We start from the raw sequence: 51,717 nt of genomic DNA on the forward strand, positions 1-51,717 counted from the left end.
GAGTTCCAGGACAGCCAGGGCTATATAAAGAAACCCTTTCTCGAAAAACAAACAAACAAACAAACAAACAAACAAACAAAACCCTGAATGGACACTCTTGCATGCACTTGGGAGTGGATACAGGGAGATCATGAATTCAAGCTCATCAAAAGTTATTAGAGCCTGAGATTAGCGCCACAAAATACACAAACATTGATCTCAGCTAGACAGGGATGGCTTATTGAACAAACACCCTAATACTGATCAGGGTCCGGTCAGGGACATAGCTCAGAGTTATCTGAACTACGACATCAAACATTTCTCAAGGCAGGTTTATAAAGGGCGGGAGGGGGGAAACCCCTATAAAACACACAATGAGTTCATATGCAGGTGCAGGAAGTGCTGCCCAGTGGTCAGCTCTGACTCAAGCCATTTTTAGAGATAACAGTTCATATTGACCTTTAATCTGATGGGCCCTACATAAAGCTTTGTGGGATTTCTCAAGATTAACAAACCTCAGAACATACAGAACAGAACGGGGAATGTGGTCATCATGACCCCACTCTGAGTCATTTTTTCCTGTGTCAATGACTGGCAGGCATATTACAGCAACAGTATGAAATAGCTGACAGGCATGGAACAAAATGGCTACAGCTATGATGGGGGCGGGGGGAGGGTGGAGCAGACCTCAACAGAGTGTTTTCCCATCAACAAATAAATGCAATGTTTAAAGGGCGAAGCACTCATGGGCTCCCTCCAATAAATGTAGGAGTAATAATAAGAGGCTGAGGTGGGAGGATCAGGAAGAGTAAGAGGTTAGCCTGGATTACAGAGTAAGACCCGTCCCAAAACTGAAGCTGGGTGTGGTGGCGTAGGAGAGGCATATATGAGGCATATGCTACCACACCCAGCTTTAATCCCAGCATTTGTGAGGCAAAGGTAGGAAGAGCTAAGTTTGAGTCCAGTGTGGTCTACAGAGCAAATTTCTTGCAGCAGGGCTGCAGGGGTACATAATGAGAACCTGTCTCAAAAAAACAAAACAAAACAAAACAAAAAAACAAAAACAAAAGAATAAAAAAACAAAAAACCCCAACAACTTAAAACTGAAAAGACAAAACCCAAAAATAGGCTCCTTCTACCCTTGCCAAATTTAAACAATGAAATCTCTGGGAACTGGTGAGATGGCTCAGCGGGTAAGAGCACTGACTGCTCTTCCGAAGGTCCTGAGTTCAAATTCCAACAATCACATGGTGGCTCACAACCACCTTTAATGAGATCTGACGCCCTCTTCTGGTCTGTCTGAAGACAGCAACAGTGTACTTATAGTAATAAATAAATCTTTGGGCTGGAGTGAGTGAACCACATGAAGGCTCACAACCATCTGTTCAGCTACAGTGTACTCATATACATAAAATATTTTTTTTTAAAAAAGGAATCTCTGGACTTATCCAAGGTCACACAGATAATGTATTTGCTTTTAGAAAAATTCTTTTTCACATTTACTTTTTGTTTGTGTGCCTCTGTGTGTGCCCATGCTGCACAAGATGGTGTTGAGGTCAGAGGACAACTTGAGGTAGTCAGTTATCTCCTTCCCCCATGTGGGTTCGGGAAAGGAACTTGGGTTGTCAGACTTGATGCCAGGTGCCATAATCCATTTAGTCACTTCATGGGACCCTGAATCAGTGTTTTTTGGTTTTTTGTTTTCCCAGCAACACTACAGCTTCGTATTATTCATGATGGGATTTCAGATTTATAGCTGACAGAAACATGACGATAAGCTCATCATATTTACAAGTGTTGTAGGTGATTATATTTAAAGTTAGGAGGATGTTAAAAGTGTTGGAAGGGAAAACAGGTCTTGCTAGTGACATTACAGAGTGGGATTGGCAGGATATTTTTGTAGAAATAGTATTTTGTAGAAAACACACTCCTGGCACAGAGACATAAAACCAATGGGCAACCCTTTCCCTTTCCTTTTCAAAACACACAGGCTTGGAGATGCAGCGGTAGAACACTTGACCAACAAGCTTGAGGTCATGGGGTCAAACTGCCAGTATGGTAAAACAACCATGACAAAAAGAAGCAACAGCAGCAACAATAAAAACCAAACAAGGACTTAGATTGATGGCCCAGAAGGTAAGAGCGCATACTTGCAGAGGACCAGAGTGTGGTTTCCAGCACCTGCCTGGGGACAGTCACAATTGCATGTAACTCCAGCTTCAAGGGACCTCACTCACTCTCTTAAGTTCTGAAAGTGCCTGTTTCATGTGCACTTAAGCACACGTACATACCACACATAGACAACTTCAAAATCAATCTAAAAGAAAAAAAAATCAAAGCAACTTAACCCAAGCCAACAAAATCCTACATATGGTAGAGTGTAAGTCATAAAAATCTACTGAACTCTATTCAAATGGTGGTTACTATTATAGGTGCCCCCCAAAAAATAGTATTAGCTAAGTGAACTCAGAGATCCACCTGTGTCTACCCCCTGAGTACTGGATTAAAGGCATGTGACACCACTACCAGGAAAGGGACCCTGTCTTTAAAAAAGAAAGGAAGATTACTAGAGACCAAGTCCATTATGTGATATACAGTGCCAACTTGTTTCAAAACACACAGATAAATCACTTTTTAAAACTCCTAAGAGGTCCACTGAGATAGCACAGTGGGTAAAGGCACTTGTCAAGCAAGTGGGATGATCTCAAGTTAGATCCCTGGAACACACAGAAAGGTGGAAAGAGAATCCTGACTACACAAAACTGCCCTCTGACCTCCACACACACATACAATGAGAAGAAAAAGAAATCATGACATAGTGTAAAGTCAAAATCCACTTTATTTTCTGAACGTTACTTTCCAATCCTGTCCAGTAGTTTACTTTTCAAATCTCCAAACAATTCATCATGCTTTCAGAGAGGCAAGGGCTGGCGTGACTCAATGTCGCCCACTGACAAGTGTTCAACTTCCTGCTCTAGCACTAGATTCAAGCCAACCAAAAATCAGGCCTTTTGAGGCAAAGGGTCCCCCACTGAAGATGCTAGTCCTGGAAGGCTTCTCCTTCGGCGAGCTGCCAGTTCAATTTTCTGAACCAGGCTCACATCCCAGGGGTGGGTCACAAAACTGATAACGGACCCTGGCACTTCGCTGCCCACACGACCCACCCTTCCTGCTCTGTGGATGTAATCCTGCAGGGTAGGGGGGAAATCGTAATTGATAACCACTTCCACGTGGACACTGTCTAGGCCTCGGGAGGCGATGTCTGTGCAGACAAGTATGTTCTGGGAGCCCTTCTGGAAACTCTGGAAGATACCTGCCCTCATTGAGGCCGGCATTTGCCCTTGCAGCCTTAGATGTTGAATCTTGTGGTCATCCAGAATGTACCCAAGCCAGTTCACGGTGCTGGCGCTGTTGCAGAATACCAGGACAGTTCCCGAGGGTTCCGTCTTACTTGCTTTGTCCTGCTGTTTGAGGATCTGAACCAGTTCTGTCACCTTGTCTGCTCCCTTCAGTCTCATAAATGTCTGTCTGACATGAGGCATGAGACAGTGCAGCTTGGAGCTGGTAATGGTGGTCAGACTGTCTGGACTGGTGACTTTACTCAGTAACTGGTTTAGGCCTTCTGGAAACGTGGCTCCCACCAGCACTAACTGGGCTTTGGGATTAAAGGGGTCTTCTAACTCGGCTGGACTTTCTGCTATAGGGCTCTTTTCCAAGATGTAGTCCACCAGTTCCAGGAAGCTTTCATCTAGCAGTGTGTCTACTTCATCTAGCACTATGAAGTTAAGATGCTGTAAGCTGATCAGTTGACTTTTCAGAGCCTTCCACAGCGCCCCTGGAGTAGCCACTAACACATCGGCTGCCGGTCGTCTATACAGCTGAAGTTTGAGCCTACTCATCCCGAGGCCTCCGCCAAGTTCTATCACCTGCAGGCCCAAGTACCCACCCAGTGACTGGGCCACTGCCTGCACCTGTTCGGCTAGTTCTCGGGAAGGTACCAGAACCAAGCCTCGAGGAGCCGTGAAACTGCGGGAGTCCAGGTCTGACCCTCTCAGGAGCCGCTGAAATAGGGGCAGTAGGTAGCTAAGCGTCTTGCCACTGCCAGTTTCCGCAGCGCAAAGGAGGTGGCGGCCTCGAAGCAGTGGGGGGATGGTTTTCGACTGCACTGAGGTTGGCTGCACAACTTCGGGGACAGCCTCCTGAAGCGCCAGCAGCACTCGGGGTTCCAGACCCAGGTCCACGAAGCTGCCCCGGGACGAGAGGTTCCTCAGGGCGGGCGCCTCTTGCTGCACTCGCTCTATGGAGAAATGGTCTTGCCGCGATCGCCGATGCTTCCAGCCACGGGAAGCCAGTGGCGCTCGCTCCCAACGGCCCAGCGTGAGGCGTGCGGGCTGGTTCAACTCCGGCCGCCGCGCCGAGACCAGCAGGGGACCGGGGCGCACTAGCACTGGCCGCTGCAAACTCCCACGGCCGCTCTGTCGCTGTTCCTGCCGTCGCTGCAGAGCCCGCGGAACGCGCACCACTGGCAAGGACTGGTCGGAACCGCGCACCACTAGGTTCCGTCGAGGCTCCAGAAGCAACCGTACTGCTAACGCCAGCAGCCGCGATGGCCCGGCTAAAGCCATATTTCCCTTGATGCAGAAGAGGCGCGCGCTAATGACGTCAAGCACGCCACCGTAGTCTGGAGTACGGTGGCTGGCGCGGATCAGGGTGGCGTGTGGCGCTGCAGCACCGGCTGGAAGGAGGGAGGAGGATCCTTAAGAGTTCAGTGGCTGCGAGGTCTGTAGGTTTCCACCCGGCATGGCGATGTCCAGATTGGAGTCATCTTTGGGGAAGGGTACTCGGTGGAGGCAGGAATGGGAGTCCGCAGTAGGAGGGGGCCATGGGTCCCTGGCTCAAGGAATCGAGTGAGGATGGCCTCTGTCATTTGAGTGCTTAATTTCTGATAGTCTTAACTTGTGGTCTTCATTGCCTCGCTCAGTCATCCCATAGAACTCCAAAGGTACAAAGTTCGACGATGTTTTCGTAGATATGCAATCCACTCAAAGCCTGGGTGATGCAAGTTTGCTGAGACTGAATGAATGGTAGGCCAGGGGACTGAGACAGAAGTTGGGAGTCTGGGTTTAAGCTCAACCCAGTTCTTTAGTTTAGAACCCAGAGTGCATGCTGGTGGCCTTCAGCTTATTTCGTCTTTGAAGTTAGAGAGATGGTCTCCGTTCTTTCAGGTGTAGTTTCTCAGGTTTTTTTTTTTTACACTTTGACCCTACCTCTCCAGGCAAGTTTCACCCTCCTTTCCTTGTCGTCGCCCCCCCCCCCCCCCCATGCATCTCAGCCTGGACCCATCACTCTAGCGGTCTGCTCATAGCCACTGGCTTCTCAGGCAGATTCCGAATTGCCTGACTAGAAGTAGAAAGAAGGGTCCCGTTACCCTCCTGGAGTGATGAAACTTATCTCACATAGCACCGGTCAAGCAGACTACTTGACATGAATTTAGTGGTTCAGGTTATTAAACGTTTAATTTTTTTTTTTTACTTCATACTTTTTGAACATATCTGAAAAAATGGGCATCAAGTGTCTGGAGTGGGAGATAAGGTCAATGTTTGTGGATTGATTACCTGGGAGGTTCCTAACGTCTGGAGAAAGTGTTTTAATTTCATTCATGGGCTGGTGAGTTGGCTCAGTGGGTAAGAGCACCCGACCGCTCTTCCGAAGGTCCGGAGTTCAAATCCCAGCAACCACATGGTGGCTCACAACCATCTGTAACAAGATCTGACTCCCTCTTCTGGAGTGTCTGAAGACAGCTACAGTGTACTTACATATAATAAATAAATAAATCTAAAAAAAAAAAAAGTTTAATTTCATTCATTAGAGCTGGCCCTCCATATTTATAGGTGGACCTCTGTGGAATTTTCCACTGTAGAGTGAGAATATTCATGAAAAAAAATGTGTCTGTACTAAATATGTATAGACATTTTTCTTTAATGTTACTCCCTAACAATACAGTATAACAAGTATATACATCATGTTTATATTGCATTAGTCATAAGCAGTTTGCAGATGATTTAAATCATGTGGGAGAGCGTTGGGGCATAGCTTTGTGATAAAGTGCTTGCCTATTAGCGTTTGTGAAGTCCTGAATTCAATTCCCCCCTAAAATCAAAAGTACCTAGGAATTTTATGTAGGAGCTTGAGTATCCTCAGATTTTGGTATCTTTGAGGTTCCTAGAACTCCTAATAACTACCTATTGATGACTTTACCATTACATAGATTAAAATTTAGTTGAGTGTGGTGGCAAATGCTGTGAATTCCAGCACTTAAAATTCAGAGGCGCCGGGCGTGGTGGCGCACGCCTTTAATCCCAGCACTTGGGAGGCAGAGGCAGGTGGATTTCTGAGTTTGTGGCCAGCCTGGTCTACAAAGTGAGCTCCAGGACAGCCAGGGCTACACAGAGAAACCCTGTCTCAACCGCCCCCCCCCTCCAAAAAAAAAAAAAAAAAGTCAGAGGCAGGTAGATCTCTGAGTTGGAGGCCGGCCTGGTCTGTATAGCATGTTCCAGTCAACCTGTACTGTAATAGCAAGACCCACCTTAAAAAAAAAACAAACATAGGACATAGGTTATTTAATTTTATTTTTCTTCTTTATTGTAGTGAGGATGCAGGCCAGGGCCTGTGCATTGGTAATAGTCAAGTGCCTTACTAGTAAGCTACAGTCCTGATGCTTGATTGTTGCCCCCGACCCTGTGCTTTCTTTCTTCATGGACCCCTGGCTAGCTTAGAGCTCACCATGCCCAGCCCCAGGCCCAGCCCCAGCCCCAACCCCTGACTTTTTATTTATTTATTTATTTATTTATTTATATGTAAATACACTGTAGCTGACTTCAGACACTCCAGAAAAGGGCGTCAGATCTCATTACAGATGGTTGTGAGCCACCATATGGTTGCTGGGATTTGAACCCATGACCTTTGGAAGAGCAGTCAGTGCTCTTACCTGCTGAGTCATCTCACCAGCCCAACCCCTGACTTTCTTTTTGTTTCCACAGTCTCTCCCTTCGAAATATTTCTAGAACTGCTTACCAACCTCGTTGAATCGCTGTCATCTCTCAAGTTGATTTACTGAGTTGCCTTTGAGTTGATCTCCCTGCTGTCTGTCCATCCGTTCCTCCATCCGTCTGGGTGCAAGTCCCCTCATGACCCCTTCCCCTGTTTGCTGTTAATACAGTAGTCAGTGTGATCCTCTGACAACATGAGTGAGCTCCTGCTACTTCCCCACTTATAACCCTTTACAGGGTCACTTTTTGAAGAGCCAACAGAGTCTTAAGACTCAAAGACCTGCATGATCTGAGTACTGCCCCATATCATCTAACTGCTGCTCCTAAAACATTGGTCTTCCACAATTTTCCCTGTTGTGTAGTTTATATTATCCTCTTTACGACTCCTCCAACATACCAGATTAACTTCTGCCTTGGGTCTTTCTCCCTGGCTATCGCCTCTGTTGAGCGTTCTTCTAGATCCCTACTTGGTTAATTCACATCTCTGTTTAAGTCGTATCTTTTTAATTGAAGCATACCTCAGCTTCTCTATTAAAAACTGATCCTGGGGGCTGGTGAGATGGCTCAGTGGTTAAGAGTTCAAATCCCAGCAACCACGTGGTGGCTCACAGCCATCCGTAATGAGATCTGATACCCTCTTCTGGGGTGCCTGAAGACAGCTACAGTGTACTTACATAGAATAAGTAAATAAATCCTTTAAAAACAAAAAAGAAAAAGAAAAAAGAAAACCAATCCTAATGCTTTCAGTCTTGTTTCATCTGCTTTTTTTTTTTTTTTTTTTTTTCTAGGCAGAGTTTCTCTGTATAGCCGTAGCTGTCCTGGAACTCATTTTGTAGACCAGGCTGGCCTCAAACTCAGAAATCCTCCTGCCTCTGCCTCCTGAGTGCTGGGATTAAAGGCGTGTGCCACTACGCCCGGCACTTTTTTTTTTTTAAATTCCTGTGTGCTACTAATTTCCCTGCATACTATATAATTGATTATTTATTTATATGCTTACTGTTTGATACTTGTACCCCCCCACTGGGCTGGACACTGTGAGGCAGGAAACATAGTCTTGCTGGTCCATTTTGTTCTCTGAGATGATGACAGCTTTCTTCCCAAGAGACTGTGACAGTGACTGGCACTTAATGAATAGTTGTTATGACTGAACATGAATCAGAGATCAGTATTCAAAGGATGGAGAAAGCCTGCCCTGCATGACAGAAGGGATTTTTTTCCACGTATGTTTCTTTTTTTCTTCTTGTTTTCATGTATATAAGGATTTTTGCCTGCACGTGTGTCACATGTGTGCCTGGTGCCTGTGAAGGCTAGAAGAGGGCACCAGGACCCCTGAAACCGGAGTTACAGAAGGTTGCAAGCTGCCATGGAGGTCTTGGGAATCAAACTTGGGTTCTCTGCAAGAACAGCAAGTGCTCCTGACCACTGAGATTTCTCTCCAACTCTACATTTTTTTAAAAAGATTTATTCACTTATTTTATGTATATGAGTACACTGTAGCTGTACAGATGGTTGTGAGCCTTCATGTGGTTGCTGGGAATTGAACTCAGGACCTCTGCTTGCTCCAGCCCAAAGATGTATTTTTTTATTTTATGTAAATACACTGTAGCTGTCTTCAGACACACCAGAAGAGGGTGTCAGATCTCATTATGGATGGTGGTGAGCTACCATGTGGTTGTGAAATTTGAACTCAGGACCTTCAGAAGAACAGTCAGTGCTTTTAACCGCTGAGCCATCTCGCCAGCCCTCTACATTTTTTTTTTTTTAAATTTAAAAGTATTTTTTAATTGTGCGCATGGTAGGGCATGGTATGCATGGAGATCTGAGGACAGTGTTCAGGAGTCAGTTCTCTCCTTCTACTGCCGGTTCCAGGGATCGAACTCCAGATGGTCAGGCTTATGCAGCAAGCGCTTTTCCCCACTGAGGCAGCTCACCTGCCCACCACTGTATTTCTAACCAATATTTTTGCTTTCTTCAGGCATCACAGAGCAGGAATGATTGTGAACAGCCTCTCCCTGTGCTACCACAATAAGCTCATCTTAGCCCCGATGGTTCGGGTGGGGACTCTGCCAATGCGCCTCCTAGCCCTGGATTATGGAGCGGACATTGTTTACTGTGAGGTAAGGTATTCCTTTCTTTCTGGGAGTCACAGGGGAGCAGGGACAGGTTTCATCTTTAGGTATGGCAGTGTGTGGGAGACTGAGGAGGCAGAATGGGACCTCCACTCATGATCTCTCACTAAAGTCAAAAGAGATCCACACGCATGATACTGATGAGTTCTGTTGGTCCTGATGCCCTCAGGACTTGGGCAGTAGAAGGCTGTGGGTCAGATGGGCAGATAGATAATTTGTCATGTCACTGCCCAGGCCCCATTCAGTACACCCGTGAACTAGTTGAAGTTCGGAAGAAGAGAAAGAGAATCAGAATCGGAGTAAGAAGCACGTTGACGAGGTTGGTGTTGGTAGTCACAGGATTTTTTTGGGCACTAAGTCAGTAAGTGTATCCATTGGCTGCCCCAGAGATATTAGGGCTTTAGAGTCAGGTTCAGAAAGATCTGATAGGAAAATGGAATTGCCGGAGTAAGCTGACACGGGACAGTGAGGGAGTGTTCTCAGTTGAGCACTTATCAGAAATAGCTGGAGATAGTTCTGTTATCCATGACGTGTGTGTGTGTGTTAGAGGAGGCTTCACTCCTTGTATCAGGAACAGGCAGAGGAAATGAAGCAGGATACTTCCTCCAACTGGGCCACATCTCTGCAAGTCTCTGACACCTCTCAGTCATATCTGTACATCGACTTATTGATGAAACCCAAAGCCCCTTTTGGAAATGTTGCAATAGAGATTAATCCTTTAACAAATGTGGCTTTTGGTTGTTTTTTCTTTAATTAATTTTTATTTATTTATTTATTTTTGGTTTTTTCGAGACAGGGTTTCTCTGTGTAGCCCTGGCTGTCCTGGAACTCACTCTGTAGACCAGGCTGGCCTCGAACTCAGAAATCCGCCTGCCTCTGCCTCCCAAGTGCTGGGATTAAAGGTGTGCGCCACCACGCCCGGCTCTTTAATTTATTATTATTATTATTATTATTATTGGAGATAGCATCTTAATAGCCCAGCCTAGCCCAGAGTCTATACTGTTGCCTCAGTTTCCCAAGCGCTAATCTTAGATGTGAGAGCTACCTCGCTTAGATCCAGCTACATGAGACCCATCTTGACAAATATAAAAACAAAAATACTCTATAGCTAATCAGCCAAATAGATGATCAACCAAATAAGCAAATGAACTATGAGAAGAAAGCCAGGAGGTATTTGATAAAAGAGTGAGGCAACTGGGAACAGCCGAGGTATATTAGAGGGCTCGGGGCTGAGGCGTGAATAGCAAGCCAGGAAGTAGAAATTGGGCTGTCAGGTGTTTAAGGGTAAGTGGGGCAGGGAGAGTGCGGGCGAGTATAGGAAGTTTGAGGTTTGAAAGGAGAGTATAAAGGAAGTTGTTTATAGATGACTTGCATGTTTGTAGACTAAGAGGAAGGAAGACAAACACACGGGGTGGGGTAAGGTGATAGGCAAGGTCAGGTCTTGGGAGACCAGTCAGGCTTTTGTTCTCAGTACCAGAGATGAAATCTAGCTAGGGCTTTGCGTAGACCTTCAACCATGAGTTATGTTCCAATTTAAGGTTCTTTTAACAAAATGTTCATGTGTGGGGGAGCTGGAGGTGCATGGGAAAGTCACGTGACGACCTGGGAGGTGGTTCTTTAGTGCCCTCCTGGGTTCTTCAGGTCAAACTTAGGCCATCAAGCTTCTTCAGGAAGGTCTTTTACTTTGTACACCAGGCTGGCCTCGAACTCAGAAATCCGCCTGCCTCTGCCTCCCAAGTGCTGGGGTTAAAGGCATGCACCACCACTGCCCGGCAATTCTTTTTTTTTTTTTTTTTTTAAAGACAGAATCTTACTTTTGTTACCCAGACTGACCTCAGTCTCCAGAGTGTTTAATCCAGTTGCCTGTTTTGTGTGACCTTTTTTTCTGGAGAGATGTGAACCAACGTAATACTCATCTCAGATGGGGGACCAGTGACAGAGCCAAGTACAGAGTCCAACTTTGTGAACCAGTGAGGGATTTTTGTTTGTTTGTTTGTCTGTTTAGATTATAATATAATGATCCAATGAATTTTATTGGCCTTACTTCAGGAGTGTGGGTGAGGAGTTACATACAGGAACAGAATGAATGACAACTCTTAAAAGACAGACATGTAGAGTATATTGTACAACTTTCAGGCAGCCAGATAGATTGGAGATTGTCTCTATTCCACAACTCGGTCTGAGCTGCTTCTAGCCGCTCAGCCAGGCTGTCTTTCCCAGGTGGCTTAACTAATCAGAGAGAGTACTTTTTAGGAGTCCTTATCACTTATGTATGCTTGGGGTGGGAGGAGCTTGGTATATCTGTTTCAGGAACTTCTGGAAGCCTTCCTGAGCTGTTTACTTCAGGAGTCTATGGCCTTCCTTTTAAAAAGGAAGGAATGTTTCATCTCCCCTAGAAACATCCTGTGTCCAGGGCTGTGGTGGCGCATACCTTTAATCCCAGCACTTGGGAGGCAGAGGCAGGTAGATTTCTGAATTCGAGGACAGCCTGGTCTACAGAGTGAGTTCCAGGACAGCCAGGGCTACACAGAGAAACCCTGTCTCAAAAAACCAAAAAAACCCATCCTGTGTCTTTGAGAGGCCCCCCCTCCAGCATGGAAGGTTAAAGGATAGGTTTCACCTCTCTTTAGAACATCCAGTGTGGCTAACTAGCTCTCCTTGAGGATAAAAGGTTTTATTTTGGAGGAAATTGCTTCACAATACCTAAGCTTCTTGGCACAGTGTAGGACCTGCCCTTCTCTGAGATGACAAAGAAGAAAGAAGTTATGGAAGAAAAAGAAAACAAGGGTTCCTATGGCTACAGGCTACAGGAGGATTAGGAAGCCACTCTTCTGTTGAAAAGGAGAAATGGGATACTGAAATGATTTATTGATAACCGCGCTGGTTAAGCCAGTTAATGTTCTGAGTCCTTTTATTTTATTTTGTTTTGTTTTGGGTTTATTTATTTATTTATTTATTTATTTATTTATTTATTTATTGAGACAGGGTTTCTCTGTATAGCCATGGCTGTCTTGGAACTCAGACCAGTTTGTAGACCAGGCAGGCCTCGAATTTAGAAATCTGCCTGCCTCTGCCTCCTGAGTGCTGGGATTAAAGGTGCTCGCCACCACGCCTGGCTACTGAGTCCTTTTATTAATGGCTAGACCAAGACCAGACTAGTGCCTCTGAAAAGTCTCTTGGTGCCCAAGATCAGATGTAAGGGTTTTCTTGGCAAAGGTTATCTCGGCAGTCAGGAGCCAAGAAGTGCCACAAAGACACACCATGCAACAAACCTCACAGGAGAGATTCATTGGGGAGACACAAGGTGGCTGTCACCTCTGAACAGGAGGAGAGACAGCAGAGGGCTGGACAAAGGGGACGGCTTTTATGGGGCCTTGGCGCGTGTGCAGTGAACAGGGCGTTCTTCCCTTGTCCCTGGTTCCTAAATCGGAGTAACTATAACATTTTCAAAGAGAAAACCATAACTAATAATTACGTCAGTGCTGGAGTGGGAGGCGATACCTTAGTGAGGGATTTTAGAGTGGCCTGGTAACATCTGCTTGCCTGCTTTCTTGATTGCTTCCTTGCTTGCTTGCTTTTCCTTTTTTGTTTTTATTTTCCAAGATCGGGTTTTACTGTGTAGCCATGGCTGTCCTGTAACTTGCTCTGTAGATGACCAAGCTGACTTCAAACTCACAGAGATCCACCTGCCTCTGCCTCCCCAGTGCTGGGATTAAAGGTGTTCTGTCGCCGGGCGTGGTGGCGCAAGCCTTTAATCCCAGCACTTGGGAGGTAGAGGCAGGTGGATTTCTGAGTTTGAGGTCAGCCTGGTCTACAGAGTGAGTTCCAGGACAGCCAGGGCTACACAGAGAAACCTTGTCTTGAAAAACCAAAAAAAAAAAAAAAAAAAAAGGGTGTTCTATCAGCTACCACTCCTAGTTAACATCTGCTTTCTTTGCAAGGCTCAGCAGTATTGTCTAGACAGTGCGTAAGTTTGGGCCGTGATCAAAGTCAAAGACACTCCCAGAAGCACTGCCAAGGTTGAGGTGGCTCTTGGGGTGGTGGCCATGTGGAAGGGTGAGACATAAGCAGGTAGACACACAGTAAAGTTGGATAGGATGGCATTAGTCATTTTAGCAGAAACTTGTAGAAGGTAAAGCCCTTGTCCTGTCCCGTGGATATGATAGTGTAGAATTTGACTGGCACCTGGTCTGCTAGCTCACAGCCCTATGGAACGGAAAGCTCGGAGGCCTGAGGGGGTGGCTGTGCGGTTTGTCCCAGGTTGGGGATATGCACGCTGTTACTTAACAGTAGAGCAGGGCCAGGGGTTTCCAAGATGGTGGCAAGGTGAAGTGGGGGGGGGGGGGGTAAGAGGAAGAAGGGAGGAAGTATTCCCCAGAAAGATTTTTCTTTCTCTCCTCCCCTTCCCCTTCTTTCTATATTAAAGGCAGGTCTATTGGAAAGCTGTTCTCCCTTGTTCACTGGGCCCAAGGACCAAGGCTTGGGAAGTCACCATGTGGAAAGAGGAGGTGGGAGAGGGAGGGAGAAAGAGAGAAGGGGACATGCGTGCAGAGAGAAAAGAGGAGAAGCCCTGTTTTATCAAGACAATGTGTTATTGTAACTCAGACTGTCCCCAAACTGTATACATGTCTAAGGCTAGCCTTGAAATCTAGATCTTCCTGACTCCAGCCCTCAAGTGCTGCGAGGTCTGCAATTACAGGTATCTGCCATCAGGTATGTGGCTGTTCCAAAAATCTAAGGCCGAGGGCAGAAGAGATGTTTCTGAATGGAGGCTACAGAAGCTCACATCCTTGTTGTAGAGAATTGTGACAGGAATTGGTTGTAAGCAGGTCCATAAGCCTTCCCCATGTTAGAATATGCCTGGGTAGGGAGGAACATGTCTCCTGGGCTCAGGTGTTGTGGCGCCTGACATTAATAATCTGCCTCTTCAGGTTCCTGGGGTGCTCATGTTAGCTGTAGATTTTCTTGGTGGGCACCCACCCACCTTTACCTTCTAGAAAAGTCCTTGGGTTTGGAAGGGAAATGGGTAAAGGAACAGTAAAGAACCTCGGATGTCTCAGAGCCTGAGGCATGGGGACAGAAAGACCAAATCCTAGGAAATATGTAGACCAGGGTGGCCCAGACCCCAGATGTACCTGTCTCCACCTTCCCGAGTGTAGGGATTAAAGGCTGCACTACCATGGCCAGCAGACAATGGTTTCCCTTTCTTTGCTTATGGACAACCCTACATGATCCAGCAGAACAGTAGAGAGACGTCGCACGTCTTCACCAGGGCAGCCCCTTTTTGCCAACCAGGTTCAGAGGATGATGGATTCCAGGGCAGCCCCCAGCTTACCTGCTGTTCTACTGCAAGCCTGTCCAGTTGTGTCCTTCCAGGGTCACTTCTAAGCTCACAGTGAGTGGTGTCCTCTCCCTTGGACTTGTGCTTTCTGTTCTGTCTTCATCGATGGATGGTCGTCAGCTCCATGTCCCATCTCCCTAGTTTTGTTCCTTTAGTGGAAATGAGACTTGACCCATGGAGTGCTGGCACCTTGTCCCTGCCGTGCCCACCTGCAGGTTTCATGTACCAGAGCAGGCGGTGGGCAGGGCTTCTGCTCCTTAGAGTCATCAGCTCACCTGGGCTTGAGCCTGTTCTGGGCCCAGCTTCTCAGTGTTGCAGTGATGCCACCATTTGTATATGTGCTGATCTTCTTTAGACCCTCGTTCTTCCCGAGAACCCAGAGAGCCAGAACACGGGCAGTTTTCACTGAGAGAGATGCGGGAGGGATGGCCTCCACGGTACAGCGCTTGACCTAAGTCATCTGCACTAATGAGGCTTATGGAAGCTGTGCAGCGGGAGGAGTCTGCCTGCCGGGTTCCAGTGTCAGCTTATTCTGTGGGGATCCTTGGGGTGGTCCAAGCCGTTTAGAAACTAGGGGCCCAGGGTTTATGTGGTCATTTTAGTATGGCCTCCCTTTCCCACTTTCCCACTCTTTCTTCCTCTCTTCCCATTCTTTCTTCCCTCCTCTTTCTTGTCTTGAGATAGGGTGGCTGAGGCTAAGCTAGCTCCAGACTTACTATATGGCTGAGAATGTCTTCGACCCTCTGACTCCATCTCCCAAGTGCTGGTATTGTGGTATTGTATTAGTCAGGCTTCTTCAGAGGAGCAGAACTGTGAGTGTGTGTGTGTGTGTGTGTGTGTGTGTGTGTGTGTGTGTGTGTGTTATGGAGTGACTTCCAGGTTGAGCGTCTGAACTGAGATTCTTGTACTTAGCGGTCAGACACTTTACAAGTTGGGCCATTTACCCAGCCTCCACACCCAGTTTTTGTTTTTTTGTTTTTTGGGGTTTTGCTTTTTGTTGTTGTTTGTTTTGTTTTAATATGGGTGTCGGCGACTGAATTGGGTCATCGAGCTTGCACATCAAGCATTTTACTGGATGAGCTATTGCTCCAACTTGAAAAGCATGTTTTACCAGTAAATGTGACTAATTCTTTCTGGGTTCCTATAAATAATAATAAGGGTTCTGCTCAAATTTGGAGTGGAAATTCCACATACTTTAGCCCTGTTTGATGTGCTCTATGCTGAGAGAGTTGGTAAAGGAACAAAGATGTTTTTGCTAGAGGTGTCAGTCCTAAGTCTCACACCCAGCCCCAGCTCTGAGGACCACAGGGAGAAAAGCAGGTGCCTCTCTTGCTTGGCTTGGGACCAGAGTCTGAATATTGGGCATGGTACAGTGTGGTTACAGTGCCCCCTGGTGGAGTCAGAGTTGCTCTACAGGCCAGCATCAATCCAAACTGCCTGGATGTTCTTTCTAGGTGAATCACATGGTTGATCTGTGAGATTACAGAATCAAGTCAGTTTACCCACCTTGTACAGAGGTATTCCAATAGTCCAAACTGTAAGGAGACACATGACTTATTTTCTTTGTGTATGTATTGGCTTTTTGAGGCAGGGTCTTATAATATTGTAGCTGTGTTAGGCTTGCAACTTACTGTGTTGGCCAAGTTGGCCCAGATTCCCAGGGATCTGCCTGCCTGTTTCCTGATGCTGGGATTAACGGCAAATGTCACCACATCTGATAAGATTAGTTTTTCATTTTTATTTTATATATAATGGGTGTTTCCCCTGTCCGTCTATCAGTTGTGTGACACTATTCCTGAGGAGATGTGAGCAGATGTCTCTCAGTCTAGATATGGAACCAACAACAGATCAAGAAGTCCAGCTTGGGGAGCCAGAGCTTTATTGAGGTTATTTATAGGAATAGGGGTCAGGGGTTACTTATAAAAGTAGAAATGACCCAAAAAAGCAAGGCCCGCTCAAGCATGGCTGAAAACTCACAAAAGCTGGAGACTTGGAGCGCACTGCACAGCCTGCAGGGAAGCTCATCATGCTGGAGGGAGCACATTCCAGTCAGCTCAGCTGCTCTTCGTTTCTTCTAAGCAGTTCTGTAGGTTTCTACTTTCAGGGTGCTTCTTCCTGGCTGCTGGATCTGAGCCTCTTCCAAGTGGTTGAGCTGGTCTGAGAGTGTTTCTCAGTGGTCCATACTGCATATGTATGTGTATATATACACATACACACACACATACACATACATATATATGTATATATGTGTGTGTGTGTGTGTATATATATATATATTATATGATATATATGTTCCATTGTGTATCTGTAGCCCATTGCCTATTCGTCTATTCATCAGTGCACATTGGGTTGCTTCTGTCTCTCTCTCTCCCCTCCCCCCTCTCTCTTGTTTTTTTTTTTTTTTTTCCAGCCATGGTTTCTAGTATAGTCCTGGCTGTCCTGGAACTCACTCTGTAGACCAGGCTGGCCTCGAACTCAGAAATCTGCCTGCCTCTGCCTTCCAAGTGCTGGGATTAAAGGTGTGCGCCACCAGTGTCCTGCTGCTTCTGTCTCTTAAGATTATGAAAATGCTGCAACTATCTCTTTGAGATCTTACTTTCAATTAGGATATATGCTCAGAAGTGAGGTTTCTGCCTTTCCCCTGCCCCTGATACTGAGTGTTGAATCTAAGGCCTCACACACGTAGGCAGGATACCTCTCCAGCTTTTTTTTTTTTTTTTTTTTAGAATTATTTATTTATTTTATGTGAGTACAATGTCACAGTCTTCAGACACACCAGAAGAAGAGGGCATCAGATTCCATTACAGGTGGTTGTGAGCCACCATGTGGTTGCTGGGAATTGAACTCAGGATCTCTGGAAGAGCAGTCAGTGCTCTTAACCACTGAGCCATCTCTCCAGCCCCCTATCCAGCTTTTTTAAAGAAAAATTGGCCTGGTGTGATGACTCAGTGGGTAGAGGTACTTTCTGCTAAGCCAGACTGAGTTCCATCTCTGAGTCTCACGTGGTAGAAGAATTGAATGGGCTCTCAAGTTTTTGATATCCACATGTGCACCACACACACACACACACACACACACACACACACACATACACATTGGTATATATATAATAAATTACATGTGCACCAACTTTATGTATAACAAATAGATGTAGTAAAACAGTTTTTAAAATAATGTAGAGAGCAAATGAGGAAGGCATTTCACATCAATCTCTGGCCTTCACACACAACTTCATGGACATGTGCTTCTGCACACACATGTGCATTCACTCATACAGCATATATACACACTGAATGCTTTCCCACATGTCCACTGTCCTTTTGCCTATTGGACATTTCCCACCCCTTGGGGCACCACAGGATTACCCGAACTTGACTGTGGTTGTTTGTCCAGGACCGAATATTAGACTTGGATGATTTGAATGTTATAAAGAAAGAATAGACACAGAAGTACATAGAACAGAGCACGCCTTTAATCCCAGCACTTGGGGGCAGAGGCAGGCAGATCTCTGAGTGTACGACCAGCCTGGTCTACAGAGTGAGTTCCAGGACAGCCAGGATAACACAGGGAAACTCTGTGTTGAAAAACCAAACCAACAAGGAGGGAAGGGAAGAAAGAAAGACATGACAGACAGACAGCTATGGAACATGTGCACGTACATGTTGATTATATTGAGAGAAGCCACACGGAGGCCATCAGGTCCTTTCTTTGGTCATCCCCACTGCACTCCTATACATGCAATGGTACCTACCAGGCTAAGGTTGTGGTTTGTTTAAGCTCATAAGAAGAGAGTGTGGGGATGACTGTCTTGTATGATAGTCCTTTACTTTCTTCTTTTGGATGCCAGAGTCCATGGCCATGAGCTTCAGATTTGTTTTTGACATCTGCTTAAATAACTCACTGGACATAGCAGAGCAGTGTTAGATCCAACCAAGAATTACTGATCAGTAGATGTTACATTTCCCTCCACTTATAATGCTGAGTTTGAAGAAATCTCTTCTCTCTCTCTGTCCCGAGTCTGCTGGAATATCTTACCCAGGTGTGGGGCTCACCGCTTTGTTTACAGACAGTGAGCTGAGTAGAGTTTTCTTTCCTGTGTCTGTCTCAGATCTTCCTCTCTGGGCTTTTACTCTGTAGCTCTAATTTTGCCCCGTCTGTTCCCTGGAGCCCCTCATGGCCTGCCCTCTGTCTGTAACCCCAGCGGGAGGCTCTCTGAAGTCCTGGGGCTTGAACTGAGTCTAGTCCTAGGGACTCTGTCTGGATCCTGGATCTTTCTCTTTTCAGCACTCTGAATGGCTTATCCTCTGACAGCTCCAAATTCCTCCAGGGTCCTGGAGAAAACAGCAGATACACCGTAGCTCACCCAGGGCTTAAGGCGTCCCCAAAGCCATGACTTGTCAGTAGTGTATTACCGGCTAAACAGTGGTCGTCGGGAATGTAATGAAGACCTTCCATGTGCAAGGCGTCCCCAAAGCCATGACTTGTCAGTAGTGTATTACCGGCTAAACAGTGGTCGTCGGGAACGTAATGAAGACCTTCCATGTGCGCGCAAGACTGACAAGTGTCTTCCGATTGATTCCTCTGCAGGAGCTGATTGACCTCAAGATGCTCCAGTGCAAGCGAGTTGTAAACGGTGAGTGCAGCACAGGCCTTGGGGTTCTGTGGGTGCCCAGCTGGCTCAAGCAGATCTGTCACCTCCGCACCCAGGATCCTTCCCTGTAATTGCATAGATCACGTGCTCCTTTAGTCGCTTCTCTTCAGGTGCAGTGACAAGAGCCACGTCCTTCAGAGAGTCAGAGGTGCAGTTCATTGGTAGAGTGCTTGCCTAACATATTTGAAAGTTTTGGTCCTCAGCATCAAATAAATAAGTAAATAGACTAATAATGAATCAATAGTGAATCAGTTGTAAAGCAGGCTATAGATGCCTTTCTCTGATAGACTTGAAAGCAAAGAAATGTCTGTATGTCATAGTGTAGGTAGGACTTCAGGGGCCCAGGAGTAAGGATAGCTTTAGGACTGGACACACCCCAGACACGTAGTAGTTTCTTAATAGTGAAATGAGAGTCATAAGCCTAGTTTTACCTAATTCAGAGTTAGATTGTGGCTCAGCAGAGGTAAAGCAGCAGTCAACACTTCACTTCACACACCTCAGGCTCTGTGGGGTGGGGGTGGCTGTGGCGCATTGAGATGTGGCTGCTTTACTGATGAGACGGATTATGCTTTGATAAGCGTTGTAATCACTAAGGGTCTAGAGGTTTTGCTTGTTTTCTTAGGCCGTCGATGACCCTGCTGTGTAGTGGAGGATGCCTTTGTACTCCTGATACTCCTGGCTCCACCTTTTAAGTGCTAGGATTACAGTTGTTTAGTACGCTTATTTTAAATTTATATTTTATTTTGTGTTATGAAAATTCAGAGTTAGGCATGATGGTGCACACCTTTAATCCCAGCACTTGGGAACAAACTAGGGCTGCAGAGATGGCTCAGTGGTTAAGAGCATTGACTGCTTTTCTACAGGGCCTGAGTTCAATTCCCAGCACCCACATGCTATTGTCTGTAACTCCAAGATCTGACACCTTCACACAGACATACATTCAGCAAAATACTAATGCACATAAAATAAAAATAAATTATAAAAATAAAACAAAAGCCGGGCGTGGTGGCACACGCCTTTAATACCAGCACTCAGGAGGCAGAGGCAGGCGGATTTCTGAGTTTGAGGACAGCCTGGTCTACAAAGTGAGTTCCAGGACAGCCAGGGCTACACAGAGAAACCCTGTCTCGAAAAACCAAAATAAATAAATAAATAAAAATAAAAAATAAATAAAAGACAAGTAATACATTTCAGTATTACTGGGCCAGAGGTAGTAATGTATGCCTGTAACTTCATCATTTTGACAGGGGATTAGGAATCCATGGTCTGATTTTGAGACTTTGTTCAAAATAAATTTTAGTATTACAGATCTGTATAGACCAGAAAACAAAATGCTCTGGAGTCATACACCTGAAGTGGAAATCCCAAGGGAGAGAGTGTTTATATTCCTGCACACGATAAGCACACACATATGTAAATGTCTCATCCCAGGGCATTCCACCTCAGGGCTGCTTTGCTACTTGCTTTTCTGCCAGGACATTCTCCTGTCAGGAACTATAGCTGACTATATCAGAATGGTGGCACAGCTTTTTAATGGGATTCTCCAGTGTCTTGCTGTTACAACAGTACATTCTAAGCGTGCCAGTTTTGTATGATTCTTCTCACTGTGTTCAGCCACCAGGTCATCCCTTTTAGACTGTTGTGGGGTATTCACCAGAGAAGACCTCCAGATGGGAACGTAAGCAATAGAAAGTCTTTATTAGCCAGCCAGCAACTGCACTTGATGTTTGGGATCCCAGTGTAGCCCTTAGCCTTTCTCAGGTTGAGCTTTTCAGCATAAAAACCACGTTCTGGGTTGACTTGCTTCTGTTAACAAAAACAGGTAGCAGAAGTAGAACTACAGAGGCAAAAAGCAAGGCTTGCACATTTAGCTACTTTTCCGGAACTATGGACTTGGACTGATTAGACCTTCATTTTGGCAGGTGTACTGTCTAAGTGCTGACTTTGGCTGCCTGAATGGTACTTTGATGATGGAGTCAGGGGGGCTAATGTTAACCATTGTCTGCTCAGTCTGGGGTGCTAATACCAGCTTTAATTTGTGGGAGTGCTTTAAAGATCTCTTGTAGTCTTAAGATGGTATTTGCCATGGGTATATTTAGTCATCTGTTACACTGGATCTTTCTCATGTAGTAATCTATAGTACTTATAAAGAGTAAATGAGAAATTTATAAAAGAACATTAAGAGGGACACAAGAACCTGTGTTTTTATCAAAACAACAACAACAACAACAAATTAGGAATAAGAGCCAGGAATGGTGGTGCACACCATAATCCTGGGTAGAAGCAGGACTATCTTTGTGAATTTGAGTCCACTTGATCTACATAGCCAGCTCTAGGACATCCAAGACTGCATAGAGAACACACGCACGCACGTGTGCACACACACACACATACAAACAAGACATGATCAACTTATTTGTAGTTATGTTCTATAAAGTTGCTACTGAGAACACTAATTATACAGTTGTGGAACCATCAGCTCCAAGGAGATACGAAATGAGACTTAGTACCAGGCCTAGGGTTGCACTCCTGTAGTCTCAGCATTGGGAGGTGAAAGTAGGAAGACCAAGAGTTCAAGGCAAGTTTAAAGCCAACATGGGCTATTAACATGGGCACTGCATGCACATGGTACACGGCATGTATACAGACAAAACACCACCTGTACATATAAAAAATTGTTTAAAAAAATCAAATCACACAGAATTAGATTTCTTTAGGCCTCTGGTCACATTTTCATTAGCATATAACTTTTTTTTGTGACAATGCTGGTCACATTGATCAGCATATAACTTCTTTTATGTGTGTTACTATTCAAAGTCATGATATTTAATATATACCACAGCATATATATTACACATATACATCATGGCCAATAGAAGTATATATAATTTCATGCCTGAAGAAAGATGAACTAGGGCTAGGGATGCAGTTCTGTGGTAGAATATTCGCCTAGCATGTGGGAGGTCATTGGGGAGAAAAGAAACCTGCTAGGTATGATCTAGACCTTTAATTCCACCATTGGAAGGCAGAGGCAGGAAGGTCCAGACTTCGAGGCTTGGGCTACATAATTTCTAGTACATGTGTTTTGGCCATTAAGCTCATCTCAGCTTTTTTGTTGTTGTTGTTAATTAGAAATAGTATTTGAGGGATAGACAAATGGATCACTGGTTATGAGCACTGGCTGCTCTTGCAGGGGACCAGGTTCAGTTTTCAGTATCCTCATGGCAGCTCACAAACCATCTCTAGCTCCAGTCCCCGGGGGATACAGTGTTCCCTCTGGCCTTTGCGAGCAGCAGGCACACAAGTGGTGCACAGATAAACATGCAGGCAAGACATCCAGAACCATAAAATACAATGATTTTTTTAAATGACAAAGAAAGAAACACTGTCAGAAATACTACACAGCACTTTATCACTACGCCTGAAACCATTCGTTCATTCGTTCATTCATTCATTCATTCATTCATCTTTAATCAGGGTTTCTATGTGTATTCCTGGCTGTCCTGCAACTCACTGTATAGACCAGCTGTCCTCAAACTCAGAGATCCATCTGCCTCTGCCTCCTAAGTGCTGGGATTAAAGGCATGCGCCACCATCCAATGCTTAGGGTCTGGTTAAACAATGAGAGTACCAACATAAAACAAACCAAAGCTGTCAAGAAATGCACTAAATATAACTTTTTTTTTTTTTTGAAAAAACCTAGTCTGGCATTGACCTCATTGTGTAGGTGAAGAGTAAACTCCTTCCTCAGCCTTCCAAGGGTGGGCTTACCAGTGTGCACCATCATGCCTAGCTCTGACAGATATGACACTAGGGAAACAAATGAGAGTATCCCCTTGTTTGATCTGAGCTAGGAAAGTGACTCAACTTGTGTGTGTCCCATGTCTCATCCATTTATAAATAACTAGAAATATTGAAAGTATTGATTTGCGGGTCGTAAATGAATTTCAGTAGATAAGTGAATTTGCAGCTATTCAGGTAATCAGGAAGGTTGGGTGACGCCGTGCAGTCAGACTCCACTTATGCTGCCTGGGCACTACATAGCTAAGACGCGATAGCTTTCCTGAAACCTTAGAGCACCGCTTTCTGGAGCAGTTGGGCTCAAGTTTCATATATGCCCCTTTCTCCCAACTATAATGCCAATAGCATTCTAAATGCAGAGCACTAACTATAAACATGTCATCTACCATGATTATAAAGTGAACCACATCACTCTGAAAACAGACCATCACTAGCAACTCAGACACTTCCCGGGTAGAATATATATCTAGAATGCACTCTCTTCCCTCGCCAGGTTGTAGTCTTGTTGTGGCCTCCAGGGCTCAGGCTGGCTGGAACTTGCATCTTAATGGTGTGGTCCATGTGCTTGTGTTTTTGTGCAGAGGTGCTCAGCACAGTGGACTTTGTTGCTCCTGATGACCGGGTAGTCTTCCGTACGTGTGAAAGAGAACAGAGCAGGGTGGTCTTCCAGATGGTAAGAGACACCTCCCACTCCAGTGTTCAGCATCCTCTCTGTTCCCTGGAAGTTCCTAATTCACACTATGTCTGCCAGTATTGAATGCCTGTACATACCATGCTGTACAATGGTGGCATCCTATGATTGACTTGAATGTTTTCTAGAGATCGGTTCTTGATTGGGTACCATGTTGGGGACTGTGGAAATTAAGTTGTTGCAGTCAGTTTGATGCCTGCAATCTCAAACTTATTTAATTACGAATTACCTGTTTGGCATGATTTCTGTATTTTTTTAATCATTAGAACTGATTATTCTGAGCCGGGCGTGGTGGTGCACGCCTTTAATCCCAGCACTTGGGAGGCAGAGGCAGGCGGATTTCTGAGTTTGAGGCCAGCCTGGTCTCAAAGTGAGTTCCAGGACAGCCAGGGCAATACAGAGAAACCCTGTCTCAAAAAACCAAAAAAAAAAAATTTATTTATTATATGTAAGTACACTGTAGCTGTCTTCAGACACTCCAGAAGACGGCATCAGATTTTGTTATGGATGGTTGTGAGCCACCATGTGGTTGCTGGGATTTGAACTCTGGACCTTTGGAAGAGCAGTCGACGCTCATAACCACTGAGCCATCTCACCAGCCCCTTTAAATAAAATTTTATTGCATTACCTGTGTGTGTGTGTGTGTGTGTGTGTGTGTGTGTGTGTGTGTGTGTGTGTGTGTATGTGTGTATGCTTGGGCTATAGTGTGTATGTAGAGGTAAGGGGATAACTTGCAAGAATCAGTTCTGCCCTCTGTGTCCCAGTAATTGATCTCTCCTAAGTTGACATTCTTGGCGGAAAGAGCCTTTTCCCACTGAGCAGTCTTGCTGGCCGCCACCTGGTTTTTATGTGGGCGTCAGTGCTCTGAACTCTGACCTCGTGCTTGCATAGCAAGTTCTTTATTTACTGAGCCACCTCTCCAGCCCCTTGCATTGTTTTTTAATGTTTGAAAGTTACTGTGATGTTAATGAGATTGTCTAGGCCTTCCAAGCCCATCTTTTTCTTTGGTTGCTGAGTAAGTCTAGAGTACTGGTCTCTTAAACAAACAAACAAACAAACAAACACTGCTGAGTTACTGTTCCAGCCCTAAGTGGGCCTGAGTCTTATACTTGCTGGCATGTATATATGCATGCATGCATGCATGTGTGTGTGTGTGTGTAAGATACCAATAGGTGTGTTTGTCTACATGTGTGCACTTGTGTCAAGACAGGTTGATGTAGCTTCTTGTGTTCCCAGGGGACTTCAGACGCAGAGCGAGCCCTTGCTGTGGCCAGGCTTGTGTAAGTTCTTCCCTCCGTGGGAATGCCTCGTCTCTCCTGTAAGCTGTGAGACCTTCATGTCAGTAGCAACCCATCTTTTGCTTCTTAGCCCCTTACTTTCTTTTTCAGGAGAAGGGTATTGGGTTTCTTTCTCTGTGGTATCTGAAGGCTGGCCTGGGACTCCTGTATACCTGCTCTGGTTGTACCCCAGAGTTCTTCTATGTGGTTGTATCCCAGAGGGCCTCTATGTGGAGCCCTCCTTTTAATGTTTATTCATGGGTTTCCCTTTCCAGGGATTCTTCTGGGAGTCCCGCAGCTTTAATCTCATGGAATGAGATAAGATACATTCCTTCCAGAGTCAGTGGTCGGGAGGATCCATGGTTAAGGTGGTAGCCTTTGGAGTTAAAGCAGAGCTCAGTTGGAATTTAGGCTTTGCTACTTGGTAACTGTGTGAACTTAGGTAGCTATCTTAGTTAGGGTTTCCATTGCTGTGAAGAGACACTATGACCAACAAAACTCTTACAGAGGCAAACATTTAATTGGGGCGGACTTACAGTTTCAGAGGTTCAGTCTGCTATCATCATGGAGGGCATGGTAGCATCCAGGCAGACACGGTGATCTGGAAGGAACTGAGTATTCTCCATGGTGATCCAAAGGCAGCTAGCAGGAGACTGACTCTTCTGCACTGTGTGGAGCTCAAGCATAGGACTTCAGAGCCTAACCCCACAGTGACTCACTTCCCCCAACAAGTCTACACCTACTCCAACGAGGCCGTACCTCCTAATAGTGTCGCTTCCCATGGACCAAGCACATTCAAAACACCACAGTAACTTACCTAGGGTCATTGAGGACTTGGTGCTCTTCCTTATAAAATGATGTCTGTCAATCTCTGGCGTTATAGGGAGCAGCAAGTGAAATAAAGCATGTCCTGTCTTTGCAACATGCGGCATGTCATGAGTGCTTTGTATTAGTTTTTGTGATTGATGACAGTGAGAGTAAGAAAGAACTCAGACCTTAACTGCTGCAAGCCACACACCGCTCTAAACCAGTGGATGAGGTGAAGATCTTTTCTGGATCACAGGATGCTTTGGAGGAAACCAGTTGTGCAGCTCAGCAAATGAAGCCAGTCTAATACAACTACCAGCTCCCCCTCCCCCTCCTCCTCCTCTTCCTCTCCCTCCTCTTCCTCCCCCTCCTCTCCCTCCTCTCCCTCCTCCTCCTCTCCCTCCTCCTCCTCTCCCTCCTCTTCTCCTTCCTCTCCCTCCTTCTCCTCTCCCTCCTCCTCCTTCCCCTCCTCCTCTCCCTCCTCCTCCTCCCCCTCCTCTCCCTCCTCCTCCTCTTTTTCCTCTACCTCCTCCTATTCTACCTCCTCCTCCTCCCCCTCCTTCTCTTCTTCTCCCTCCTCCTCCTCTCCCTCCTCCTCCTCTCCCTCCTCCTCCTCTCCCTCCTCCTCCTCTCCTTCCCCCACTTCTTTTTCTATTTTTTGTAGCCCAGGCTGGCCTCCAACCTGTGATCTTCCTGAGTTTCCACTTTCTGAGTTTCCACTTTCTGAGTTCTGGAATTACATATGTCCCACCACACCTGGCTCAGTTTAGTAACTTTTGCAGAAGATATGCTCTGCAATGGGCCCTGTGCTCACACCACCTTTCTACATTGATAAATGGTTCCCAATACCCCAGTCAAAATGATGGCCCTAGGATGGAGTTCAGGGTCACTCAGTATTTGAACTACCTGACCTGACACTCAGCATGGTAAAGTCCTGGGCATCCAGCTCCTCATAGATGTGTATTCGTTATGTCTCTCTTCTTGAGCGCTGCTCACGGGAGGCAGTTGCAGTTGGGGGAAGGGCTCTGTTTCTGATTGTCACCTTTTGTCATTGAGAGTTAGTGTGCTTCCCAGGCCCAGGAGCTGAGGAGATTCAGGAGCCCAGACCCCTTACCTTCATGGACTTTCTTCCCTCAGGTAGAGTGTTTACCTTCTTCTCTCTTTCATGCTTTTCCAGAGAAAATGATGTAGCTGGTATTGATGTCAACATGGGCTGTCCAAAAGAGTATTCCACTAAGGTAAAATCGTTTATGTATATTCCTTAGAATTATTCTGTTCAGATTAAATGAGGCTAGCTATTATAGTACCTGGCTCCGGGCTAGACCCTGTGCTGGATTAGGACGATGCTCAAAGGGATGTTTTTAGGCTAGATATGATGCCCAAACTTGGAATCTGAACTTGCAAAGGCTGAGGCAGGAGGATGAGGAATTGGAGGCTAGCCTGAGCTACAGGATGACCTTGAACTTCTGATCCACTGGGCTTTATTTCCCAAGTGCTGGGGTTACAGATGTTGACCCCACATTTAGTTCTGTGAGATGCTAGGGACTGAGCCGAGGACTCCGTGTGCATTGGGCAGGCTGAGCTATATGCAGCCCACTTACTTTATTCCTAATGAGTTCAGACGTTCCCAGTCCTATGGGTCAGCAAACTGGCTCATGGGTAAGAGTGGTTGCTGAGCTGGGTGTGGTGGCGCACGCCTTTAATCCCAGCACTTGGGAGGCAGAGGCAGGCAGATTTCTGAGTTCAAGGCCAGCCTGGTCTACAGAGTGAGTTCCAGGACAGCCAGAGCTATACAGAGAAACCCTGAGTGGTTGCCACACATTCCTAATGATGTGAATTCAATCTCTGAATCCCACTGTGGAAGGACACAGTCAACTCCTGATAGTTGTCCTCTGACCTCCGCACATGCTCTGTGGGATGTGCGTACCCTTTCCCCACACAGAATGCATAGCCATAGTAGCAGCAAATAAAATTGAATTTTTAATGATCCTTCCTCTTGGGCTAAAGAAATGACTCAACAGTTAAGAGTGTTTGCTGTTCTTTTAGAGGACCTGGCTTCAGTTCCCAGAACCCAAGTCAGGCTCTAAGAGACCTGAACCCTCTGGGCTCTGAGAGCATGCCCACACATGTGGCATACATACACAAACACATACATGTTTGAGAAAAAAAATTCCCCTTTCTATTACAACTGTAATGTCAGCACTCGTCCAGGGTTATATAACATCCTGTATCAACAAAATCAACACAAAGTCATTCATAATATTGTCTAATACTTCAGAAATATAGATAGGAATATAAATAGAAATAGATAGAAATATAAATATGAAAATTATTGGTAAATAAGCCTATCGTCAGGAGACAGCCGTTGGCAGGAGTGATGGCTCGGCAGGTAAAGGTACTTGTCACCAAGCTCGATTACTTGAGTTTAAGCCCCAGAACCCACATGCAGAAGGAGAGAACTGACTCCCCCAGGTTGTCCTCTGATCTGCAGACATGTACACACACACACACACACACACACATACACAAAATGTTAAAAAGTTTTAAACTGCTGGGTGTGGTGGTGCATGCCTTTAATCCCAGCACTCTGGAGGCAGAGGCAGGTAGATTTCTGAGTTCGAGGCCAGCCTAGTCTATAAAGTGAGTTCCAGGACAGCCAGGGCTACACAGAGAAACCCTGTCTCGAAAAAAAAGGAAAAAAAAAGTTGTAAAACAGAATCATTGCTGTCATTGAGCTTTAAGTTGATCTGTGACTTGGTGGACTGTCCTTTGTTGGATTTTTAAAAATTTTTTGACATAGGGTATATCTGTGAAGTGCAAGCTAGCTGTGAACTACCACTGTGCAGTGGAGGCTAGACTCGAACTCCTGACCCTCCTGACTTAGCCTCTTGAGTATGTGTGCCACTCCACTCAGGTGGATGCTTGTTTTAAGGACACAGTGATGGTGGGGTCAGTTTGCTTTGACTCTGAGATTTTTATTTATTTATTTTTTTTGGGGGGGGGGTTCGAGACAGCGTTTCTTTGTGTAGCCCTGGCTGTCCTGGAACTCACTCTGTAGACCAGGCTGGCCTCAAACTCAGAAATACACCTGCCTCTGCCTCCCAAGTGCTGGGATTAAAGGCGTGCACCACCACGGCGACTCCGAGATTTTTATGAGGATATGAAGTTCTAAAAAAATAACGCCTGTAGTGCCCGTTTCTAGGTGAATACGTGGTTTTCCTAAAATGGTCAGAGTGATAGTTGTTAGGACCCCTCACATTCTGATTCCTGATGGGTGTGTGGTGTGAACAGACAATTGCTTCATAATCCTTTCTACATGGTTAAGGAAATGCCAGCTCCTGGGAGCCTTAGCTCTCTTGTTGCTATACTGTTGCCATACTGTGGTCAGGCCATCCTCTTCAATGGTAAGACCTTCTGTGTGCTTTTCCTTAGGGAGGAATGGGAGCCGCTCTGCTGTCAGACCCTGACAAGATCGAGAAGGTGAGTGACTGTAGGGTCCTCCAATGTGCTGTGACTTAGAGTTCTCTAAAATGTCTCTCCCCCTTAGTCCAGTTTTACTGAAGTCTGCCTAGATTCTCTATTTGGGGTCCAGAGAAAATGTCTTTAAATTTATTTATTCTTTTGTGTTATGGGTGGTTTGCCTGCCTACGTGTTTGCACCAAGTATACACAATGGCTGAAGAGATCATTGGATACCTGGGAGATGGAATTACAGGCGGATGTGAGCTACCCGCTGTGGGTGCTGGGAACCGAATCCCAACCCTCTGCGTAGATCATTTTCTTGCATATCAGAATCTCTCCAGCCCTGACCTGGAAATTAAAAAAAAATTTTTTTTTTGATATGCAGCGAGATTTAGGAACTCTTCAGTTAGCCTTCAGGGCTCTAGAGTTCTGTAACAGTCTATAGATAGGGTCATGTCACCTAAGAGCCACAGGGCCTGAAAACTCCTGAATATTGCTACTTTCCCTTCTGGAATCATCTGAGAGCAGAGGGCAGATGACTCTGGGTCAGAGCAAGTTCCGGAGTCTGTGTGTAGATGGGTAGCCCTTTCCTAGGGGGCTGGACGAGAGTGGCAGGGTATCCCTGCATATGGATCGTGTGGGTAGTGTATACCACAGGTCACTTCCCATCCCTTGCTCCCCAACCTTTCTTTTTGATATGGGGTCTTGCTATATAATTCTGTCTAGCCTGGCACTTGCTATGTAGTCTAGATTGGCCTTGGACAATGAACAATCCTCCTGCCTCAGCCTCTTGAGTGCTGAGATTCTAGTTTTGTGCCATAATGCCCTTTGAGAGCAGCCCAGGCCAGGATTACTTGAGGCCAGCTGAAGCTAGTCTCCCCTTGTTTCCTCCTTTGGAGAGTATACAAATGGGCTTAAATGAGGACCAGGAGATAGGCTGGCATTTGATACCTAGTACTGAGGGCTGCCTGGGCACGTGTAGATAACAAGTGGCCGTAGCACGGGTTCTCTCTTCTTTTCACCAGCTCTCCCCTTCTTGCTCTGCTGACTCTTATGTCCTCCTTCACATCCTCCATCCCACTTCCCTGCCTGAGCTTTGAACCTCCGTGCTTCTTACAGACTCAAGAGACTTTGCAGTCAGACCCAACCAGTGAGAGCTGCCATGGTGTATGCTGGCCGTCACAGCTCAATCCTATATACTCATCATGCCAAGGGATCTCTGGGATATAGGGGGATCTCTATATGCTAGGTGTCTTCTTTTCTCTTGCATAACCTCAGATAATGTCCCTCTAATCTATTATCATATAATGTGTCCTTGATGTTTCTTTTTCAATGCACATTACAGTGTGTGTTTCATTCATTTGTTCTCAGAATCCCTTGAAATAGACATAGCAGGCATTTGCGCTCGCTCGCTCTCTTGCTCTCTCTCTCTCTCTCTCCCTCCCTCTCTCTGAGAGTGTCTACTTGTGTTGCTCATGCTACTCTCAGACTCTTGAGCCCAAATACTCCTCCCACATTAGCACTATAGCACTATGTTTTACTTCTGTTGCTGTTGCTGTGATAAACTACTGTGACCAAGGCAACTTACAAATGGAGGAGTTTAATGGGCTTATAGTTCCAGAGGGATAAGAGTCCACAACAGCAGGAGGCATGGCGGCAACCAGGCAAGAGCAGGAAGCAGAGAGATCACATCTTTGACTACAAACCTGCATCAGAGAGAGTAAACTGGAAGTGTTGTAAGGCTTTTAACTTTCAAAGCCTGTCTCCCCGGGATATACTTTGTACAGCAGGACTGTTTCTCCCCATAACTTCTTCAAACAGCACCACCAACTGGGGAACAAGTATCCAAACACCCAAACATGTTTAGGGGACATTTCTTATTTTAAAATACCTCATACCACCAGACCACTGTTACCTTTTTAATTGGGAAAAAAAAATACTAAGCTAAAAAAACCAAACTAGGGGCTGGGGAGATGGCTCGGTGGTTAAGAGCACTGGTTGCTCTTTCAGAGGCTCTGAGTTCAATTCCCAGCAATTACATGGTGGTTCACAACCATCTGTAATGTGATCTGATGCCCTTTTCCGACATGCAGGTGTATATGAAGACAGAGCCCTCATATAAACAAACAAACAAACAAACAAACAAATAAATAAATGAAAAAAAAAGCCTAAATAGACAGGTTAAAAACAAGAACCTAAAAATGATTTTAACAGACGAAAGTAGAATAGTTTATTGAAACTGAATTGGATGATGTGGTACATGTACATTTGAAATCCCAGCAGTTGGGAGGAGGAGGCAGGCGTGTTAGGGATTCAATGTCAGGTTGGACTAAGACCTTGTCTCAAAAGATCAAAGCCAAACAAAGCACAGAGAGGAAAGAGGAAATTGCTTAAGACCCTTTTTCAAATGTGTGGCAGACAAAGCCAACTTCAGAAGCTATGGCTTTGTGACTCCTAGCCGCAGCATTAGTGTTCCTTCTCTGTGATACCTGATGCTACAGGAGGCTATGGTAGTTCTTGAGATCCTAGCCACAGTTCAGTAACAGCCTAGGCTTTAGAGCCTGCAGTCAGAGGCCCTGTGTAGAACGGAGGGGACAACTGTGGATCTCAGAATGGTTTCCACACTCCATGCCTAGCTGGAGTGAGAGTTTTTCTGATGGATCCTCATGGGCCTGGCAGTGTCCCCCTTCCTTAAAGTACTAAGTGATGTCTCACAAGAGGCTCCAGTTCACGTGTACACACAGGCGGTTTCCCTCTCTTCCATCACCTGACTAAGTAGGCCAGTGATGTTGCCCCTGCCCCACGTAAAGAACACATTTGGTAAGAGGCAGCAGGAATGCACGCCGTCTCAGAAGCTTGCTTCATTCTGCTACGGTCACGTGTGCCAGCTTGGCCTAGTGAGTGCTCTTTACTTCATGAAAGAGAGGCTTCAGGCTTCCACCAAGTTAGATGTGACTTAGGCATGTCGGGCAGGGTTCATTTCACGTCCACACTGTACTGGCAAGCTGGGAACTGGCTGAGAGCTTTGTGGGTACTCTGAAAGTTTTCTCAAGATAAGGTTGCTCACGTGGGGTCAGGAAAAAACTATGGAAATACATAGTGATAGTGGCTTAACTATACTGTGAAGGTAACTGGATTACTTACACTTAAAAGTGTTTCACAGGACTTTAATCCCAAATGTAGGGAGTAGGGCAGAAGCAGGTGGATCCCTGAGTTCGAGGCCGGCCTGGTCTACAGAGCGAGTTCCAGGACAGCCAGCGCTACACAGAGAAACCCTGTCTTGAAATAAACTGAAGAAAAAAAAAAGGTAGCAGATACTTATAATGTTAATCAGTACTGAAGAGGCTGAAGCAGGAGGGTTTTGAGTTTGAGGCATCCTGCACTGTGTAACAGAGTCCAAGACAGTCTGGGGTACACAGTGAAACCCATCTCTAGAACCAAGAAGTTAAGGGTGGGACAGAGCTAATAATGGCAAATTTCCTTCCTTCCTTCCTTCCTTCCTTCCTTCCTTCCTTCCTTCTTTCCTTTTTTTTTTTTTTGAGAGAGAGAGAGAGAGAGAAAGAGAGAGAGAGAGAGAGAGAGAATCTTATGTATTTTAGGCTAGCCAGTAGATCTGGTGAGACAAGCCTGCTCATGGTTGGATATTCTGTTCCTCACTAGATGTGAATTTCATCCCTAGTCCTAGTCCTTCCCCTCCTCTGGCAGGGACATGTGACATGATTTAGCTCTGGGTGGTGGCGTGTCCACACTGCTAAGACAGCCTCAGGTTGCCTGTTCTTCCCTCATGTGGTCCTAGCAAGTGACCGGGTCTTTCACTTCCCTAATCTCCTTCCTGGTTGTGAATGTGAATGTGAACAGGAATGCCTAGAAAGTACCTAGAGCTACTTAGAATGAATCAAAAGGGAGCCCTCTAAGGCTGAGAACTGTATCAAACCACTTGGTATTTTCGTCATTGCATTTCAAAGGTTCAAAGTTAGCACTCGCCAGGGAACCTTCTAGATATGTTGCTGTGAACCAGAGTTATTAAACTAATGTGGAATTGATTGATTGATTGATTGATTGATTGATTGATGTGTTTTGCGATAAGGTCTCACGTACTCTGGGCTCCTTATGATTCAAGAATGACCTTGGACTCCTGCTCCTCCTGCCTTTACCTCCCAAGTGCTGAGGCATGTGCCAGCATGCCTAGCTGGAGTGAGAGTTTTTCTGATGGATCCTCATGGGCCTGGCAGTGTCCCCCTTCCTTAAAGTACAAATTTAAGGCTTGCCAGGATGACTCTGGGCAATCAGGTCTAGTCTGCTGTGTGAGGCAGCACCTGGAGAGTGTTCCTGCCCGCCTGGCCAGCAGGGAGGGTCTTGGTGGTGAACTGTTGGCCTTTCAACAGTTTCATATCCTTAGCTCTCAGATAAGGCCTGTTTTACTGTAACCGGCTCTCCGCTGCCCTCATCTGTCTAGAATTCAGGTAAATGCAAGTCCTCCTGCCTGCCTGGTAGCTGTTGCCTAGGAGGCACCTTTTGCAGGGTAGGAGTCCAGTGTTTGAGATCACCTTCCTCACACTCGTGCCTGACCTGAGATTTTTGATGTAGGAAGAAGATAGCAATGCCATAGACATTCAGGCCGGGTTGTCTCTCTCTTGGTCTCTGATTCTCACGTTGCCATGTCATGCTGCCTCCTTGACTATTTTCCCGTGTTAACGTCTTGATCTTTCTTTGCAACCTTTCCTAATTGTTATATAAGAAGCATTTAAAAACATGTTAAAAGTGTCATATTTTCCTTTTCCAGTTTATATATTTGTTTGTTTGTTTGTTTGTTTTTTGGTTTTTCGAGACAGGGTTTCTCTGTACAGCCCTGGCTGTCTTGGAACTCACTTTGTAGACCAGGTTGGCCTCGAACTCAGAAATCCTCCTGCCTCTGCCTCCTGAGTGCTGGGATTAAAGGCATGCGCCACCACGCCCGGCTTCCAGTTTATATATTTGTATATATGACTTTTCAAAATAGGAGGATTCATGAGGACAGAGCCTAGGCTCCTAAAGACCTTCCTTTCCCATTCTGGTTCTTGGGCTGCCACCCAGGGACTATTCCTTTTACTCAGAAAGGAAGCTGCCAGTTGCTGGGCAGTGGTGGCACATGCCTTTGACCCCAGAGAGAGATGAATCTTAGAATTCAAGGCTAGACTGGTCTACAGAGTGAGTTCTAGGACAGTCAGGGCTACACGGAGAAACCCTATCTTTAAAAAAAAAGAAAGAAAGAAAGAAAGAAAGAAAGAAAGAAAGAAAGAAAGAAAGAAAAGAAAAGAAGAGAAAAGGAAAAAAAAGAGAGCTGTTAGTCATGTGTTCATAAACAGGACTAGGCCCCAGGATTATGTTGAGTGTATTAGGCAATGATTTTGAAAATACAGGTTTCTAAGCTCTGTCCCTAGAGAACCATTCAGGAACTAATGTGATGGCTCTAAGAGTCTGTTATTTAAGCTTTCCAGGTAATTCTGATGTTTTTCCTGGCAAAGAATCACTGTGTTCCACACAGAACTGCATGCAGGCTCATTCACTCACTCACTCACACTCACACACACACACACACACACACACACACACCAGGCAAGGACTTGCTAGTGTTGAAATTTTAGCCCCCCAGAACAGAGGTTGACTCCTTGTCTCGTGGAAATTACATGTAAATCATAAGACAGGTAATAGCAAGTGCTGTTCCTCTCCGGTGTGCATGGGTCTTGTAGGTGTACACAGGTCTTGTGTAGGTGTGTTAACTATTGCGGGCAGTGTGGTTTGCTCCAGACAGATGTTCCTGTCTGCTCTTCTTTGCAGATCCTCAGCACTCTTGTTAAAGGGACACACAGACCTGTGACCTGTAAAATCCGAATCCTGCCCTCGGTAAGACTGTGACATTTGAAGGTCTGTACGTTAGGCTGTATGGGGTCCGGTGGTGGAACTGAGCCGACTTTAGGAGTCAGCAGCTCTTTCCTTGGGTCCTTAATGACCACCTTGTGCTGGCATCTTTCTCACCCAGCTGGAAGATACCCTGAACTTGGTGAAGCGGATAGAGAGGACTGGCATTTCAGCCATTGCAGTTCATGGGAGGTGAGTGACTGACTGGCAGGGAGATTCCTCACCATCACTCAACAGACCCTTCGAGACCAACAGCTTCTCTGTGTATTTAGCCTAGGTCTCTGATAGCCTGTGAATCCAGAGAACATTTAAATTCTGCATGGGTTTGCATTTGTTCATTCATTGAGAACTTTCTGATGCTAGCTAGACACAAACTTCAGGCATTGCAAACACAAGAGAGGGGGCTAGAGCAATGGCTCAGTGGTTAAGAGCACTGACTGCTCTTCCAGAGGTCCTGAGTTCAGTTTCCAGCAACCGAAACCACGTGGTGGCTCACAACCATCTGTAATGGGATCTGGCACCCTCTTTTGGTGTGTCTGAAGACAGCTACAGTGTTCTTACATATAATAAATAAATCTTTAAAAAAAAAAAAAGAAACACAAGAGAAAGAGAAGGAGCCTGGCTCAGGATGCTTAAGTGTACAAGACATGCAGTGTGCTTAAAACCCATCCGTGAGAGCCAAGCGTGGTGGACTGAAAACATTTACATCTTAGGGGTTTTTCTCCCTTCCTCCTTCCCTTCCCTTCCCTTCCCTTTCCCTCCCTCCCTCCCTCCCTCCCTCCCTCCCTCCCTCCCTCCCTCCCTCCCTCCCTCCCTCCTTCCCTTCCTTCCTTCCTTCCTTCCTTCCTTCCTTCCTTCCTTCCTTCCTTCCTTCCTTCTTTCCTTTCTTCCTATTTTTAAAGTGCTGAGATTATATCCAGTGCCTTCCACATGCCAGGCAATGCTTTACCACTGAGTATTTTTGGTTTGGTTTTATTGTTACTATAAAGTCTCATAGAGTCCAGACTGGCTTCAAACTTGACATGTGGCTGAGGCTGGCCTTGAACCTCTGATGCTCTTGCCTTCACCTCCCAAATGTTGGGCTTATAGGCATTCACCCCATAGCTAAGTCTTTCTCGGTTTTTTTTTGGAGTCGGGTTCACTATACAACCTAAGCTGTCCTGAGCTTTCAGTCTTCAGCCCTGCCTTAGCCACCCAAGTGCTGGGCTTACAGGGATGAGCCACTACACCCGGTGAATCTCTCTCTCTCTCTCTCTCTCTCTCTCTCTCTCTCTCTCTCTCTCTCTCTCTCTCTTCATTGAGCACTGGCTTCTCCCTTGAATGACCCCAAGCAGATGGCTTTTCTTTTAAAGGCACTGCCTTTCTTTCCTGCCCTTATTGGACTGCAGCTGTCCCAGTGTCTACTTTAAACAGTTCTTATAGCTATCTGCGGCTCATCTGTTCTCTATTGGGAGCTGAATCTTTTTTTTTTTTTTTAGATTTATTTTTATTTTTAAGTGTGTGAGTGTGTCTGTGTGTCTGTGTCTCACTTTTGGCTCTCACTATGTAGCCCAAGCTGACCTTGAATTTATGGCAATCCCTTGTCTGTTTTCCAAGTGCTGGGATTAAAGGCATGGGCACTAGAGCCTCCTGAATCAAGGGGTTTCTGAAGGCTGCCGTCTCCCTGTCCGATTGACTTCCTCTGCCAAGCATGTCCTTTGTTTTCATATCCTGACTAATGCACTTGGACTGGTGTTCCATTTGGGGGGGACTTGGGTTTTATAGGAATAGCAGGTTACTGTTTATGCCTGTTACTAAATTTTGGGAGTATATTCTGAACAACATAGGGAACGGTAAAGTGGAGCTGCCTAGATCAAAGCTAGGAGGGTTTGGAAGTGACAGATGCACATGTATATACCTACTGAGTGCCTTGCTGGTGCAGTGGGCTTTAGCCTTAGTCGTCTGATTTGAAATCCCAGCTCTGCAGCTTTCTACCTGTGCATCCTTAGGAAGTCCTTGCTGTAAATTAAGGAAACTTATTTTCCCAGAAGTAGGAGGCAGTTAGAATACTGACTTGGAGAGTTTAGGGAAGGACTTCCTGACCATCAGAAGTTCAGCAAACGCGGCTGTTTAGTTGGGTGTAAAATTGGCTGCCAGGGATGCAAGTCGTCAGAGGTAGAAGCTGGGTTGGCAGGCTCTTCTGAGAAACCAAAGACTATACAACACAGGAGCTTCACTCAAGCAAGAACTGGCTCGTCACCTCTCCTGCTTGTCTTCACACATAGCTTGGCCCAGCCATCGCTGTAGCATACCTAAGATTTGCTTACTCATGCACAGGAACTTTTTGCTGTTGACCTTGGTAGGAAGGGGCCCTGGGTGATGTCCTGCTTCTCCCGTGCCTTCTCGTGAGTGTCATGATCTGTGGTGGCCCTTGGAACAGGACCTACCCCATGTCAGGTGCTTCTCCCAAAGATCAGCTGTGCAGCTTGGCCTCAGCACAGGCAGCTGTGTGGGAGTGGCCAGTCTGAGCAGGGGCAGCTGTTCCAGGTCCTTTGGGGATGGGCAGGGCTGGGACTGTAGGGGCAGCATTTTTCAGACACTGTCTCTTATTTCTGGTAGAGGCAAGGGGAAGGCAGGGGAAAGCAGTGTGACCTTGGGAAGCAGGCCACCCACTTTGGTCCTCTGCAGCTGCCCCAGTCTTCAGACTCTGGAGAGCTAGACCTAACCTTCTTGCCCCTTTGGATAGAGTTCATCCCCATTAATCAGGGAGGCCATTCCCAGCGACCTGTCCCAGATAACCACATCTAGGACAGTAGATCTGTTTGAGGTTCAGTAGGAAGGACAGTAGGACTTCAGGAATGATCTAGCCTTGGGCCCTCAGCCCCAGACCCCATCTCTTTTCTTTATCTTTAAGGAATCGTGACGAGCGACCTCAGCACCCGGTCAGCTGTGAAGTTATAAGAGCCATTGCTGAAACCCTCTCCATTCCTGTCATAGCCAAGTAAGCCCCATTCTTCCTCATTTACTTTATGCTCTGCTCATTCAGAAAATTGTGCTTGTGTAGAGAGCTGGGATGGCAGAACATGAAGAAACTGCAACAAGCCAGGCATGGTGGCTCATGCCTCTGATCCCAACACTGTGCAGGCAGAGGCAGGTGGATCTCAGTGAGTTTAAGGCACGATGATATCTCATCTAGAGTTAGGAATACAAGGTGCAGGGGTCCCAAGTTAAAGCTCTTAGCAACAAGACTAAGGAATATAAGTCAGATAGAAGAAATCTAGACACTGGCCAGACAGCACACACCTTTAATCCAGCCCTTGGGAGGCAGAAGGAAGGAAGGAAGACAGACAGACAGACCCTAACAAGCATATTATTCTGGGTACTGCAGACACTTGTGCTAGCAGGTGTGAGGTCTTGCTTGCACCCCAAGGACTTCATAGTAAGACTCAGGGAGCTTGGACATTGGAAACAGAAGTCCTGAGGAAAGCTGTCTCTGACTGGTGGGATGAAGAAGTAATGGATGGGGGTGGAGTGCTACACCCTATGTTCTTAGAGAAAGAAAACAGAGGTGACTTGCAGAACTAATATATCAATTTTAGTCATACATCTTCAAATACTGTCTACCTTTGGCCACTGTTTTGGATAGTAAGGAAAAAAAGTCAAACTTCTTTTTTTTTTTTTTTTTGTTTTGTTTTGTTTTGTTTTTTCGAGACAGGGTTTCTCTGTATAGCCCTGGCTGTCCTGGAACTCACTTTGTAGATCAGCCTGGCCTCGAACTCAGAAATCCACCTGCCTCTGCCTCCCAAGAAAAGTCAACTTCTAAAATAAAAAGTCTCTTGCATGCCAGATCCCATTTTGTGGTCCCCACTTAACAATGGGTTATACCTTATCATGTAGTTAGAGTCCTGGTAGTCGAAGGGACTTGGCTAAAGCTTACTAATAATGAATGGCAGATAAGTTCTGGAAACACTGGTAGGTTCCATCATGGGATTCTCTCAAGCCCCTATTGCCTTTTAGCGGAGGATCTCATGACCATATCCAGCAACATGTGGACATAGAAGACTTTCGACAAGCCACGGCTGCCTCCTCTGTGATGGTGGCTCGAGCAGCCATGTGGAACCCCTCCATCTTCCTCAAGGATGGCCTTCGTCCCCTGGAGGAAGTCATGCAGAAGTACATCAGATATGTAAGTCTCTGCACCTTTTCTTTTTTGCTCCTTAGTTCTTTTTTTTTTAAAGATTTATTTATTATTATTATTATTTTTGGTTTTTTGAGACAGGGTTTCTCTGTATAGCCCTGGCTGTCCTGGAACTCACTTTGTAGACCAGGCTGGCCTCGAACTCAGAAATCCGCCTGCCTCTGCCTCCCGAGTGCTGGGATTAAAGGCGTGCGCCACCATGCCTGGCCTTATTTATTTATTTTGTGTATATGAGTACACCATTGCTCTTTTCAGACACACCAGAAGAGGTCATCAGATCCCATAACAGATGGTTGTGAGCCACCATATTGTTGCTTGAGAATTGAACTCAGGACCTCTGGAAGAACAGTCAGTGCTCTTACCCACTGAGCCAACTCTCTGGCCCTACTTCTTAGTTTTAACATAGAGGCTCATAGCCCAGGCTGACCTCCAATTCCTTATTCTCCTGCCTCTACTCCCTTAAGTGTTGGGATTACAGGCATGTGCCACCACACCCAACCTGAGAATAACTTTTTCTTCTCACTACAAATGTGTTGGTTATGCTAATGGATTTAATTTAATTAGTTAGTTAACTTACTTATTTATTTTGATGAGTTCATCGGGTACAGCCCCAGGATGCTGGGACTCTGTGCTGGGCTGCGTGTGTACATGGGTGGAAACAGTGAGCTGTCATCAAGCTCCCCAGTGAGATGGATTCAAGCAGAAGCCTTTCCCCAGGGCAGTTTTCCACCTTCCTTTCCAGTCCCAGGTCTCACTCATGCCTGGGGTTTTCTATGCTCTCCTCAAGCTGTGGCATTTGGGTGGTTTTCTGATCATTAATTAGGCCAGGCTGGTAGGATGTGGCATGTGTCCAGTTGTGGGCCGCTTCTGTCCTAAAGTCTCCTTTCCCCAGTGCCGCAGCCCAGCTCTTGGTTCTGGGTGTCCTGGTGGGCAGGGAAGGGCTGGAGCTTCTGCTCAAATCCAGCTCACTGAAGAGCTTGAGGACAGCTCACTGTCTCCACCCATGTGCACATAGAATCCCAGCACCCCAGGGCGGTACCCAGTGAACTCGTAAAAATAATAATAATGAAAAAAAAAGTCCTTTAGCACAGCTAGCACATTTGTAGTGACTCAGTGAGCTGCAGGCAAAGGGCTTTAGCTCAGCCCAGGCCAGCGGTCTAGCTCTTCTGGCTACCTGGCAAGTGTGTGTCCGAGAAGACATGTTCAGCAGGGCTGAGCCAGCTTACTAGGTGAAAGGTGACGCTCTCTATCACTGTTGTTCAGCCGTCCAAGAGGGTGTGTTGTCACGGAGAAAGGGAGTACCCTCAAGCATCAACATGGATGCTTCTAGTCTGATCAGGTACTTTCTGGGCTAGACAAGCTGAATCATGGTCCTGTCCCTGGCTGGGACTTACCCACTTAGTCCGTACCCACTTATTCTCCTGCGCATGTCATGGCTCTTTCCTAGGTAGTGAAAGCAGGCCTAAAGGGGATGCTACAACAGTGTGTGTGTGTGTGTGTGTGTGTGTGTGTGGTGTGTGTGTGTGTGTGTGTGTGTGTGTGGTGTGTGTGTGTGTGTGGTGTGTGTGTGTGTGTGTGTGTGTGTGTGGTGTGTGTGTGTGTGTGGTGTGTGGTGTGTGTGTGTGTGTGTGTATGTGTGGTGTGTGTGTGTGTGTGTGTGTGTGTGTATGTGTGGTGTGTGTATGTGTGTGAGTGTGTGTTTGTGGTGTGTGTGTGTGTGTGTGGTGTGTGTGTGTGTGTGTGTGTGTGTATGTGTGGTGTGTGTGTGTGTGTGAGTGTGTGTGTGTGGTGTGTGTGTGTGTGTGGTGTGTGTGTGTGTGTGTGGTATGTGGTGTGTGTGGTGTGTGTGTGTATGTGTGTGTGTGTGTGTATGGGGGGTGAGTGCTTGAGGTGGTTCCGGCGGCACGTCTACAAAGCCTTGACCTACTGCTGCTGTCCTGCCCTGCCCCTAGCTGGATGAGCATCCAGAGTATTATCTCTGGGAAGTCATCTGGCTTCCCTGGGCCTCACTTCTCAGGCTGTAGAGTAAGGTAACTGCTGTACCTATCTTTTTATAGACATTCAAGTTGATAAATAATGTGTATGAACATGCTTAGTAGATGGGGTTGTGCCCCACCCATGTAGGGAAAGTTGAAGAGAGGTTTGTGAAGATATGACTGATTCTGGTTGTAAGGAATAGAAAATAGAAATCTTACCCCAGTCCTAGGGCTAGATTTCCCCTGCCAAAGTTTTCTGTGTTGCTCTCCCTGCCCTGGAAGCTGCTCAGCATCTGCTTCCCTGTGGTAGCCTGTGGTGCCTGAAGCATGGCTTGGTTCTTACACTTTGATCCCTCAGTCGGGCTGGCTGAGTGGGTGTGCTGTTCAACATGAGCCTTAGTTTGACCCTTACACTTTGTATGACAGCAGGAGGAACAGATAGCAGGGTGGAGGCAGTTCTTATATGGGGGCAGGTCCCACAGGCACACTTTAAAAAGCACACTTCTAATACCCTCTTAGGGCCCCTTTCCTTCTCCTGGGAGGCCAGTGTGGCATTTGCCGGTAGCTGGTGGGCTCATGTTAGTTCTCCTCTCAGGCGGTGCAGTATGATAACCACTACACCAACACCAAGTACTGCTTGTGCCAAATGCTGCGGGAACAGTTGGAGTCGCCCCAGGGAAGACTGCTTCATGCTGCCCAGTCTTCCCAGGAAATTTGGTAAGAGTACAGTGGTCCATCTAGCTATTCTTGCAGACTTGAGCCAGACTTGACCCTGATCCCTAAGATTTTGGCGAGGGACCAGGGATGTGTATGTGTGGGAGTGGGGTGGTAGTATGGCTCTGCTTTGTAGAAGAGAGTACTTTTCAGTAGCAGTTTTGTTAACCAGGGTACTACTAGATTAGGGCAGAGCAAGCTTATGGACCACAGGTCTCCTTAAGTGTAAGCGCAGTTCTCAGTTCTCAGCTTCCCAAGAAGGTGATTTCTGTTTCTGCTTTTTTTGTTTTTGTTTTTGTTTGTTTGTTTGTTTGTTTGTTTGTTTTAAGACAGGGTCTCTCTGTATAGTCCAGGCTGTCCTGAACTCCTGGAGGAAGGCAAGAGACAGGCCTGGGAATTCCTGAGGAAGTTGTGTTTCTATTAATGGGCCTTTTGCATGCCAGGCTAACAAACAAACAAACAAACCCAGTGGTCAATAGAGATGAGGCTTTCTGGGTGGCGGTGGCACACGCCTTTAATCCCAGCACTTGGGAGACAGAGACAGGTGGACCTCTTAGTTCAAGGCCAGCCTGGTCTACAGAGTGAGTTCCAGGACAGCTAGGGCTACACAGAGAAACCCTGTCTCGAAAAACAAACAAACAAACAATCAAACAAACAAACAGGGGTGGGGGGCAGAGATGGTATCGGGGGGCTTTAGAGCGCCTATTTCCATCATTCTAGTCAGGGAGGCTGTGCCTTGGTCCCTGTGATCCTGCAGCTTTTAATCACAAGGTTAACACCTGGAGGCCTTTGGCAGCTTAGACTCCCCCCAGCTCTTTCAGCCTCCTGTCTGCTGACACCATAATTCATGTTTGAGTCCTCTGTCTTAAAGGCCTCTTCTCCTAACATTGGCTGTGTGTCCCCTGCTTCCCCTAAGGCTTTCTGGATCATACTTGCCCTCAGCGACCCATGTGGAGGGGAGGTTTTAGAAGGGAAAGCTCTTCCAGAAGCCTTCTTCTATCCCCGGCTTGTACTGCTGATTCTGTCCCTATCCCATAACGGTCAAGCAGCTCAGCAGGAGTGTTTTGTGACTTCCAGAAGAGAATGTCACTCTGGAGCCTTGTGAGGTTCAGACCTAGGTCCACGGTAACCATGGGCAGCGAGGAATCAGTCAGTCCTCAGCCTTTGTCTTTTCCTCCCTTGGGCCCACATGAAGATGATAGTATGTCCGTCCCAGTACAGGTCAGCCCTGCTGTGCTGGCTCGTTGGAGACATCCGTCTGTGTGGTCATCATTGGGAAAGAGCTGAGAATGGTGGTGGTGGTGGTGTAACCTCTGCAATCCTTTTTCCCTAGCCCAACCTCCCTTGAGTGTTCACACTCAAAGTATCAAATTCACCCAATACTTTGCAGTTTTGGCAGACGTCAGGGTGTGTAAACAGTATCTTCTGATGATCAGACCCTGGTAGAGTTTTGAGAGATGTGGTATAGAAGTTTCTTGGGCTTCTGCAGTACCCTGCATTCTGTTCTATTAAGGTTTCTATCCTGCCCCACCTCTATCTCTACAGTGAGGCCTTTGGCCTTGGTGCCTTCTATGAGGAGACCATTCGGGAGCTCGATGCTCGGCGAGCTGACCTCCTGGCCAAGACTCCAGAGGCTGTTGAGGAGCCAGCTGAAGATACTTCTGGCATCATTAAAATGGCTATCAGGTTTGACCGGTAGGTTTCCAGTATATTCCAGAGCAAGTTGCTTGGGGTTTTAGTGGCTGTTATATGTGGATAATGTCAAGCTTAGGGACCTTAGGTCTCCTTAGTATGGGACACCCGGTCTTAGTTTTCAGTTTTCCAAGAAGGTGCTTTTAATTAGTGTTTGTTTGTTTGTTTGTTTCATTTTGAGACAAGATCTCTCTATATACCCATGCTGTCCCGGAACTCACTATGTAGACCAGGGTGACTTTGAACTCACAGAGATCCACTTGCCTCAGACTCTAGAGTCCTAGGATTCAAGGCCTGTGCCACCTCAAGGATTGTATTTGAGGCAGGATTTCATGTAGCCCAGACTGACCTTGAACTTATCATGTAGCTATTGATGACCTGAACTCCTTGCCCTCAAAGAGAAGGTGCTTTCAGGACAGAAGACAATTCCCGAAGCTCAGGGGGCCACTGGTGGGGGCATACTTTTCTAAGACAGACAGAATTGAACTCTACTTTTTTCCTGACCCCCTTCCTTCTACAACTTGGGACAGGGAGATGGGTCTTTCTGTTCCTCAGAATCTGTGCTCTCCCCCCTGAAGCTTTTGTCTTTCCTTGGCTCTGTATCTCTGCTCATACCCCGCCCCTTACCAGCCCAGTGGGCCCTCTCTAGGCAGAAGTAGCTCCAGTCCGATTCTTGCCTCGCATTGTGACTCAGCTTTGAGTGGTGCCCTCATTCTTGTCCCCTGCCATCTGGGTCTGAGTCTTCTTGAGTCTCCAATACCCAGACCAGGAGCCAGTCTTATCTGGCAAGGGCTTGAGGTGGGGTTAAGTGGACAGCTGTTGGGCAGTCATATGCCAGAGGGAGCTCCCAGTGGAAGTTGGAACATGTCCCTCTCTCCCTGTCACAGACAGACTCTGAAGCCAGAGTTTATTGTGTCTGTAGCAGAGCAAATAACCCTGACACTCAGCAGATAGAATCACACTGGGCACTAAGCTAGAGCTCTAAGCCCACTGTGTGGTCATCTCCTACTTCCACCCAGTCCCTCAGATCTGGCCTTGAAAGGCCAAGCAAACCTTCTTTCCTGGCTGTTGAAGGCTGTTTTTCAGCCTGCCACTCAGAGAACTGGGAGTTCTCACATACATGTACTCATTATGATGCTAAGCATGGAGAAGCCCTTCTTTCCTGTAGATTAAAACCTAGGATGCACCTGCAGGTGGAACCAGAAGGGAGTAGGCGCAAACTGATATCTCAGTTTCTCCAGTTCCTCTAGCATCTACCAGTGGCTGCTTGGTGGCTCTTGCTAAGACGTAGGGTAGAAATGTCAAATAGGCCCTAACTGTCTCTCCACCTTTTCCTAGGAGAGCATATCCACCCCAGATCACTCCCAAGATGTGCCTGCTGGAATGGTGTCGGAGGGAGAAGCTGCCACAACCTGTGTATGAAACAGTGAGTTTTTTCTGGCTGTTGCCTGTCTGGCATCCAACCCCAGTGCTCCCTACACTGCTACCATCCCCTTGGTACATCACAGCTCATCCTCAGCGCCAGGCTGCATCTGAACTTGCTGTCCGTAGTCGTGCATAAGTTGCTAGTAGTAGGATCAATTGCTGATAGCCCTTTATCTCCAACCTTGGGTTGTTGTCCAGTTCTGGCACATTTATCTTTGAGCTGGGCTTCAGCCAGTGGGCCACAGAGTTATGCCCACGTATAGGGACCCTGGGGTGAAAACCTTGAGATAGATACTCTTGCTTTACTTCCTTTGACCCCCACGGCTGTTCTGTCTTCCCTACTGGCCTTCTGACCTCCAGGCTTATGCTTTCTGGGCCTTGTGTCCCTTCTACCAGAGTTACTTTTGGAAAAACAAATCTAAACCTCTGCCTCTTGTTCAAGTTACCAGCTCCCCAGAACACAAGACCCACCCCCAAATACTTCCCTGTTTCATCTCTTCCACTCAGCTCTCTACTCCAGCCACACTGCCTGATCCCTCCACCAGATGTACCTTTTTTGCCCCCACACTTGTTTCTTCTCAGTTTTATGCCATCTGGTGAACTCCTTTCTGCTGGGAAATGGCCCACATAGAAGTCAGTAGGCAGAGGCCCCATAGTCAGGTGCAGATAATGGCCCTTTGTTTAGTTCAGTGACAGAACTCGCTGACACACTTGATATCATCATCGATTTGCATAACTGCCCCTTCCCCCTGAAATATGCAGCAGGGACTTTCCCATGGGGAGCATGTGATCAGGGAGCCCCCGTGGGACTTAAGTTAGAAGTTGTAGCCCCGCAGTTGTGGTGCGTGCTTTTAGTCCCAGCACTCAGGAGGAAGCAGGTGAAGCTCCAACTTTGAGGCCAGCCTGGTCTAAAAAACAAGGTCCAGGAGGCCAGCCTGGTCTAAAAAACAAGGTCCAGGAGGCCAGCCTGGTCTAAAAAACAAGGTCCAGGACAGCCAGGGGGCTGCACAGTAAAATCCAAGGTGGGGTTGGGTGGGAGAAGTCTTCTTTCATTTATGTGTTCAGCATGTGATGACGCAGGTGGGCAGTCTTCTGTTTCCTTTGCTCTCTGCACCAGGTTCAGCGAACTATAGATCGCATGTTTTGCTCTGTTGTCACTGTTGCGGAACAAAAGTACCAGTCCACCTTGTGGTAAGTGCTCATCAGATGGTATGAGACTGTTAGTGTGGGGATCCAAGTCTACTCTGGGAGACTTGGTTGTATTGTGTGTGAGAGCACCCAGTGATGACCCATCTTAGCAGTTTTATCAGAATCTTTTCAAAGTATTTGTAGACTCAGGGCTTCCAGGCCATAGTCCTGCTGTTTGTTGACTTGCTTCATTAATTGTTGCTTCATTTACCCAGGGACAAGTCCAAGAAACTGGCGGAGCAGACTGCAGCAATTGTGTGTCTTAGGAGCCAGGGCCTCCCTGAGGGTCGGCTGGGTGAGGAGAGTCCCTCCTTGAACAAGCGCAAGCGAGAGGCCCCTGACCAAGACCCTGGGGGCCCAAGAGTTCAGGAGCCAGCACTACCTGGGGAGATATGCAAGAAGCCATTTGTAACCTTGGACAGTAGTGAGGAGAATCTTCTGGAAGGCTGCTGACTCCTGCTCTGGCTGACAGTGTGTGGGACTGATGTGAAGGGGTGATGGGTGCCAGGACCTAAACCAGGTGCCCTTGGACAGTTTGCTGGCCGTTGACATGCAAACCTAGAGGTCTTGGCCCAGGTCATCAGTCTGAAACAAGTGCCAAGAAATGCCCAAGGGTAATACTGTCTCTCATATGTCTGATGGCCAATCCAAGTTCCTAATGACCTGAGTGTGTCTTTGAAAATGAGGTTTTTAGGCCTCACTTCCAACTTGACATTGGTATCGTGCAATAAAGACTCTCACCCAAGGCCACCTGCTTCAACCTTACATCCTGACATAATTTTTCTACTTCCATCCTCTGTGCAGAGCTGGAGCTTCCCAAAGTGTATCTCTTACATGTAGGGAATGAGTGGACCTTTGGGGTCCACTGGATTTTGGTGAAAGCAGGTAAGGACCAAGAAAACCATTTTAATGAGGTATTAATCTTCAGTTGACTTTCCTGATGAGAGCTCTGTGCAATCTCAGAAAGACCAAGAGTATCTGATACCCCATAAAGGGCCAATGCAAACCTAGGGGACTTGGAGGGTAATGGGCCAGTAGTCTCCTTTATAAAGCCTTACAGCTAATTTGAACTCAGATCTGATGAAGTGCCTGCTCAGGGCAGGGAACACCTCAGGGCTGCTGATGGTGGCAATTTGGTTTTTGTCAAATGCAGCAGTCACAGCTCTCTCCCCCTTGCACCCCTCAGTCCCACTTGAGGTGAAAGGAAGTGGTAGATTCTCTTTAATTTCCTCCTGGCAGTGAGAAGCAAACAAATAGCTCCCACACATTTATTGGGGCCTCCCCACTCCCCTGCTGGGAGGGGTGGCCTGACCAAAGGTCCCTGCCCCGCCCCATCCCGCTTCCTCTGCTGTAAACAGGGTGTGTGACCTTCCTATTGCCAGGGTATATGGGGGGAGGATTCCCCTCTAGACTCAACCTTTCTTTCCCACAAGTCCCCTGAGGACGGCCTCATGACTTTGCAGCAACTTGCAGCCCCCTGGCCCTGCGTGTCTCTGAAACTTTAAAGGCTTAGTGGTTTAGGCTTTGTCTATTCCATTGCCACCTACACTAGCTCGTCTTTGTTCAGATAAAGCTACCAAGTTACGGCACTCCCAGAGGCCTCTCCAAGCCCCTTGCCTTTTGACCTTGGGTAACTCACTTCTAGTCATCTGCCTCTTAGTGGAATCTGTTGTCTTCTGCATGTGTGAGGCTGGCCTATGATGGGGTGGGTACTCTGTGGCTGTGTGTTTCTGCTGCTGTCGAGTTGGGGCCCCACTAAGGTGGAAGAGAGTCTTGGTCTGATCTCAGCCTCCGTGATTTAGAAAGTGTGTGTCTAGATTTGTTTGTTTCTACTAAACTTGTCTTAAAAATTCCCCCTTTACCTTTTCTTGTACTTGGGATGGAAGTAGGAAGACCAAGGCCCCCAGAGGACCCCTTCTCCCAGGCATGCTGGAACAGAATCTGGGGGACAGAGCATCAAGTGCAGTCTAAGTGGCCATGGGCATTGATATCAAACCTCTTTTTTTTCACTAGTGTGTTTTTTTTTCTGGGACAGCTCCTTCCCTGGCAAGGTCAGATTCACTTTCCCGATTCAGGAAGCAGAGAAATGGGTGCTGCTAAGATGCAGGTGGCACTGAGGTGAGTGGGAGGAGCTCTGAGGACCCTGGGGAGAGGCTTGTAGCCAGTTGAGGAGGGGCTGGTTAGTGTGTGCCCAGTGATGGGGCATAGCTGGCAAAGATCCCGGGTGAACCTGTTGCTCCTTGAACAATTTGTTCATTAGCATAGCTGCATGATGTCTGCTTTGACCAGATCTCATCGACCTGCTCAAGATCTGGGACTGACTGAAAGGCCTAGTCAAGCCTGAAGGCATTGTCTCTCCCTGTCTGCTCTCAGAATAATTCACTTAAGAGTTCCCAACCCCGTCCTAGGAGAGAAGTAGTAGTACCCACCCATTCATATCCTTGATTGCAGCGCTCTCCTTAGCCTGACTTATTGTGGGGGGGTGTTCTCTTTTGTCTTGAGATAGTTTCTTGTGCAGTCTGAGCTAGCCTTGAACTATATGCATTTCTTGTTTATTGATTACTCTGTTGGGGGAGGCATCTGGATATCAGAGGGTGAGTTTGGAAAATCATTCCTTTCCTTCCATCTTTATGGCAGGCACTCTTGTAATGGACCTACATCCCCAGTGACAATTATTGTTGTTTTTATTCTGTGGTGTTTTGTTACGTAGCCCTGGCTGGCTATGTAGACCAGGCTGGCTTCCAACTTGCAGCCGCCCCCCCCCCCCCACGTGTTGGGCTTACAAACATGTACCAGCACACTCTGCCTAGAATACATGGTTTACTTTCCATGAGGAGGAGGAAGGTTGGAGAAGTTGGTGGCGATTACAAAGTTACAGAAGGAAGCTTGCCGTGGGGAAAGATAAGGGGGAATCTGAGGCTGTGACTCCCACAGGCTTTAGTCCTCCCAGGTGCTGCTCCTTTCAGGACTCTGGTCTTGGAAACTGCTCCCTGGACCAAGTGCAAACCCCTAGTCCAGCAGAAGACAGAGTGAGTGATGGCCTGGGTTCTCAGTACTCCTTGCTGACTTTAGCAGCTAATGTTTTGAGGTTAGAATTGGCTGGTTTTAACTTAGCCATCCAAACTGGAGCTGCTTCAGGCAGTCCGTTTCTCTATGGCAAGCATTGGCACAGAGGTAGAGAGCAGGCACAGTAAACTAAGAGTTTGGAAGGGGTGTGTGTGTGTGTGTGTGTGTGTGTGTGTGTGTGTGTGTGTGTGTGTGTGTGTAGTGGAAGGGGAGAGGGTATATGGCACAGAGAGAAAGAATTTCTAAACTTGAAGGTTCCTGGCTTTCCCTAATATGAAACAAGGGACGGGGTTGGGCTAAGCTGTACCACTCCATGGTCCTGAGGCATAGAAGAAGCCTTCGCAGTAGAGCCTCAAGGCTAGGCCTATGGCAACAGAAAGTGTCTCTTGATTCTCAAGCCTGGGCCATCATTTACACAGGAGGGGCAAAGAGTCTGTAGACTCGGTGGTCTCTGTCTACTCTGAGGTTCTGTCTACTCTACTTCCCACCAGGCTCCCCTGAGACATCTGCAGTTGGAGTAGATGGTGAGCAAGAGCTTTAGGGGAAAGAAACCTCGGCCCTAGCTGGGGAAACGGTGAAAGGAGTATGCATGTTGGGGGAGGTGTGTGTGTGTAGGTGTAGGTGTGTGTGTGTGGTGGGGGGACCTTCATGGCCTATAGGCATCTAGTTGCTGAGTTCTTCCTTGTCTCTCTTTCTTCCTCCTTCCCTCTCCCCTTCCCTTCCTCTTGCCCAACACAGTCCATGCTGCCTTTCTTACCAAAATAGTAACTCATTTCCTACAACTGGTTCTTTCCTCTGCTGAGCCTTTAACACCTAAACCAGAAGCCTTTCCTGCAGCCTGGCCCTTTTCTAGATAGTCTCCAGCACTCAATGTCTGGGGGAAAAAAGATGCTGAACATTTAATAAATGGTGGATTTTTCTGTGGTCCCTTATGAAGTTTAGGAATTGACAGACCATGGTCTACATTCTGCATCCCTGGTCAGATTTATATTTTTATTTTTTTAAAAGATTTATCTGACTTTATGCACATGAATGTTTTGTCTACTTGTATATATGTGTACTATATGTGTGCCTTGTGCCTGTAAAGCCAGAAGGCAGCACCAGACACCCTGGGAGTTACAGATGGTTGTGAGTCACCATGTCAGTGCTGGGAACCAGATCCAGATCCTCTGGAAGAACAGCAAATGCTCGGGCTCTCCAGCTCTGCTATCTCGCCAGCTCTGCGGCCTCTACTTTAGCGCAATTCACCTGTTTCAGGTGAAGTCATACCTGGGGAGGGGTGGGAGACTGGGTCCTCGATCTCAATCTAAATTACAAGCATGCATCTACAGACTGGAGCTGAAGTTGCTTTAAGTTTTATGGGAACGGGGAAGTAAGCTGGCTAAATGTTGGGGACCTTATAGGAAAACGGGACCGTGGGAACTAGTTGGTAAGCCTATAGTCTGTCTCGGCTGCAGGTGGGATGTAGCCTTTGGTCTCCTAGTTTCCAATTCAAGCTTTCTAAGTTAGCCCATCTGAAGACAGGATAGCTTGTTGTGAAGTTTTTTTTTTTTTTTTTTTACCCACTTAATAGGTTAAGTCCTTCACTTTTTGTTTTAAGGAAGGATCTCCTGTCCCTAAGCTGTCCTCACACTCACTATGTAAGATGATGATGGGGGCCCGAGCATGGTGGCACACGCCTTTAATCCCAGCACTCGGGAGGCAGAGGCAGGTGGATTTCTGAGTTCGAGGCCAGCCTGGTCTACAGAATGAGTTCCAGGACAGCCTGGACTACACAGAGAAACTCTGTTTCAGGAAAAAAAAAGAAGAAGAAGAAGGAGGAGGAGGAGGAGATGATGAGCTCCTGATCTTGGCCTCTGCCATGTGAGTGCTGGCACTCCAGCCATGTGCCATTAAGTCTGACTGCCTCCTCTTCCTGCTGATCTGAATGCCCTTAGCCAAGTGTTCTATAGAGAAGTGACTATTATAGTCTCCAGCTTAGCATCACCCAGTGACCATGCCCACTCATACAGCATCACCTTTGGTTTCTGATCATTGGTCCTTCCATGGAACAAGCTTTGCTCGTCTTTTGCTTGGATCTCCAGTTTCTACTACTCCTGTAGCGTGTGGGTGGGTGTTCAATGTCCTCAGAGCTCCTATCACAGCTCTAATCTCTTTGCACAGTAATTATATATTTGCTATTCCTCTCTCTCTCAACCCTGATGGGAGACTATCTCTGTATCTCTGTGTCCCTCATAAGTACTGGTAAAGCCCTGAGCAGGAATAAACCAGTCCAAGATGAATGGCTCACGAGCTCAGAACATTCCTTGCTCTTCTGACCCTAGGCTTAGCCGGGGTCCCCCTGAGGCTCACTTAGTAGCCCAGGAATCACTGAGATGCAGAGATCTTTGCAAGG

At 46.6% G+C, this 51,717-nt stretch overlaps 2 protein-coding genes across 6 annotated transcripts; one reads left to right on the forward strand and one right to left on the reverse strand.

The window, feature by feature from the left end:
- Positions 1 to 2,795: 2,795 nt before the first annotated feature.
- On the reverse strand, positions 2,796 to 4,666 carry Ddx28 (DEAD box helicase 28). Its single transcript, NM_028038.3, has one exon. It carries the CDS (start codon positions 4,602 to 4,604, stop codon positions 2,982 to 2,984), a length of 1,623 nt encoding a protein of 540 aa, NP_082314.2. The 5' UTR covers positions 4,605 to 4,666; the 3' UTR covers positions 2,796 to 2,981.
- Dus2 (dihydrouridine synthase 2) lies at positions 4,658 to 47,020 on the forward strand. 5 transcript variants are annotated; one of them, NM_025518.4, is made up of 16 exons: positions 4,658 to 4,758; positions 9,004 to 9,145; positions 19,086 to 19,131; positions 23,532 to 23,623; positions 24,878 to 24,921; positions 26,903 to 26,963; positions 29,158 to 29,205; positions 35,004 to 35,069; positions 35,206 to 35,276; positions 37,978 to 38,064; positions 39,081 to 39,249; positions 41,833 to 41,954; positions 43,497 to 43,646; positions 44,982 to 45,069; positions 46,186 to 46,259; positions 46,472 to 47,020. In NM_025518.4, exons 2-16 carry the CDS (start codon positions 9,020 to 9,022, stop codon positions 46,707 to 46,709), a joined length of 1,482 nt encoding a protein of 493 aa, NP_079794.1. In that variant the 5' UTR covers positions 4,658 to 4,758; positions 9,004 to 9,019; the 3' UTR covers positions 46,710 to 47,020. The 5 variants fall into 5 exon arrangements, with proteins under 5 accessions (NP_079794.1, NP_001288105.1, XP_030099573.1 ...); XM_030243715.1 differs by having other exon boundaries at positions 4,687 to 4,758; positions 24,878 to 24,979; positions 46,472 to 47,006; XM_006531278.3 differs by lacking the exon at positions 4,658 to 4,758 and adding an exon at positions 4,893 to 4,981 and having other exon boundaries at positions 46,472 to 47,006.
- The last annotated feature ends 4,697 nt before the right edge of the window (positions 47,021 to 51,717 follow it).

This window comes from Mus musculus, chromosome 8 (genome assembly GCF_000001635.26).
Source record: "Mus musculus strain C57BL/6J chromosome 8, GRCm38.p6 C57BL/6J".
In the NCBI taxonomy this organism is placed as follows: domain Eukaryota; kingdom Metazoa; phylum Chordata; class Mammalia; order Rodentia; family Muridae; genus Mus; species Mus musculus.

Bases quoted from the DNA above. Each gene is read 5' to 3' on its own strand.
- Ddx28 (NM_028038.3), bottom strand. From the start codon at position 4,604: ATGGCTTTAGCCGGGCCATCGCGGCTGCTGGCGTTAGCAGTACGGTTG.
- Dus2 (NM_025518.4), top strand. From the start codon at position 9,020: ATGATTGTGAACAGCCTCTCCCTGTGCTACCACAATAAGCTCATCTTA. The intron at 26,964-29,157 runs GTAAAATCGTTT...GCTTTTCCTTAG, and splicing joins CAAAAGAGTATTCCACTAAG to GGAGGAATGGGAGCCGCTCT. The intron at 35,070-35,205 runs GTAAGACTGTGA...TTTCTCACCCAG, and splicing joins AAATCCGAATCCTGCCCTCG to CTGGAAGATACCCTGAACTT.